At 35.6% G+C, this 72,089-nt stretch overlaps 6 protein-coding genes across 6 annotated transcripts; 3 read left to right on the top strand and 3 right to left on the bottom strand.

Moving 5' to 3' along the window:
* Positions 1-2,681: 2,681 nt before the first annotated feature.
* On the bottom strand, positions 2,682-6,124 carry CCOS01_16437 (uncharacterized protein; the record flags this gene model as incomplete). Its single annotated transcript, XM_060464573.1, has 9 exons — positions 2,682-2,755; positions 2,976-3,893; positions 3,967-4,200; positions 4,492-4,794; positions 4,873-5,167; positions 5,234-5,360; positions 5,558-5,601; positions 5,672-5,882; positions 5,955-6,124. The coding sequence occupies 9 exons, from the start codon at positions 6,122-6,124 to the stop codon at positions 2,682-2,684; spliced, it is 2,376 nt and encodes a 791-aa protein (XP_060304889.1).
* A 19,967-nt stretch (positions 6,125-26,091) lies between these two features.
* Positions 26,092-27,455, bottom strand: CCOS01_16436 (uncharacterized protein; the record flags this gene model as incomplete). Its single annotated transcript, XM_060464572.1, has 5 exons — positions 26,092-26,304; positions 26,368-26,530; positions 26,603-26,864; positions 26,928-26,978; positions 27,131-27,455. 5 exons carry the CDS (start codon positions 27,453-27,455, stop codon positions 26,092-26,094), a joined length of 1,014 nt encoding a protein of 337 aa, XP_060304888.1.
* An 8,301-nt stretch (positions 27,456-35,756) lies between these two features.
* Positions 35,757-36,152, top strand: CCOS01_16435 (uncharacterized protein; the record flags this gene model as incomplete). The annotated part of the gene is made up of 1 exon (XM_060464571.1): positions 35,757-36,152. The coding sequence occupies one exon, from the start codon at positions 35,757-35,759 to the stop codon at positions 36,150-36,152; it is 396 nt and encodes a 131-aa protein (XP_060304887.1).
* A 19,159-nt stretch (positions 36,153-55,311) lies between these two features.
* Positions 55,312-56,713, top strand: CCOS01_16433 (VID27 cytoplasmic protein; the record flags this gene model as incomplete). The annotated part of the gene is made up of 5 exons (XM_060464569.1): positions 55,312-55,381; positions 55,512-55,604; positions 55,715-55,941; positions 56,009-56,209; positions 56,276-56,713. The coding sequence occupies 5 exons, from the start codon at positions 55,312-55,314 to the stop codon at positions 56,711-56,713; spliced, it is 1,029 nt and encodes a 342-aa protein (XP_060304885.1).
* Positions 56,423-56,707, bottom strand: CCOS01_16434 (uncharacterized protein; the record flags this gene model as incomplete). Its single annotated transcript, XM_060464570.1, has 1 exon — positions 56,423-56,707. One exon carries the CDS (start codon positions 56,705-56,707, stop codon positions 56,423-56,425), a length of 285 nt encoding a protein of 94 aa, XP_060304886.1.
* Positions 56,714-56,940: 227 nt separating the features above from the next.
* CCOS01_16432 (uncharacterized protein) lies at positions 56,941-57,681 on the top strand (the record flags this gene model as incomplete). Its single annotated transcript, XM_060464568.1, has 2 exons — positions 56,941-56,990; positions 57,516-57,681. The coding sequence occupies 2 exons, from the start codon at positions 56,941-56,943 to the stop codon at positions 57,679-57,681; spliced, it is 216 nt and encodes a 71-aa protein (XP_060304884.1).
* Positions 57,682-72,089: the final 14,408 nt, after the last annotated feature.

Here is a 72,089-nt window from a genome sequence, read left to right as displayed (position 1 = left end):
TCTCTCAGCAGCAACTTTTGTGACTTAGGCTATTGGTGAGAAATAGTGATTCTATACCAAAGCTGACAGTAAGGACTGGTTTCCGAGAGATAAGTCGAACTTGACCATTGAGAGTTTCAAAATTTTCAAGTCATCCAGCGGCAAACGACAATTCTTGAAGGGGGAACAGGGCCCAGAGGCGCCTCCATCTTGGTATGTAGTCATTCTCAAATCTAGAAGTAGGTATATAGGTAGGTCCACTTCGTGTGACATCTTAGTCCTCCAGCCTCATGCAACAATCTGCCATGGCGCTTCCATCGTATATGGCAATAAAGGGATGAGCCCGGAATTTTGGTGGCGTACCTCCTTGAACGCTGTGTTTATGCGTTGTAATTAGCCCTTCCATGTCGTTACCGGGTATGTCAGGAAGTTCGAAGTCAAATTGTGGGGAATCGAGTGGATTATCACCTACTGGGAGTCGAACGAGCCGAAGGCGTTTGGGTCCTCGTAGTCTCACTAGATGAGGAACGTAGGTCCTTTTGATATGGAATTAAGGATCAGTATCAAGCGAGAGACTTGATTCCAGCCGAGAGAGTGGGAGAAGAGGAAAACACCAAGAACGGGATGAGCCTGCTAGCGTAAGCAATGCATCGCTAGCTGCGTCGATCAGAGTGACACATTCACGTACATGAAACATTATTGATCACCACAGCACTCCTGTCAAAAGGGAATGCCCTCAAGTAATAGTTCGAGGCCGAGGTTGCATGAATAAGATTTTGACGTCAGTCTCTGCTCGAGGACTGTAAGAATCTGAGAAAGACTAAAACTTCTCCTGGCTGATTAACAGGCTCGTATTATACCATGATAGCGGGTATCTACGAGTATAGTTTGTTATTGTCATGAATCCCTTGTAAAAGGTGTTGAGAGACTTGAAACAGAGATTTCTAGTTGATATTAACGCCACCAATACCCTAATCTTTGGCGAAATTGACCACGATTTCAGTAAAGGTCTCCCGGCTGGTAAAGACGACCTAATAGATGATGTTCACCTTGCAGGCTCGGTCAAGTAGGCCCAGTCACCGAGAGAGGCAATCTTCTTAACAGTGAGCAGACTCTTCAAGGCCTGCCACTTCTTGTAAGAATCCTTGATCATAACCATCCATGTCTTTGGTTCTATGGCCACGAAGACCCCGTGAATTTGGGTGTATGTGTCGTCAGTATTGGCGTTTTCCTGGGCCAGAGGCACTTGCGGCCGAGGTTCCACGACTCTTGACGAACGATGCGGGAGAATACGGCTGGCGGCTTAGAGTCTGCTTGATCCATACTCCGCACTTGGGGATGCAGGCGCTTGCGGTCTCGGACAATTTGGTACCCGACCAGCCAAGGATGGGAGCTTGAACGTTGCAGTGCATAGTAGCGGGCTTTGCAGAGGTTCTAGTTGCTGCACATCTTAAGTGAGGTTGGGGTCCGTCATGAGTACCGACTTGTACCAAGGCTTGCCGGGGTACGAGAATCCTACGCAGACCTTTGGCCTGACGATGGCTGATATCGATCTCTTCATCAAGAGGAAGACCTAGGACTGAATCAAAGATGGGAGCATACCGGCACCGTACAACATGTCGCCCTGGTAGGCTGCCAAGTGCGGCCTGGTGATCCTTTGTGACGCCCGTCACGCAGCTCTGCCGAGCGTTCGACTGCGGGCGTTCTGACTTCGTCTCTTCGTAGGAGATACATGCGAAGCAGCGGATGTACTCCCCTGGTATGAAAGTCGGGCGGAGGCTGGGCCTTGCGCGGTGTTTGAGGACGTCCACGCCCGTTCTGCCGCACTTGGATGAGAGAGAAGCACAGCCATCCCCCGGTCTGACTCGGCGATAATAGCGGGACGTCGCGCTTTTGCCGAGGAAACCCGGCCAAGCACGGGACCTGGTTAAGCCGTTATCTGAGCCTCAGATATCACGCAAAATGCTGTTTTTTGTGGTCTTGCTTTCTTGAACCACGTTCGTCAGGGGCGCCGAGGCGATATCCTGGACCCGACTATCTAGAGTCTTGGTGGTAGGCTGGATATAGCTAGCGACAACGGGACAATGTCCTTGATTCCACACCACGGAGGTCTTTTGAATTGTAGTAGTATTGTCAAGGGTGTCAAAATAGAGACCAAAAATCATTTACTGGCCTGGTCCGCCGGGACGGATCTGGGAAATTGAGCGGTTGCATAGGAGGTCGCTGACGCCTCCAAATTGGCCTCAGTCTGTCTGTATAGCAAACTCAGTAGGTTGCTTGCTCAGAAAAATGTCATTATAGATGCTTTCAACCGACTCTCTGTGCCACGCAAGCGAGATGTTCTGTTGCAGCTGTCGTTTGAGTCGGAAGGATTCCTTTATGCTGTCAGGCTCTGCCCATATAGAGGATAGTACGAGGGCGACGAAAAGTGTCCAAGAAATAAAGGAGCAGCTCAGGTATACATAGAGCGCAGGGAGTACACTTTGAGGGAGGGGTAGATTTCAGTAATTCATCGCTTTGACCCTAACAGTAGTTGGCCTCTGTGAGCTTCTCCCCTACGTCGTATACCTATTGACACATGTCGTCCAGCAAATGATGCAATTCCCCACTGTAATGCTGCCTACTGTCAGCCATAGTCAGCCTGGGCGCAACACTGATTTCTTAGCCGTCGATAACACATATTGTAGCGACTCTATCAATGACTAAGTGGGTGCGTTCTTGGTGTCGTCCATAAGTATAGAAGTTGCATTGATGACAACCATATCTCTAGCGGAGGCTGAATTAGCACCCATTGTACAACTCCATATAAGAACTTTGGCATCAGGGGCCGTCAAAGGCACGAACAGGGCGAAGTAAAGACGCATGAGCAGCTTGCAGCACTTTAGAAGATAAACCAAGTGGTAGGATATCTACTTAATATAAGCCATGCTACCTTCTTGTATGTGCCATTACCTTGACTCCTTATTTTATTTCATGCCCAGCATCTTTCCTCTTACGCATCGCCTCCATTAACTCGCGCATGACCGTCTTCATACTCTGCATATCAAACAAAGATGCGGAATCACTCCTATCCGCTTGCCCCACAATATCTTCACCTGTTTGCTCAATGGTCGTAATATCCTCCGTGATTGTATCTTGCAAACTCGCAAGCTCGTTCCACGAGTCTGACGAGGGCCTGGGTGTGGCTGGAGGCGCTGCGTTATCTCCAGCAAAGAACTGTCTTGAATCCTGCAGAATCTCCTTGATTCCAAGCTTGATTTTGTCCATCCTGAAGCACATGCTGACACCTGGAACAAGAGCCTTGACCATTTTATGGACTCGCGGAGAGTGTGCCTGATATGCAGCCGCGGCTTTCTCCAAGTCTGCCAACTGAGGTTGAGTGTTGCATTTTCCTGATGCCTCCTGAAATCCTCTGCTGAACATAAGGATCAGATCGCATGCCAGCATCAGTATGAGTCTTGCTGTGGTTGGTACAACAAGAGGAACATTGGAACCGGCGGAAATTAGAAAGAATGGTATCCCTAAAAAGATTCCGGTCGTGATAGCTGAGACGGCAGCGATCGCTTCAGCTGTCGCTGTCGCGATACTGTTGCCTTCTTTGTCGAATATGTTCCGCCCGTAAACATCGAAAGCAGTCTTTCCATCGACTCCTGGGATCCCGAAGCAGGAGAGAATAGCTTCACAAAGCTTGATTGCGGCTAACTTCCGGTTCACGGGGGTTGCTGCGGGCAATCCGGCCGTCAAAGTGGATCTGCGTACGACGTTCTTGTAGATGGCCATAACACTCTCCAGGGCTAGATCCACCTTCAGATCAAGGCGCGCAACCTGAGCCCGAATGTATAGGAGTCTGATCTTCTCATGAGAAAAGCATTCCGCGGTATCACATACCAGGCTTTGAATCGATTTATCATCGTCTGTTGATGTGAGCTTAGGTGTCAGAGGCCTATCTGCGTGGGTACTCTTTAGAATACTCTTTAGAACACAGACCTTTTGACACTGCAACGCAAACATCGAAGCGGCCGCCATCCAAATTCATGATCAGCTTCTCGAGATCGCGGAGCCGCCTATTGACTTGGTCGCGCGCAAATTGAGCCAGATTCTCATAATCAGGCGTCTGGCCCTGGGCCAACGCTGACATCACTCCGTCACTGAAATGAATCTTTTCGAAGTCATCCTTCTTCGTGGCAATCACAATGACTGGAATATCTTTCGCATATTCGGCTATGATTCGAAAAAGTTCCTGAGTCGCTTCTTGCACTGGGCGCTGATTGTTGACTTCGAGACAAAACCTGATGCTGTATTAGAGCTCGCAACAACGGGAGGCGAAGGCATGGAAATATTACCAGATAGCATGAAGACGCTTGTTAATCTCAGTATTCCTCTGTTTCTTTCTCATAAACTCCCTCACAGCTTGGAGCTCAGCGGTAGCAGCCGCTTCGAAGCCCCTAGAATCGTGTATGACGAGATCCGGCCTTCCAGGCCAAGTGAGTTCATCCTGGACATTATGCTCACCTCGAACGTTATTAGAGCTTTTGGTCACCTCTTCACTATCAGGCACGCCAAATACCTTATTGATCAGTGAGGATTTCCCGACCCCAGTGTTGCCGCAAACTAAAATGCGAAGAGGTCCGAAGTCTTTGTAGTCCTGTATTGCCGCGTCGTTCCAGAACCCTTGATTCGGAAAATCCACATCCTGTCCCAAAATTTTGTACCTCCACTTTTCCAAGTTGTCATAGAAGGGGAACTTCTGCATGTCCAATCCAATGCCAATGTACCTGTCGAGAAGGAGGTAGACGGAGGGGTGAATAGTAGTGCCTTGAGGCTCTGTCAGCATCCCGTTTATCTATCACACGTGATCCTAATAGTGGAGAGATAGATTAGTTAAAAACATACCTGAAGAATAGCTCTGCAGTCCGCCACCCTTATCAAAGGGGGTCCGGATTCTCTCTTTCTGAACACCGCCCTTGGGCTTCGCTAGACCGTGTCGAACACTGTATCTTTCATCCTCATGCAACATTTGGATATCCGCCATTTCGAAACGTATCCCATTGTCCGTAGTACAACTCCAAGGATTGCCATGGCCTTCGAGAATTCTGAGCAGGATAGGATCCATAAGACTGGCCCGATCGCCGGCGAATTCAGCAGATCCAAACTTCAGACCTAGCATCTTGCTTTCGCTGACCATCCACTGAAGTGGATACAGCGACAATCCATCTCTTGCAGAGGATCCCCCGATGTTTTTATGGCTACCTACAAACCAGGCTTGCACAGCCAGGTTCCGTTGCAGTTCCTGGTTCATATTGAATCGGGGGGTGTTGAATACGTGTTCTGCAAGCGTAAGTTCATTCAAAGCCAATGCATGGCGAAAGTTCTGAATCACGCTGTTGAAAGAGATGTCAAAGCTTTTGTCGCTACTCATATCCATTTCCATGTCGAATACTCCAACGAATTGGATTGTTGGTGCAGCCCGAGTTGTAGCTTGAAATATCTTCGAAGTCCGGGAAACCGATCAGCAACAGGAGACATGAGCAATGAAATCAACAGCTTTGCTGTTAGAATGTCAAGGCGGACTGCTTACCTGACCATCTCCAAGGCCTGCTCTCCCTTGCCTTCTGCGATACTCTCTGAGAGTTTTTTCGTAGTCGGTTTTGAACTCTCTTTCAGTGTTATCGGCTGATACCAGAGCTCTTACATGGTAAAGTAACCCCGCCACAGCCTGGACGACAAAGCCGCCCCGCCCGAAGCCAAAGAGCCATACTTCATCTTCAGGCCCGGTCAATCGACAACAGTCTCGGTAGACTTCCCTGATATTATCCGAAATCCCGGATGCGATTGCACTAGGCATCGTTAAGCCGCGGTCATGAGATTTGATCCCATTGAAGTAACGCTTCTGCTGTAGGAATCTTTCGCATAATTGATAATTAGACGTCAATTTCGAGACTCAGACTCATATATGTATTCTCGCAGCAGCGTACCTTTTCCCATTGTCATCGGTGATTTCCCCGCCGTAGACGGAGGCGAATAGACGGTACACGTTCGTCGTGTTTTGGTTGTCGCTGGCAGATAGCAAGGACTGGTCTGTATCGCACCATATGCCATCTACACAGACAACGAGACGTTGAGGAACTGGTCGCTCGCCCGCCATAATGGATGCAAGGACAGCAGCGAGATGATTCAATCTCTGGATAACGCACTGCTGTTGCTTCAAAAAGACGTAAGGGAAATTGCAGGAGAAGAAAGAGGATGGCCTTCCGATTGATAAAGACCAAACAAGACCCTGAGGACGCAAGTGCAGCAAAGTTCTGAAATCTGAGAGGTACTCTAAGAGGTATATATCCTAGAGGCGGTAGGCCTCGGCCACTCGAAGGGGCGTCGCAACAAGGCTCCTGGTAGTCGAGTCGATTAACTGCACATGGATTTCAGGCTCGCCCTCTGGACGACAATCTTGCCCAAGTATTGACAGCCAGTAGCCTGAATATATGATGAGAAAGACCATAAACAAGTTGTCTTCTAATCAGGTGCGAATGAAAAGTGCAGTTGAGAGCCCGGGCTACTGTCACGTTGCAGGTGCCGAACGTTCACCGAGTCCTACTTTTGAAAATGCTTTCCTATGATTCTCCAGCTCTGACTGATGGTGGGCAAGATTAAAGAGGAGAATTGGTTGAAAGCCTGGGAACGCGATTGGCAGGTCCATGGTTTGTCTCAGCCTGCGCCGTAGCCTGCTTTAGACACTTGCATTCCTGCGTTGCGTTACCAACTATAGAGAACCTGCACCAATCGTCAATCAATGTAGGCCTCAAGATGACTCTAATATCGTCCCACCGGCATGATACCACCGCCTATCAATCATCAACTGCAAGCTGGACTGGCGCCCGCTCTTGTGTAACTCAACTCTGGTGGTAGTTCTGGGCCCTTTGCTGCCTTGGCAATCAATTCCGGGCTTTCAATTCGCTGAAAGGCCAACGACAAACATGGCTGCAGAGAGGTGCTGGCAAAGCCATTCTTCTCTCTGAGGGTGTCGTCAATCAATGGGTCCCATCGATGAAAGGCACATCGCCACAGCTCGTATCTTACCCCCACGACCCGATCTGGCATCTATGCCTGTACCATCTTCTTATGCGCATTTTCCATTCTATCATCTTGATTGGACGGCGACGCAAGAGCCCGTCGCGCCTTGCTCGTCATGTCTGTTCATCTCTAGATTTTTGTCGGCCCACAAGCCCGAAGATGACACCTTTGGACTTCGAAATCTGTATATCTCTTCTCCGAACCAAACGTCCCTAGGCTTTCTCGCTCAAAGGTGGTTCTTGAAGCTCTCAACATTGAACATGACATGGAATCGTCACCCCCTTCCGGAGAACCCCAATCGGCCCTCAGGCGATGACCTGGAATCACAATCTATTGATCATTCAACATGCGACTACGGCGGTTGGCCATACGTCTTTTGGGTTGAGTGGCTTGGGTGACTGGTTTCGCTTTAATGAGCATGGTAAGAGTTGTCACCTGCCCCAATATTAACCAGTGATCTGTTGATTCGCATGTTAGGAGTAGTTAATTGGAGGTATTAGGTGTGGTATCGAGATCGCACTATCAACGATCTTATCATCTTTCTCGCAAAGCAATAGCACTTTCGCAACGGCTTCGGGAACACCATCCTGGGTGGCTGGATTCTCGTAAAACCGCTGCAGCTGCGGTGGAAACGATTTTGTTCCTGTCCACGGCCCTGCAGAGCCAAGCACCGCCTTTGTCTTTCTCTCCGGCGAACACCAACCTTTTTCTACTTTAGTCCACTCTCTCTTTCAGCTCCTCTTTTAATCGGTAGAGCCACGCTGCCTGATGCTTATGAAGATACCGTTCGCTCTGGTATGTCTATCACCAAGGAATACTTTCTTCAGAGGCGCTTCACGCTGACTCTAGCCCTCAATACTTCCACAGGCCTTGCTTGTGCCTTTTTGATCACCTTACGTTGGCAAGGTCGACTCAGCGACTAATCCTCCGGCTGGGAGGGCGCAATAATTGAGCATGGCTAGCATAGCAAACGCAGACAGGCCATCGCATATCAATTTTCCATAAAATAAGGAGCAACTCATATCGCGCATTGAAGATTTCCTTCCGGTCTTTCCGCGATATCCTCTGGGAGGGAGTTGGTTTGGAGTTCCGCGCACCATAGTTGACTTTGCTGCCTTATGGTTTTGCGGCATGTGACCAATTAAGACATCTGTATTACCGTCTTCGAGTTAAAATTATAGATCAGACTAGAAAACCGATAGTATCTCAGTGAGAAAGATTCTGGTGGGATGTGCGAGCGTGTACTATTTAATGCTGGGACAGAGATCCCCTACGTAAGCATTGCTTCTTTCAATGGATTCACGTATCAACCAGACTTTCGGGGCCGATTGAAGAAAATCAGACTATATTCCAGCCTGATGGCACAGGTAAAAGTCGGAGTTTGTCTTTCCCTCTTCGTTCTTTCGACCAGGAGAAGGGTTCTCTTTGTCCTAACTCCCGCCGAAGCTTTCTAACTACTCCGAAACCCTGGTGGCATCTTGTTGTGACAACGAGAGCGATCCCAGGGTGAGTAACGACATGGTGTTTGATGACCTGCAGTCTGCTGCGAAACAGCATAACACACTACGCCGCATCACATTCAACACCTCTGTTACAAAGGCCATATTGACATCCCTCCAGAGTAGTTTTGAGCTGGAAAATTCAGAAAACTATTTTTTTGCCCTTAAGGCTGATTGCCGTGGCCAGAGTCACATCGATACTCTTAATGCCGGAGCCTGTCAATAGATGTACGACGTAGGGAAGAAGCTCACAGAGACCAACTGCTGTTATGGTCAAAGAAATAAATTACTATAATCTGTACCCCCTACGAAGCGTACTCCTTGCGCTCCATATATACCTTACCTGCTCCTTTGTTGCTTGGATCTTTCCTGTCGCCCTCGTACAATCCCCTATTCGGGCAGAGCTGACAGAGCCTTTCTAGCCAGGAGACTCTGTCTATCCCCCATATCCGCTCGTGGAGTTTTGACACATGCTACAGCGCCTTGAGTCTTCGATAATTGAATCCGTCATCATTGCTGGCTCCGCCAATTCGGTATGTGGTGCCGTATATTTGTTGCTCAAGATGGCCAAGGGAATGACGTGAGTCATCACTACCAAGGGTGCTGGTTCTCTTGTCATTCTGTTTTTGATGATCCTGGGTACAGTGAACTTCATCGCCTTCACCCCTAGATGGCTCCTATTGCTCCTGAGCTACTCAAATCTCAATGCAGAGAGCAACATATTAGGATGTTCCAGAGGACCGAACCAGGTTGTTGATAAGTTGTTCAAATCTGGGACTTTCTCGATCTTGCAAGCCAGAACCACGCTGGTTAATTCGTGGCTAGTGACCACGTGAATATTCTCAGGCCCGAGATCGACAGAAATGGTATCATCCTAGGCCCATTTTATTTTAGGTGTCGTTATACTGTCCGATTTCCGGCCGATGCTCCGTGGCGATCGCTTGTCTGTGATTTACGATAAGCTCCTTGAGCCCAAAAACAGCGCGGCACTACTGAGGCTCAGCAAGCCTATCGGGAACGGCAACGGCGACCCGTCATATGCACTGGTTTGGACGACCGCTTCGGAATTTACGGTCAACACTAGAAGCCCGACCTTGGACTTCATCATTAGTCTTCTGATGACAATAGCATTATTGACCGGAAAGCTACGAGGCGGCTGCTAACGAAGACGTCAACCAAATTCTATCATTTTCTGCTTCATTGCTCTAGCTGGCTTATGAGCAACTCTCGTCCCCGGATCGACAGCAATTGTGGCGCCTTTATTGTCTCATGGTCCCTATTGAAATGGGCAACGGTGAGAATTGTCTTGCCATCATGGGACAAATCCACATGGTTCCAACGTCACTGGACTCTGCGGTTCAATCTATCTAGTCTTTATTGTATTGTCAAGGTCGAACCAAACTCCTGGATATGGTGTTAATGAACAAAGAGGCTTCACTACGAGATACGTGGATACTAAAGCGGTCTCTCAGTCAGGGACGAGAGTTTCATTACTCGCGGCATGGTTTTCTTCTGGTGAGAGTGTTCCTTCCAAGACCCATACCTAGTCTTGAGAACCGCTTGAAGTGATCATAAATGGACTCTATGGTAACAGCTCGAGCGCGGCCTTGCTGGAGTAAGATTAGTAAAAGCTAATGTAGGCGAGCTGAGTATCTTCGAACTATCCCGATGTCTCTCGCTTGGTTTTGATCATCAGCAGATCTACTCCGTTGTTCATCGTTGCCTAGGTCATCTCTTTTCATAAGGTTTGTTGCAGGAGGTGGATCCTTTGACTGGAATAAGAATCGAACATGCGGAGCGCCTGTTTGTGATGAGTCAGAGATTGTCGTCATCCATTTACCGCTTTATTTAGAAGACTCTCAGCCGCCAGGCTCTCGCGCGTCACGGGCCATCTAATTCGTGGCTTAACCGAGTGATGTTAGGGCCCAGCTAGCTTGAATGAACTGTGTATAGACCGAGATGCGTGGAATGAGTTTGACGGCACGAGAAGACTGCGTAAAGCCTCGGACTCGAGGCTTGGACTCGAGGGATTTCATTAATCAGAAGTTCCATGAAATAAAAGGTATCATTCACTGCGTCTAGTACTCAAGTTCTGTTATAGATGCAGAGCGTTTGGGGTCACCTTTTAGTTTCGTAGCGGTCGGTTTATTTGTGATGGGTTCGGCTTGCGTTAAGTTGAATGGGTTGCAGCGGGCTCCAGTCAGGAGAACAAGCCAGTGGTGCACGGAATACACAAGAAGGCTCTGGTTTGTTTTCACTATTCAGTGGTTGCATATTCATCACCCAGATTAAGGATAATCTGAGGTCTTCTTGACCTTGCTCGGCCTCTATTTAGGTTGAGCTTACTAAAACGTATGAGGCCCGAGTCCGTGTCGCTTTCCTTAACTGATATTAATATGGATGACCTCTTGAGAATCTAACGAAGACCCGGTCTTATGTAAATATGCTACTAGTATTTTTTAATTCTGATAAGGGTCTTGTTGCGAGAGTAGCGGGAGAAGAAGTCATTGGAAATTCAAACTGCGTTGTTGCTGGCGCTCATCCTGCAGCATTGCTTAGTTAAAATGGCCCTGATGTGACAGAAAGGAATGGTGTAACCGATGGTCCGTTTTGTATATATATAATGAGGATAGGAATAAATAGGAATAGGAATAAGGCCTTGCACAACCGATATTCTTGCACGGGCAACTGGAACTTCATGATTTATACCTGAGCGTTTCCGGGTTCCTAGCTGATGATGTGGCCTTGATGCAACCTGATTATTACGTGTTATTAGCGAGCCCGGAGTTGTAATGTGGAATGCGATACTACCGTTGATCTGGGCGACTGACCTACCCTCCTTTTTAGGCGCACCAGCTTTAATCTCTACCCCGTTGCTGTTCTTATGCTTATTGAATTGCCAAAAGGCCTAGAAATGACGCTAACTCGGAAGAAAAGAACACGTTTGGCGTTTTGCGTAATTCTTGATGATCTGCTACTTCCATTGAAAGCTAGTATACTGTTCCGGCCAACGCACAGAATGCCTCAAGCCCAACTCTTTCGGGGTCTTTGATGTCTTTTGGAAAGTCTCTGCGTCTCTGGAAGCCCCATTTTCTTCTCTTGTGGAAGGGTCTATTATGTAAGGATTTTGAACTGGTTCCTGTCATCTGGTCCTGAATGGCAAGCACTAAGACGGGCTGAGCAGCGGGGAGGGCCGTTATACTGGTAATGTGAGATATGGTTATCTCGTTTTCATGTGGAATTCGGTGCCAAGGGTTGAAGTAACAACTCCTACGGCTAGCTTTCACCCACTATGCTCCTAACAATGCAGATGAATTTCCCAATACTGCTGGTGGACACCGCAAGGCCATAAGGCTGGCTCATTCCCACTCGATCCATGAACATTACCCAAACCCGGCGCGTGGTTTTCTCTCATGAAAACCCTGTTTTGGAACATGTGGTGGCAGAAAGCACAGAGGCGTAATGCAGCGTATTAGATGAGAAGGCTATGCAGGGAGAGCGGATGGATATCGCGCAGCAGTCATCGAGACATTTGACGTCAAGCTTGATATCAAGCGTTGTTTCCTCCTTTCTTGTTTTGCGTCGCTTTCTCATGCTGTTGGTGACTAGTAGAGTTCGGCTGTGCCGCTGGTGATGTCTAAAGATGTAGTCTTGGTGTCAGTAAACCCATACTTTGAGGACCTTGTTATCGAAGTCGTAAACCTTTTTGTAAGTCATAAGTATACTCGGTGCGTTGTGCCCAAGAATGTAAAAATCCCAACATACTCTTGCCAAGAGACTGGAGTGAGCGCGGGCGAGTCTCGAAACCTTCCGGCGGGTTGCTGAACCTATGAGCCTCCCGGTCATGATGATTGAAGCATGGCAACCTGTCTTATGTTTCCTACATGCACCCGAGGCCTTGGGATCTTGCCACTCCGCCCAATTGTGTTGAATTCCACCACCTTCGTCGACTTGATGATTGATATCAAAGATTAGATACGGCGGTATGTCGGTTCCAGGGGCGTGGCAGGCGGCAATCAAGCGAAACAGCAAGCCAGACAGCGAGGTTGTATTACCGGCGGAAAAAGGGTGGTGAGGTAGGCTGGTCTTTGCAGCCGAGGAAGGAGATTAGGAGGCATGCACCGAGATTCCAATCGTCAGGGCCGCATCATGTGAAGTTTGACATAATTCCGTAAGAGTAACGGTGAAGGGATAGCATGAGGGGGTGGGTGTTTATGGACTTGGATTGAAGTCCATAGATTCTGCGCGCATGAAATGAGTGAGGATGCGATGGCACCGAGACCGGCAAGGTGTGCTGTGACTGCGCAATGGCGACCAGTGAAGTGGGCAAGGCTGACGGTGGCGCTTGGGATGACGGGGCTGAGGTATGAGAGGGTGTGATATGTAACTACAATGATGATGAAGGCGCGAAATCACTGAATGGCAAAGGCTGGGAGCTTGTTGCTCTGGCCTGGTCTCATTGTCAGTGGCGCGAAGCAGTAGGTACCGCGCCACGGCAACATGGACAGCCGAGCGGATACATGTGGAGGGAGACTGAGGACCAAGCAACCCAGCACCCAGATCAAAGGAGCACAGCATGTGCAGGAGTACTCCGCAGATGTCGGGCAGCCAATTTCCGTGATTAACTGCAAAGAAATACGCCCGGTCGTATTGCCCGTGTGCCGCTGTCACTCGCTGGCCTAGAAGCACTTACGGAATCGCGCCTCTTCGACTCGCAAATTCCTCCGTAATGCCGAGCGCAATTGACAATTTCTCACGGTCGCAATCGACGATTTCCTGCGGGCGCAAGGTGACGACTTTTGCGGTCGCAATTGACTGGGCGTCAGTGGGCGTTTTGCGACTGCGCTCGCGGTGGGTTACGTAAGCGCCCGTCCCAAGCGTTAGCAGTGGCACGCAATCAAGCTAGCCGCACTCAAAGAAGCTCCTGCATGTCAGGTCGCAGTTGAGTTGGCGTAGCTGAATATTTCCGATACCGCAAACGTTGACGGGCGCAATTGATAGATCATCCATGTGAGCCTGGAGAAAGTCGTCAATTGTGGCGAGATGCAACCGAGGTAAGCCTGGCACATGGGCAACGTGGGCCAACGACTTAATCAAGATGACCACTCGCGATTAAGAGGGGGTGATAAATGATCCAGTGTATAAGAGTGGTGATAACATACGGTAGCTAAGTCGACCTACCCCCTTTTGGCCACCCCCCCCTTTTGGCTACCCTATTTCTCTATCCTAGCTACCGTATTAAAACCCTACTTACGATTTTTAAACTACTATAATAATTATAAAAATTATCTAAATATAATTCTTTTTTATATACTTATTTATTAATATATAATAGTTTTATATATTAAAAATAAAGTTATTTAGGTTCTTAAGGTTATTAAAAAAGGTTTCTTAGTTAATCGGGCTTTAATTAAGTTCAGAGTTCTAAAGTTAACTTTTTATAACTATAAAAGAGGTTACTAAATAAGAGTAATAATATTTATAGATTTTTAAAAGCTTTTTTTATAATAAGAAGATTAGCTAGTTTAATAAGTTCGTATTTAGTATAATTTAAGTATTATATTAATTTATAAATAGCTTAGAGAATTTACTAAGCGAGTTTTAAAATTTTAAGGGGATATAAATCTTTTTAAAAAGAGATAGATAGACGCTTTTTTAAAAAAGAACTTATTAATTAAGGTTTAGAGAAGTTATATTATTAATTCGAGGCGTTTAAATAGAGCTATTATTAATATAATATCGTAAAGTTATTATAAAGGTATTAACGTATATAAAAAGAACGGTTATTTATTAAAAATAAGAAATAAGTATAAAGCTCGCTTTAATATAGAGGGTATAAGCGAAGTAGGCCTCGGTAATTATATAACTAAGGTTACGTAATATATAATAAGGCTATAAATAATTAAAACTATTACAATATACCTCCTTAAATAAATATATATTTAAAAAAAGCGCGTTTAACTACCTATATTATTATAAAAAGGTCTATTAAAAACGGAAAACTAAATATTAATATATAGGAATTTATTTATAAAAAGAATTACTAAGTAAATTAGTTTATACGTAGAGTTATAGGTAAGGGGTAAATTAGCTATAAATTAATTTTTATATTTATTATTATAAGTAATTTTAAAATTATATTATTAACGGAAAGTATAACTAAAAAACGGCCTTTTATTAACTAAATAATTAATTTATAGGTTAAGGGTAGTAAATATATAAATTTCTTATTATTATTTATAATACTAACTTTTTTTTTTTTAATTTATATTTATATTATTATTATATATATATATCCTTATTTCTTATTTTTATACTCGCGTTTTTATACGTATATATTATTAAAAAAAAGATTTTAATTAATAATATTATTTTATTTAAATATTATTAAAACGATTAGTTAAAAACTATACTTATATTATTATAATATAAAAGGCTAAGAAGTATAAGTACGAGGCTATAGTTTTAAAAAAGAGTAGTAGTTCCCCTAGCCCCTTTTATAAGCCCGAGATAAATAAGTAATATTCTCTTATTTTATATTTTAATTATAATATAGCCTCGTTTATTTAATATTAATTTAATTATTTTATTTAATAAGTAGTAGCTTTATAACTAAATAAGTTATTTAAAAAAGTAATAAAAGTAAGGAGGGTTTATAACCCCCTCCCTCGCTCCTTTTTAAAAATTAAAAAAAGTCCTCGTTTTTTAAGAAGATAGTATAAATAAAGAGGGTTTATAGCCCCCTCTTTTACCTCTTTTTTTTAAAAAAAAAAAAAAAGATAACGACTTTTTTTAAAAAGATTAAAAAAATAAAGTAGGTTTATAACCCCCTCTTTTACCTCTTTTTAAAAAGTATAAAGTAGTTAACTATATATATAATACCTTTTTATTTATTATTATTTATAGAATTAATTTTTAATAGCGGACTTTTTTAATACTATTCTTAGTATTAAGGTTTAATATAAGCTAATATTTCTACTTTTATTTAGTTTTAAATACTTTAAATATATTAAGAGCGCTTTTAATAGCCGTTCGGATAGTATATACTTTTTAAGTTCGTATATTAATAATAAATACTAACGCTACTAAACTTATAAAAAGTTAAGTTATACTTTTATTTTTAAAAAATATATATAGTTTTTAAATATAAAGTTTTTATATTTTAAATAAGAAGTAATAAGAAAATTAGTAGTAACCGTAGTTATTAGTATAAAACTACTTATATTTTATAAAATATATTCTAAACTATCCTCGTTTTATTTATTATTTATAATCTGATATATAGTCCTTAACTTACGTAATAGTAGCGTTACGTAAGGCCTTTAAGTATAATAGTTTTTTAAATAAGGATAAGGGTAAGGGGGTTTATATAAACGAAGTTTTAATAAAAAAGGCGTTTATAAGCGCTCTTTTGATATTAAAAGCGTTATTAAAAAAACTTATTAAGGATATAATAGTATTAGCTATTTTATTTATAAAAATAAATAGTATTTAAATTAAAATTAATATTTTTATTAGTTTATATATCTTTTTAAATATATAGCCCGTATTAAAGTCTTTTTTAAATAAATATATACTTACTTTTTTAAATAAATAACCTTTTTTTAAATAACCTAACGGGGTTACTAAAGTAACTTTATACTCTTTAATTATAAACTATATTTTTTAATTAAAAACCGGGCCCCCCGGGCCGTTTTATTATTTTCTAAACGTCCCCTTATTTAATATAATTATTTCTTATATATTTTTTATATTTAGAAGTAATATAAAGTACTCAAACTTTATTTTAAAAAGGTTTTTTATAAGACCGTTAGCTAGTATTTTATTTATTAATATATAAACTACTTAGAATAAGCCTCTCGAGTACTTTTATTATAATTATATATTTTAAATATTAATATAATATAAATAAGTTAAAATACGTTCCCTTTTTTTTATTATAAGTTTAATTATTTAATAATTATTATAGTATACTTTTTATATATTACTAAGCTCGAGCGAGATATTTTTAAAAAGGCGTTTAAAAGCGAGTGTTTTTTTAACTATATATTCTAAGCTTAGTAATTTAGCCTTTATAATTAATATAGTTATTATATTTTAATAAGTTACTTTTTATTAAATAAGGTTATTAAAAAAAGAAATTATAAAACTTTACGAGGATTTTTAAGTTTTTTTATTATTTATAAACGAAGCGTTATTTATAATTAATAATACTTAGTTACTCCTTAAGATCTTAAAGTATATTATTAAGTATTATATATAAAAAAGGTATTATATAACTTAATTTATAATAAAATAATATTAATAAGACGGGTTTATTAAGAATTAAAAAAGTAGAGCGTATATAAAAATAATATTAGGCCGAATTATAATCGCTATATATAATATTAATCTAACCTTTTTTTAAAAAAACTTAGTTTTATTTAGGAATATAATCCCTAGGTTTTTTTTAATTAAGATTATTAATAATAAGGTTATAAGAGTAGTAAAGTTAGTAAAATTAAACTTTTTAATTACCTTTTTAAAATATTAATTATAAGTTAAGTAAATCTTTTTATTTGATTAATTACGAACGACCCTTATTTTAAAATATTATAAAACTAGTCCTTAGTTTTTTATTTTATATTTCTTTTTAAGTTTTTTAGTTACTTAACCGGCCTCGTAAACGTAATTTTTATAATAAAAAACGAGGATATTATTTATATAAAAAAGAACTAGGATTTTTTTAATAAAGTTTTAAAATAAGTACGGGTCCTTGCTTATAAATAAGAGACTTAAACTTTTAAAAGTTAATACTAGCTTTTTATATTATAATAGCGGAGTATTATAAGCGCTATATAGGGCCTATTTAAGTTTTATATATATTTTTAATTTATAAAAGCTATTTAAAAGCTTATAAATAATAGGGGGGTTACTTAGTTTTTTAATTATATTTAAAAAGGCGTTTATAATATTATATTAATAAACTTTTAAATTAAATTAAGTAGCAATAGTTATAGCTACTTTAAATATCTTAGTAACTAGTATTATTACGTAAGTCTTTTTTAGGGAGTATTATTTTTAAAAGTCTTCCTTAATATAAATTTTCGCTTTATAATAATTAAGATAATTATTATTATTAAGTTTATAATTAAATACTTATTTAAAAGGTATTAGCTTAGAAATAACTAATGCCTTACTAACTATTTTTTAGGTATTTATTTTTTTAGGTTTTAGATTTCTAACCGTACTACTTTTACGAATTAAATTTTTAAAGGTTTTAGTATTTTAAAAATATTCTTTTATTTTTTTAAAGGGGTAATTAATTAATTTATATAGATTTAGTTAGTTTAGATTACGGTTAGTAAAATATATTTTGTTTTACTAATTATAGTATAAATATAGTAATATAACGTCTAATACCCCTAGGTCGCTTTATTAATTACTTTTTACTAATTAAGTATATACGTATTAAAAAAAGAGTCCTAATCTCTTTTTATTTAAATATAAAAAGAATACTACTTAAATCGCTTTCGTTAACTTAGGTTTTAAATAAATATTTTTAATAATTAGTTTTTTACTTTTTAGCTTTATTTAGTATACTTATTTTTTTTAATTATATATACTAATTATATTAAAGTTATTAATTAAGTCGTTTATTATTCTTATTTTTTAGTATAAGCTTACTTATTAAAAGGGTTTATTAGGGTTTAGTTAGGTAAAAAGATCTTTTTTATAAAAGCTTTAAAAAGTCTTTATTTTTATTTATATATATATTACGTTTTTAATTTTTTTAATAAGAAGATCGACTTCCCTTATAGCCTTATTTACTAACTTAGTTAGCTAAATAAGGTTCGTTTTTAATTCCGGATTTTTAAAGTCTAGGGTTAGTTTAGAAGTAAGTAGCTACCTACTTCGTTTATTTAAAAACGAACTAAGCTTATTTATAGTTTTATTTACTTTTTATAAAGCGAGTATAAGTAATAATAGCTATTTTCTATTATTAATTAATATAGCCTTTTTTTTATTTATAATTCTAAATAATTAAAATTTAGGTTTAATTATTATAAATAATTATTAGATTTTATTTATTATAGCCCTTAATTTAGGTAAATAAATTATAGTTTTAGTATTATTTTTTAAGTAAAAAGCTATTTTATTAAACGTTATATTTTAAATAATAATAATTTTTAAAAACGAGGGGATTTAGATTTTATATAAGTTATGGGCGTTTATTACGTAATTTACGAGGTATTTAATATATTTTTTTTATTCTATTTTAAAGCGTTTTTTATTAATTCTTTTTTTATAATCTTTTTTAAAAAGGTATACTTTATAGCTATATATATACATTTACTTTTAATAAGAACGTAAATTACGGGCGAGCTTTAGTATATTTATTAATTATTATTATTTAAAATAATAAGCGAACTAAATTTTTTTAATTTAAACTAATAATAGTTAATTAGTACGTTATTTAGGGCTAATATTATATAAGTAAGCTATAGTTAATATAGCTTTTACTTAGAGTTCGTTTAATAAGCTAGTTATTAATATTATATTAATTACTTTATTAATAACTTCTTAACTAGCTCGTTCCCCTCTTCTATTTAGTTCTTTTATATATAAAAGAGTAGTTTTTAAGTTTATTCTTAGCTCCCGTATTTATATTTAAAAATAAGTTTCGTTATTAATTATAATTATTATATATTTTATATTTTATTAGATTTTATAAATAGCTACGCCCTTTTATATACGTACTTATTATTTAAAAAAATATAGGACCTTAAATATTATATCGTAGGTCTTTATAACTCGTAAAAAAACGAAGAGTTTACCTAAATATTCGTTTTTAATTAGTATTAATTACTTATTTTATTTATAAGTTAGTAAGTAGTTAAAGAGGTTTTATAAGATTTTATAATAAGGTCGGGTTATTTTCTATTTTAAAATATATTATAAAATAACCTATTTTATATAGGTAGTTATATAATATTAGTATTTTAAATAACTTAGTTTTTTAATTTTTATTCCCTGAGTAGCTAGGACGAGCTTTTTAAATATTATTAGCGCGAGATATTTAAATTTAAAGTATTAAAACTAGGCTATATCTAATTAGTTATTTTTTAATTAGTATAAAGAACGTAGATACTATGCGTTATATATTAAAATTATATTAATAAGTAAAGATTAATTTCTAAATAAAAAATAGGATAAATAAGGCTTATATTTTAAAAAAAACTAAATTAACTTCTTTTTTAAACTATTTAATAATAACGTTCTTAGATTTATTATTAAACTAAATAGTATAATTAAAACCCGAGTATTAAATACTTATTTTTTAAAAAAGAGCTTTTAATACGACGTTTATATAAAAGTTCTTAATAAAACCGATATTATAAAGAGTAAGGTACTCTATTTTAGGCCCCTTTAGTTTTATTAAAATATTCTATATAATCCTCGTTTTTTTAATAATAATAAGATAAAATACTATTTTAGAGTTTATATTTTTTAAATTATTATTTTATTAAATAGAATCCGGTTTTAAAAGCGATTAGTTATTAACTAAGTAAACGGTATTATAATTATTTATAACTAAATTTTTAAAAAGGGAGTATAGGTTAATAAAGGGGATAAAAAAAATAATAAGATTATTATTTTTATTACTTTTTATACTTAGCTTAGGAAATAGACCGATATTAATAATTATAGTTATAATATTTAAGGAATAAGTCCCCTTAGAGTTTTTTTTATTACTTAGCTTACTAATTTTAGTTATTTTTTTAAAGCGACCTCGGTTATTATTATTTTATTTAAGAGGGGGTTTTATATAGATCTAGCCTTTTTAAATAAAGTTAGTATAGAGGTTAGTATATCTTTTTTAGTTTAAATAAGAAATTATTTTTTAAGTTTCGTTACTACTTAGCTAAATATGTTTTTATTTTATTTTACTTATTAAAATAAGTTTTATTTTTATATAGTTTATTAGTTTTTAGTAATAGGACTTTTTATAAAAGTAGTTAATAAATAAATTAGGAGTTATTTTATTTTACTTAGGGGAATTTAAGCGACTTATTAATATTATAAATACTATAGGGGTTTATTTACGACTCTTATTATATACTACTTTTTTATATAAAAAGTTATTAAAGATTTTAGTATAATACTTTATATTAAGTATCGCTTTTTTTTTTTAATTTAATAATATTAATAAGCTCTTAGTTAGACTAGTTTAGGGTAAAGCGACGTGCGGTTATATAAAAAAAAGTTTTTAAAGCGAGGGTACTTTAGATTTTAAATAGTTTAAGCTACTTTATTTAATAATAAATTAAAAAAAAGTTTTTAATTTAAATTAATAAGTTAACGCTAAAGTTCGCCCTATTTATAATTACGTTAAATTCTTGTTTTATAATTATAAGCAAATCAAAGTTATTAATACGTACTTTTATTTAAAAACCCGGATTATAGTATAAAGGGAGTAGTTTAAGGAATTAATAAGCTCTTTTTTTACGTCTTTTAAGATTTCTTAAATAACTATAAGGGAGATTTAGTAATTTATTAATTTATACGATTTCTTTTTTATAAAATAAGAGATCGTTTTAAATATAATTTATTAAATAAAAGAGGCGTATTTTTTAATAAAACGTACCTAATTTATTATTATAGTTTTTAATTTTATTAGAGCGATTAGTTACTTAATTTAATTATTTTTAGTTAAGAATTTAATTATAGTTTTACTTTCTAACTATTTAGTTTATTATTAAGTAAACTCTTCGAGTTTTTATTAGTATTTAGTTAAGGCTACTTTATATATTTAATTTTAGGTAGTATTTTATATTTTAATATACTCTTTAATTAAAAAAATAGATTTAATAAAGAGTAACGGATTTAATAAAAAAGTATAGTTATTTAGGTTTAATAAGTTTTAAACGTCCTTTAACTAAGCCTTAATTTATAAAGCGAGGTACTACTTAGGCTAGTCTTATTAATAATTAAGTTTTTATTTAAAAATATTAATAGTCTTTTTAAAAAATATTAGTTTATTTTAAATTAAGCTTAACGAACGTAATAGGGGTTAAATAATATTATAAAAAAGGATATAGTAAATTATAATCCTTAGAAAGTAACTTTTTAATAGAGGTAAAGGGGTTTAAATTAGAGCTAAGTTTATAATTATTATAAAGTTATTATAAGGGTATTAACGTATATAAAAAGAACGGTTATTTATTAAAAATAAAAAATAAGTATAAAGCTCGCTCTAATATAGAGGGTATAAGTAAAGTAGGCTTTAGTAATTATATAACTGAGGTTACGTAACGTATAATAAGACTATAAATAATTAAAGCTATTATAATATATAATTAAGTTATAGTTTAGATTACTTAATATACTAGAGATTAGTAACATTAAATAGGCTAATAAGTATAATATAAATAAGACTAGTATCCTAGAGAGTAAGGGATTTAATAGCTTAGTTTTAGGTATAGTAAAAACTATAGTAATATAAAAAAAAGAGCTTAGTTCGCGTACTTAAGTATTTATAATTAAGTATATTTTTACTAATAATCGAGCTATTAAACTACTAGTTATATATAAAAGAAAGTCGGTATAGTAGTAGTAGTTTCTACTTAAACTTAACCTTTATATTAATTAGGAGTTCATAATAATAAATAATAGCTAAATAATTAATAAGATTACCCTTAAGTAGTTAAAAATAGTATTTTTATTATAGACTAAGACCCCCCCCCTTAGGGAGCTTAGTACACTTAATAAGCCTCGATTATTAGTTCTAAATAGCTATAAGAGTTATATAATAATAAAATTTATATAAGAATATTATAAAAATAACGTCTACTTATTATTTTTATTACTATATACTTCCTATATCCTCTAGCTATTAAATATAGCTATTTTTAAACTTATTAAGTTTAAATATAAAAAGGAGCTTAATAAAGAGGATATAATAAATAATTCTATTATTATTAAAAAGTAGTACTTTTTAAGCTACTATTAAAAAGCTCGTTTAGTTAGTCTAATATTATTAAATATATAAAATAAGTAAAAAGTAACTAAGCTATATCCCCCTAATATAACTAGACTACTTATTAATTTAATAGTCCTACTTAACCTAATTATACTAATTAAAAAAACTATAAATACTAAGTAAGTAATTAATAATATTAAAAAAGTTATTAATTAAGTATTAATAGCGTCTATTATTAACTAGTTAACTTTTAAAAAAGCTAGCGAGCTCTATAATTAATTAAAGTTATTTATAAAGCTTAGTTTAAACTATAATACTTAACGACTACTATTTAAAAAAATAAAAAAGGTATTTAGTAAGTAAGCCTACTATTTAGTAATATTTTAGTACTATATTCGAGTTTTAAAAGCTAAAGTTAACTAATTAAGGCTATAAAAAAAGAAAAGTATATTAATAAACTTAAATATTAAGTTCGTAAATATCTAGGATATATAAAAAGCTTAAGAGGACTTTAGTAACTATTTAATTAGTTCTAGTTAACTTATAGGGGTCGAATTACTTAAGGAGAATAATAATTATATTATTATAATAATAAAAAATAGTTAATTAATTAAGTATATAGTAGTTTTTTTTCTAGCTTTATAGGTATAAAAGATCGACCTTAACGGGATTACGCTTTTAAAAGAAATTATATAATATAATATACTTTTTAATTATATAATATACGTAATATATCTTAAGTACGTGCTTAACGTAATATAATAATTTTAATACGAAAACTACTATTTAATTTAGGATAAGTAAGCTACTTTTTTTATTATATAGTAATATTAATTAAAAAGGTCGATAGTAAAGGTCGGCTATAATAGTTAGTTATAATAATTAGCTATAATAATTAGCTATAATAGTTAGCCATAATAGTTAAAAGCGGCCCTTAACTATAGAGGTTCTAAACTTTAATAGCGACGTAAAAGTTTTTAAAAAAAGGGCTAAATAGGCTAATATTTACTACTCTTCGTACTAAAGCTTATAAAAATTCTTTTTATCCTTATTATTTTTAATATTACCTAAAGCTACTCTCTATTTAAACTAAATAAATTTACTAAATAAATTTATTAAATAAATTTACTAAACAAATTTACTAAATAAACTTATTAATATATAAACTATTACTTTAATAAGAACCTATTTTCTTAGTATATAGTTAGTAATTAGTAAGCTAGAACTTTTTAAAAATACCCGTCGATAAGTCTACCCCTCTCGGGCTAGGCGCCCTCTTTAGTCAGCTTAATATTATAACTATTATAACTAACGTAAGTATACTTAAGAAATAATAAAGTACTTTTTAATAATACGGAATTTAACTAAGTAATATTATAAATATTATAAATAACCGGGCTAATATAAATATTAAGATTTAATATATTAATATTAACTTAGTTATAATAATTATAATAAATAAGCTAGAGGTATATAGGGTTAGAATAATAAGCTAGTACCTTAAATAGCTTTTATAAAACCCCTCGGATAATAATAATACTTATATAAAAAAATAGATTATATTAAACTTAGCTACTTATATAAGCTAGTATTAAGAGGTTTTATACGTATTAAAATAAGTAAAGCTCGCCCTATAAGCGGGTAATAAAAGGTTAGGAGCTATTAATAAAAGGGAGATAATAGTCGAGTTAATTAACTATTTTAGTTAGTAGTTAGGTATAGAGCGTATTATACTTAGTTTTCTTTAATACGTAATATACGGTACGGCCCCGGTAGATTGCTCCGTTAGGGGAAATTAATTAAGTATAGTTAGTAGCGATGTTTTAATATTATGTTTAATAGGGTGGCCAAAAGGGGGGGGTGGCTAAAAGGGGGTAGGTCGACTTATTAGAGATTATAAAATAATAGCGTGCAAGTCGTCGAATGAGGTGCATTACTACTGAAATGTTATTAGTGTAGTACAAAGATAAGCGATAAGAGATTAGATAAACCTGGGATACCTGAGGTAGGAGCGGGCGGAAGGGTTCTGTTATGGCCGATGCTTATAAGGGGGGCTGCGCGCTCGGGCCATGTGTCTTCTGCGGATACGTGCATGATCTTGTTGCACCTTGCAACACGACTATGCTAATGCAGAGTGTATCGTACGAAAGGTGGCCTATGCCTCACATCACGTGTGCGACTGAGTCAGCGTCCTCGGACCACTTCACGATGTTGGCGATGTCCCTTTTGTCCATGTTGACGGGCTGGCACCTGGCCAACCGGGGCCAGTATATCTCTGGCCATCCCAATAATCTCCTAATGGATGAGAAAGAATCCAAAGGGTGCAAAACTTTCCTCTAATTTGGCCAATTCCAGATGCCCGCAGCACCGCTAATCTGAGTTTCGCTGGGATGCATCTGCAATCTCGGATCGTTGACACGTCTAAGGTTGGACAAGTCCCAGGGATGACCCAAGCAGCCCGGGTCAGTGCATCGGTATTGATGCCGTAGCTTTTCCCCTTGGCGCCGACGAAAGCAGTCGACAGCTCGGTGATCCTGATGGCCTCAAAAGTGGTGCTGCGTTCAGCTGGCATCGGGCGTACGAGACCTCAATTCTTCTAACAACGAGGAGCGCTCAGTATACAGCGGCCATGTTGGTGATACCCTGGTGCCCTGGTACTTATGACGAAGACCCGGCCACGAGCGATGGATGTCTCCGATACGTCAATGTCCATAGTTCCTGCCCCCCACTGCTCATCTTCTTCTCAAGTGGCCACTGAAGTGCTGTCAGTGACAAAGACCCTGGACTGGAAAAATGGGATGTGTGGCATTGCACCCAGTGTAGCCCGCATCCAACCATGGCGTGGCCGAGACTACCAGTCTTTGTGATAGTGCTTCCTCGTCTTCAATGACACCGCATCGGCAGAGGGAAAGCGTGCTGTAATGGTCGCATTGTGTCGTTAGTCCATAATTGAGTTACAGAAAACCTGTTATCTCCAACTGCCTCATCAATAACAGCGACAAATTTCACAAGCCTAGTTCCAGCCTCCGCGATTGCTCTTAGCATGCCCATGTTCTCCTCTGTCTATACTAGCCTGAGCTTGCCGTCTTGGCGACCACCTGCTCATCGCTTAACTGCACTCTGACGGTTGGTGTCCAAAAGCCCAAGCAGGATCCCGGCTGCGTCAAAGGCCCAAACTTGCCATCTTAGTGATCACTCAACTTCCATCGACCAGTCCGGCACGACACAGATACCGAATCAGCAGCCATGGCGAACGAGCAGATCTCGCTGCCGCATCTGGTGATGATACTACTGGTGACGGCGTTCGTGATACGGTTCCTGTTCTTCTTGCCGGCCCCGCCACCGGCGTCGCGATAGAGCGCTGCAGCGGTACTACGCACGCGTGAGGCGGCGGTAGAGAGGGTGTAGCAGATGTTTTCTCAAGTGGGCCGGCGGACGATTCTGTGAGATCTACAGAGAAATAGCGGGAATATCTAGACGACGTTTGAGAGTAATCACGCAGGACGGATCCGTCGGCTACTTGCTATCTTAGTGGCGACTTGTTCAGCGCTCGATTGCGATCTGACTGCTGGTGTTCAGGTTCTAAAATGGGATCTTGGCTGGTTTGAAGAGCCCAAGTCCGTTCTCGTGGTCCTTCATCTCTCCAACGATGAACAGTATATCCTCGTGCAGAGCTGCTGCGTGTCCTGATCGCCGCCGCTCGGCTTCGAGACCTCTGCGCCGGAACATCGCCGTAGTATTAACCAATCTCCGCTGGTGGCTGATCACATCCGGTTCGAGGACACGGTCATTTTCCTGTAGAGCCGTATTCGAGTCAATATACTTGACAGAAAGAAAGCAAGAATGGACCTTACCTACTCTGCTCGAAGTTAGCGTACGTGAGCTGGTGTCAATGCTGGCGCCAATGCTGGCGACGGACTCCTCATTGAGGGGGCTGGGGTACAGGAGCGGGTACTCCTGCTGATCGGTCCAGGCGCTGAAATCTTCCAGAGCGAAGGTGAATGGTAGCCTGGTCGCAATCCTGTGAGCCGTCAAGCACAGGGTCTGCAACCACATCCTCATGCTGAGTGGTCGTCACTGATGCAGCAGATACTGAGGGTGGGTGCAAGTGTCCTGATAGTCGCGATGGCGATAAAAGTGACGTTTCCAAAAGGCCGAGTCGACGGAGCCAACGTCGGACAGAGCCGAACAATGATTGCTGGATTTCAAGTAGAAGGCTCGTAGACCATAACGTTGATTGTGGCTGCAGCTTTGGACGTCGAGACGATAAGGCAGTAAGGATAGTAGGCGTGTCAATTCGCATGCCGAAGTGTTCAGCGAGTCGGGTGGAATGCCGGTGGAATGCCGGAGAAAATCTGGATGAGTAGCCACAACAAGGTGAATTTAGCGGCCGAAAGTAGTGGTCTTGTGAGACTCACACTTGCGTCGAACGTAAAAGTAGGCAGAGATCATGAGGATCACAGATGGAACTGTCGATTCGAGGTTTTGCTGAAACCTAACGGCTTCGGCTCTTTTTGACCAATATCTTGCATCTCTATCTCTCAAGTTGAACATACGCAAGAGGGTGTAAAAGAGGAAACGTGTTCAGTCCTGGATGCCTGCTGCCTTTGCCTCGCGCGACTTGGGGTCCACGAGGGTTTCGGTGTCGCTTCGCACTGGTGCCCGCATTCTGTATATGGCGCTGTCTTGCCCTTGCCGCCCTGGTGCACCTTGGATGCGGTGCCGCGCTTGCCGCCGCTGGAGCTCAAAGCCCCTGGGCCGCCACGAATTACGGGCGTGAGCGGGATGGTGAGTAATAATAATATTTTGTTGATATACACGTCAGCAGGGCAAACACTTTCGTCCGGTACGAAGTCCAGCAATCGTATTCCACTGCGAATATAGTATGAAAGACCGAAGCTGGTGGACAGAGCCCAGAGTTCCTCCGTCGGGTGCAAGTACCTCATGTGAGGTAGGCGAGAGGGCCGTTTGCAGCGGCCCAACCACCTTCCGAATCCCCTTTTCTGCCGTGAATACTCCAGCATGTTCTGTGTCGGGGCGGATCGTCAATCGCCAACCAGAGTGAAGGCAGGCTGTCGATTGCGATCCTTACGCAGCGAGCCCAAGGTAGATGCAAGGGATTGCGGTTTGAATTCAACATTGCCGCTTCCATTTCCAGCAACTAGCAATTCGGCTGTCGCAATGGTTCTTCCTGCAGTACCTAGATGTTGCCCTATTTGAGCAGGAGGAGCTCGGTTCCGAACTTGGCCCGGGTTTTTGTAATCCCCGAACCTTCCATGCTCCCGAGGTCCATTGGGTTCCGCGCTATCAGATTGTAGCCATTGTTCCTGCAGCTCAAGGCTTTGTGGGGTCTGGTCATCCTTTCAGCGGCGGGCCCAACTTCCGGCGGAGCCTTAGAGGAAACAATAGGGTGGCTATCTCTTACCAACTCTGACATGAACTTTGAATATCCTGTCAACCGCTCCACTCCACCCCTGGCCGAAAAGTCACCTTTCCGATAAGAGCTTCTCAGGCTCATGTAACTACTTTGACTTGCAGCAAGCACGAACACGACCGCAGTCGAGCGATGAATAGCTGGGCAGGCCAACTCTGACCTGAACCTTTGCTATCCCGTCGACCACTCCCTTCCACGCCTCGCCGAACAGGCCCTCTTTGCAATGAGAGCTTTCCGGGACCATGGAATCAAATTTTCTCTGCCCGCTTTGACCTGGGCTCGGGTGGTAGCGTCAGGTAAGCACTTCTCCATTTTTTTCCTCGACGCCTGGTAAGCCTTCTACACCTACCTGCTCACACATTAATCAACAGACGTGCCTTCCAACCGAAAGATTCAATCGCTCGTTCCACTTTCAATCAGTACAATCCCGACCGCTGCGATCAATTTGCCCCGTCACAAAGTTGCCTTCCTCTTTTGCCTTGCTTACAACGCGGTTGGTCTTCTTGCCTCACTGCCATTCCCGATAGCGGACCGTTCTTCCGCTCGTTGTCGAGACCACGGGAAACCATGGTGACCTGGTTGACGTTAGGACACTTCAACTGGTTCACGTCGGTGCTGCCGACAGCAGCGCTTATACCCATTCAAATTAATCAAACAAATAAGTTAAACAAATAGTTAAATATAGGAATTTCAGTAAGTTAAATAATTAAATATCGTAAGGCCCTATATTTAATATATTTAATTAAATATAAAGTCGCTTAGAAAAAAGAAAATCCGGGGCTGGGCTAATTAAAAATTAAGAGTTTTGCTATCCGGGCAGTACTGTTTGGCTATCCGGGCAGTAACCCACTTTTTAGACCAATGAGGGCTCACAGCTGCAGAGCTCGGACCATAACCCCACACCCGTACCCGCTGCACTTACACACGGGCCACCCGGCGCAATTACGTAAGGCAGCCGCAGGCACGTTCAGTTGCAATTGCCCACGGTCGCAATTACCCACGGTCGCAATTGCCTACGGTCGCAATTGCCTGCTCAATTACTTACTTAATTACCTGCTTAATTACCTACTTTACTGTCTATTTCTATAGGCAATTACAACCGTAGGTAATTGCGACGGTACGTACTTACGGCTGCCTTACGTAATTGCTGCGCATATGCGCTAGGTGGCCCGTGGGTAGGTGCAGCGGGGTAAAAAAGTTTAGAGTTCAGACGGCAGGCTCTGATTAGTCTAAAAAGTGGGTTACTGCCCGGATAGCTAAACAGTACTACCCGGATAGCAAAACTCAAAATTAATATTCCTAACTATACCTTATAAAAGTTTTTAATTAAGAATATAAATACTTAAAGCAGGATTCGAACTTACGACTCTTTATTTATAATTATAAGTTTAGTATTATACTACTTAACTAAATAAATTATTAATAATTATTATAAAAAAAAAGCCTAAGTATTATAAAGCCCTAAATTTAATATTTTATTATATTTAAAAATTTAAAAAACCTCTAATACCCCCTTTTTTTAATATTAATAAAATTAACGAAGTTATATATTATTATTTCTAACCTTTTATAACTACTATAATTATTATTAAGATTAATTAAATTATATATTAATTAATTTACTATATTATAATTAATTAATTAGTAATAAGTTATATAATTTTTAATATATAGTTATTATTTTAAATTATTTCGTAATTATAAACCCTAATTAACGCTAGCCTCGTATTATTAACTAATTTTAATAATTATAATAGCCTCTTTACTTTTTTAAAAATAATTTAAAAAAGGAGGACTTTTATTAATAATAATTAAATATTATAAAAAAGTATAAAGTTAAGGAAGTTATAAATCTACTTAAAAAAAGTCTTTATTTAAAAAATCTATAATAAAAATATTCGAAGTAAAGTTTTTTAGTTTTATTATTATTATAATAAAATAAGTATTATTATTTATTTTAAAATAGTAACTACGAGCTTAGTAATAACTTATTTAAAATTAAAATACTAAATAATAAATCTAAGCTTTAGTAAGTTATGATATTTATTAGAATCCTCTAAGTACGGCTTTATACTAAAGAGATAGAAACTTATTTTTAATATTATTATAAAAAGCTAAGTAATAAGAATTAAGGAATTAGTAATTAAGTATATTATTAATAATAATAATAACCTATTTATAACTTTTTATAATCCTTATTTCTAGGCCCTCTTTTATTAATTAGATTATAATATTACTAACGAACTCTTATTATTATATAAAAATATAAAAAAAGAGCTAAGTAGGATCTTTATTAAAAAAAAATATATAATTAGGGTAAAGATTTAAAAGTTAATAATAAAAGTCTATTTATTATTTAATTTATAAACCTTATTAATATAAAATATTATTATTACTATTTTTATTTATTTTTTAAACTATACTAAGTAATAAATATAATACCTTATTATTTTATAATAATAATATAATATTTATAATAGGGCTAATATTACTTAGATTATAAAATCGGTAATAAATAATTAGGAATTAAGTAACTAAATTAAAATAGTTATTTATAATAATATTTTAAATAACGATACTTACTTAGGTTATTTATATCCTATATTATTTTATACTTATACTTAAGAAAATATTCTTAACTAAAAAATAAGGTATTATGGTTATATTCTTAACCTCGTTAATAGGGCCTTTTTTTTTAGTAATAATAAAAAAGTATTTAAATAAGAATTAAATATATTAATTAATACTAAATAATTTTAAAAAGATCTTAATTTTTAATATATAAGGGGCCCTATTAATAAGCTTTAGAACGTTATTAAATTTATTTACTTATTACTTTAATAATATAAAGCCTTTTTTAAAGTTAATAATAAGATTAATAAGAACGATATATTTACTCTTTTTAAAAAGTTATTATAAGAGCTAATATTAGCGCTTAATAATAATATAAAATAGAATTTAATATACTTTATAATATAGCGCTTTTTATAAAAAAAAAAGTAAATTTATACTTTTTTAATAACTAATCGAGCTTATAAGGATTTAAAATAATAAATCCTTATCGAGGACGTTTTTAATAATAATAATTAGTAATTACTAACTAAGCTAAAAGTAGTACTTAAGCTATTTTATTTCTAAATAATAAAATATTAAGGCTAAAGTAAAAGAAATAGTTATAGCTATTTATAAAAAGTAATAATAAGTTTTAAATACTTTATTAACCGTTTTAAAAAATAAAAAAAGTTATATAGTAGTTTTTTTCTAGCTTTATAGGCGCAAAAGATCGACCTTAACGGGATTACGCTTTTAAAAAAAATTATATAATATAATATACTTTTTAATTATATAATATATATAATATACCCTAAGTACGTACTTAACGTAATATAGTAATTTTAATACGAAAACTACTATATAATTTAGGATAGGTAAGCTGCCCTCTTTAGCTACTTATTAATAATAAGCTAAGTAATATACTTATATAGTAGTACTAGTTAAAAAGGTTAATAATAAAAGTCGGCCGTAATAGTTAGCTATAATAGTCGGCTATAATAGTTAAAAGCAGCCCTTAACTATAGAGGTTCTAAACTTTAATAACGACGTAGAGGTTTTTAAAAAAAGGGCTAAATAGGCTAATATTTATTATTTTATTATACTAAAGTTTATAAAGATTCTTTTTATCCTTATTGTTTTTAATATTACTTAAAGCTGCTCTCTATTTAAACTAAATAAATTTACTAAATAAATTTACTAAATAAATCTATTAAATAAATCTACTAAATAAACTTATTAATATATAAACTACTATTTTATTCTTAATATATAGTTAATAATTAGTAAGTTAGAACTAAAAATACTCATTAATAAGTCTACCCCTCTTAGGCTAGGCGCCCTTTTTAGCTAGCTTAACGCTATAACTATTATAACTAACGTAAGTATATTTAAAAATTAATAAAGTACTTTTTAATAATATAAAATTTAGCTAGGTAATAATATAAATATTATAAATAGCTAGGTTAATATAAATATTAAAATCTAGTATATTAATACTAGTTTAGAAATTATATTTTATAAAATTAGAAATCTTTTTAATATAGGTTATATTATAAATATAAGGGAATATATAAGGGGCCCCCTAACTTTTAATAAAAAGAAGTATATAATATAGGATCTAATTACTTATATAGGCTAATATTAAGAAGTTTTATATATATTAAAATAAGTATAGCTCGCTCTTTAAATAGTTAAAAGCGGGGGAAGGTCGGGAGCTATTTTAATTAATAATTAAATATAGAATATAATATACCTAGTTTTCTTTAATACGTAATATATAGTACGGCCCCGGCGAATTACTCCGTCGGGGGGATAAAAGAAGTTATATAATAAACTTTTTAAAAAAAAATAGATCTTATAGCTTTTTAAATTATAACGTCGTAATTATAATTAATATAAATAATATTACTTTATTAATAATTAGCTCGTTATTAATTTATATCCTAACTTCTTTTTTAATTTTTAACTTTAAATAATATCCCTTATTATATTTAGTTTAAATATATACTTAGAGAGCGAATAGAGCTATTTCTTAATAATAATTTTAACTTACGAGGATATTTTTAATTATTAATTATTAATACTTAGTAAGTCTTTAATAAGTATTATACTAAATTAAATAACTCTCTATTTTATATTATAATAATTATTTTTTATTTTAAATAAGGATTAAAATAGTTAAAAAAGAGGTAGGATATACCTAAGTAGAGCTACTAACTATTTAATATAAAAAAAGGATTTTATAATTATTAATAAAAATAGTATATAAACGAAATAGTAAATCCTCTTTCTTTTTATTATTTAAGTCCTCCTCCTTTATTATAATAATTATAAACTACTTTTATTATTCTTATAATTTTAAAAAGGATTATAAAAAACTTATAATATTAATAATAATTAATATCTCGAATAATAAACGTAATAATTAACTACGTACCTAAGCTTAATTAATATTACTTATAAATTATCCCTTAGCTAGTCCTTAACCTAATTTAATAATAAATTAACTATTAATTAACTTATTTAATATTAAGTAACTTTATACTTAATATCTTTACGATTTCTATAATAATAATAAATTATAAAAGGATATTTAGCTTTATAAAATTAATTTTAACTTTATAATAATTATTAATAAGATTTTTTATATTAAAAAAGGTTTAATATTTTAAAAACTAGCTTCGTAATAGTATTATAAAAATAAAAAGTTAATTTTTTAATTAAAAAAGCTAATCGAAATAAAGTTTATAAATTAGTATTATAAGGACTTTTATAATAGCTTTATTTAATTCCTAATTAAGAAATTAGTTTAATTTATTAATTAATTATTAAATAATTAAATATAGCGCGAGAAATGAGCTAAATAATTATATATAAACCTTATATTTAATTTATTTATATAGGTATAAGCGCTGGCCGACAGGCTTCTTGTGGAAGAAGTTATGGTACAAGAGCGAGTACTAATGCTTGTCGGTCCAGGGCGCTGAAGTCTTCTATGATAATACGTACCATTTTGAGCTGTAATTCGATGTCGTCTCCAACTTTCCCCAGCTGATCGGCCAACCCAGACCTCGGCACGACTTCCCACAATTACATCACAATCGTCATAGCCTTCCTCTGAGTCCTTTATCCATCAGTCGATCGCGACGCACATCTTACAGCAAACCATACACCGGTATCCTAGCCAGTCAGACGGCGGCGTTTTCGCCTCAACAAGAATTTTTCCATCCTAGACCCAGGCCAACTCTATTGGCGGGCAATTAGCTGACAGCTTTAAGCGTACTCGCATCGCTCATCGCACGCTGAACTACCTACACGGCGGTGTGCTTACGATCTCCTCACGCCCTTCCAACAGACACAACGCACAATCAATTTGTCCAAGCACACACATGGATGGATCACAATGAAAGGCGTCAGGGCGGCGGACCGGATTATTCAATGATATGCCAGGAATTCAACGGCAGGCGAGCATCACCATTCTGGTTGCGAATAGGCGTACGACACAGGGAGAGAGACCACAGAGGCCAACTGCTGTTTAGGATCAAAGAGATGGGTTACCAAATCTGTTCCTGCATAGAGGTGTAATCCGAGCAGCTCCTTCGTTGCTTCGACCCTCCTGTTCTCCCTGACTAACCCATGTCCGAGAGGGCTCTGACACTGGTCGACTCTACAGTTTTTCGCCTCATTGGCCCACTTCGATGCTCCTAAGAAACCTTTTTCAGATTTAAACGATTGATTCTGTGATCCTCTTGATCTCGACCTACTTTCGCGTCGCCAGTCTCGATAACACAAGGTCGACCAACTTCGGAACCTGCGCCACAGTGGCCTTGTGAGATCTGTACTTGCGCCAAACGTAAAGGGGGCTCGGCGAGGAAGACATTGATACTCCTTGGCTATTCCTGCCATTTTTCTGCCAAATTGTATTTAGGTCGGTATACTCTCTCGCTGGCGACGGTCGATGCATAAAGGAGCTCGACGAGGAAGGCATGGATGATCCATTGGCTCTTTCTACCCAGCCCCCACGATGATGTGCTCCGATCGGTACACTCACTCGGAGAGAGAGACCGTATTTGGATCCATTTGGATCAGAGTCAAGGCGGTCGGTAAGAAGAACAGCAACATGTATGCCACCTCATCCAATAAGAGGGAAGGAGTGGCGAGGCTAACAGCACTTACGGACTTGTATCTTAGTGGAAGTACGTAATTTGGAAGCATTAGACTCATTACCTAGGTGGAAACAGTATGACGGCAATGATTGCAGCCATTAGCCCCGCCGGAGATATTGGCGCCTGATGGGGGTGGTATCAGAGAACTGAAGGGGTAGTGTGGCTATGTAATTTTTGGCAATGTGGCTAGAATGTCAGGCTTTATCTCAACAAGGTACCTTTTGAAAGGTACTCGAACGATTTGGCCAGGTCACTGGCGGTGCAATTTGTTCTGCGGGTGCGGGTGGGTAGGATTCAATACGTGAATCACATCGGGGGCAGTGCCTACCTCAACGTACCTCAAGTCGCGTGCGGTTTCCGTGGTAGGTATGTCAGGTCAGGTGGCGGTGGTTGTGGCTGCCTAAGGTAGTGTACGTACCTACCACCCGCCCGTCGAAGTGGACCTGAGGTCGGAGGTCCAAGTAAGCTGTGGTCCAAGCTCCTTCCCGTCCAGCCCTTGCATCGGGTCCTGGCCTGCGTCTCTCAATTCCTCCTCTACACACCTCACACCTCATACCTCTCTCTCTCTCTCTCTCTCCCACTTTTCTCTATCATACAATCACCTCCCACACATACACACAAACGCACCGTCACACACACATACACACACACACACACACACACACACACACACACACACACACACACACAATCGCACATGACCATCCACATCAGAAGTCACCCAAATTGTTGAACCTCGTCATCAAACTCAAATCATTCGACTGTGCGCTCCGCGACCGCGTGTCCCACGCCCAAATTCTTTCAACTCAAGCGTAAGCTATTTCTACTCGATGCTACAATCACTCCCGATGTGCTAATTTAAACGCAGCGCAGAAATGTTCGCGCAATACCGTTCTCAGCACCTTGATCGCCACTATGCGCGCCTTCATTGGGATGCCGAGTTGGAAGCCATGAATGGTTAGTCGCTCCGCATATACGACACAGTACTCCTCCTGCTTGAGCACTATTTCTAACATCAGGAAATAGCCAGAGATGACAAAGCCGCTTCAGACTAGCAGTCAGGCAACGGCGATGACATCCAATTTAACCCGACAATGTCCAACATTGTGCCTGAGTCCGACCACGACGACGACCAAAGTGCGATTCTTCGTCAGGCTGCATACTACCAGAGCCGGTTTCCAGTCAATTTCCCCTACAGAGACAACGTTTCCGACGAAGACTCCGACAGGACATCAAACCAGCGCTATGCGCCGAGCTCCTCTTACGATCTCGAACCTCCGCCTTTATTGTTGGTGGAGACAGCCATGGACAATGAGGAAAGCCTGACCGGCAGTCCGACGCTTGATTGGGTGTGCGGTTTTATGGATAATTCTTTGAACGCAATCGATTACTTAATGCCAGAGCAAGTTCGGGAGGTGGTGCGCTTCGTGCTGGACCATGTGTGGGCATTCTGGTGTGGCGTTGATGACAGAGAGGGCTTTTTAGTCTAAAAAAAAAGAGAACACCGACAACAGGTGTCCCCACGAGGGGGTAATAGAACTTTTTGGGACCGGCAACGTCTCCTTGCCATTAGCAATGTCCAGCATGATAGTGCGATTATCCCTTGATGTCATGGTTTCAAGATTGCACGGGTGTTCGACACCTGTCAGTGCATTGATTCTGCAATGGTATCTTTCGTGCTGTTTGCAGATCTGTTGCATTTGTACGCTACTGGCTTTTCCATGCGCGCTCCACACAGTCATGCATGGCATCAAAAGGACATTGTTCTTGAGGATAATGTTGCGCGGCTTGCTTGCTTCCAGAAGATGGACGCGACAATGGAGTGTTCAGAGCTCGTCGCATCACGACACGCCATGATAAGGTGTCTTACCTCACCTTCCCAACTTCCCCTCCGATAAGACACGATTGATGAGGAAAGTGGAGAGTAAGTGGTTCTCAATACCTAGGTAAAACATAACTTTCCTTACAAAAACTTCCCGTTGGTCGCCGTCTTGCCGAAATCACGAGCAAGTTGAACCGCTTGCTTCTTTCATTAATTTTCATCCTCATCGGCGATCTCCTGTCTTGGACTTGCCCTCCGTCACTCGAGCGGATGATCGGCTAGCTTGGCCAACAGAGCGAGCTTGCGTCGCCATTTCGCCATCAAAAGTGAGCAGCTGCTTCGTTTCCGTCTCCGTCGCGGGGCATGCAATTCTCACCACAGCTCCTTCAGGTGCCCACCTAAACCTCGAGGGCTTCCTGCATCGTCCTCTTCTGCCCGAAAATCTTGTCCCAAAGGGTCTACAAACTCCCTACGAGACGTCTTTTCGAATTTGTTCATTTTGCCACTCCAATCGCATGTCGCTTTCATAGCGTTGATTTCACGCTCAAGTTTGCAACGCGAAAGTCTTGTTTCGAGTACAACAAAGATACCGTCCTCATACAATCGTATGCCCTGTCATCAAAAACGATCGCATCTTCCTTTCCACGGGTGCATATCCCACCATTCCTCTTGGCCCTTTTCCCGGAAACCTCTGCGTCGGCATCAAATTCAGAACCCTTGCGCTTCGACTTGTGTACCCGACTTCTGCGGTCGAATTTCCCGGCTAGTACCGGTGCATGAGTCAACATTTCCATCCCGAGTTACATGGCGGTTTTGCATCGAAATCGCCATATTGAGTGTTGCGCGTGTAGTAAAAGAGTACACCATATTGTGTGATTTCCTTTGAAAGCCTGATCCTGCTGGAGCCGATGTTTTGCAAGCATGAGGTTGGAAAGTGAAAAAGGAAAAGAGCCCACCACATATCCCACCATTTAACTTACAATAGCCCTTGCTCCCCACCTTGCCCAGGGAATGGTCTCCCCGTCGTGTTTCCCGCCGTTTCCCGTCGTGTCCACACCGAGAACCTTTGTCCCGAGGACATCAGGAAGCTTGTTCCAACTTCACACTCCTGTCGACTCGTCGAAGAGAGTTCCCAGGAGTCCTGTCCCACTTGGACGATACTCTTTCCCTTGAGCACGTATAGAAATACTAGTAGACGACATCCAGGAATTGCATGCGTTCATTGACTGTGACCTTAAGACTATGAAGGAGAGTCCACTGTGAGTGCACACGGCCGGCGGAAGCAGGACGGACTCGAATATCTTGGACAATATGGTTCGCGTGATGTTGGATGTCGATCAAGCCGTTGATTGCTTCGCAAGGTGAGAGTTCAAAATTGGTGATGAGAAGCAACGAGTAGGAACCAAAGATTTGTGACCCGCGCCCTGTGTGTGTGTGTGGCCCAGGCACCCGGTTATGGCAGGACTTCGCCATCGCGTGGGAGAGTCAGGATACCGGACATGCGGCAGAAAAGACTAGTTTTGTTTAGAATCGAACACCGGGCCGCACGGGCGAACGGACGTGTCTTCTGGCAATCTGCTGAAGGCCATCATGATCAGCATTTGTGTCAAGGACAATAAGGGTAGGTCTTTTGAGGGGAAAGCTCGCAGATCCTTTCATGAATGAAGACGGCGATGCAAACAAAGACGCTGCCAACAATGAGCACGCGGAAGACAAGGCGTCGGAAAAATGCGGGCAGCGCCAGCGAACTCAAAAGCCAGAAAATGGTGCTGAGCATCGGCATTAGAAACCATAAAATGCTGCATACCTGTTTCTGTTGCCATACGATCTGAGCCTCATCATCATGACTCGTCACTGTCGCCGCACTTGTCGGCCTCCCGGGGCCATGTAGGTCCTTCGTCTCCGTCTCCTCTTTTCTCTCCCCGGACGTGCCTCGTGAGGCACTCCCAGCACCTCTGGACCCGGAACCACCGGCTAGCTGTTGTTTTTGTTGTTACTCTAATAGTTTGCGCTGATTCATCTTCTCCTTGGCAAATGCGGACGGCTGAAAATCTCGGCCCACCTTGGCTGGGTCTAGGACTGAGAGTCTCGCGAGATCTGAACTTGTGGGGGCCATATCCGAGCGCAATGGCTGCTCCCATTATCATCCTGTCGTTGGCACCTCTTGGGTCAGATTTCAGGACGTGATCGTGTAGAGTCCGCGTATCTGCATCGGGAGGGATGTCCGTCGCTCGGGTGTTGATAGCAGTAGCGCACATACCCATTTAAATCAATTAAACAAATAAGTCAAATAAATAGTTAAATATAGGAATTTTAGTGAGTTAAATAATTAAATATCGTAAGGCCCTATATTTAATATATTTAATTAAATATGAGATTACTTAGAAAAAGGAAAATCCGGGGCTAGGCTAATTAAAAATTAATATTCTTAACTATACTTTATAGAAGTTTATAATTAGGAATATAAATACTTACGGCGGGATTCGAACCTACGACTCTTTACTTATAATTATAAGTTTAGTATTATATTACTTAATTAAATAAATTATTAATAATTATTATAAAAAAAAAAGCCTAAGTAGTATAAAGTACTAAATTTAGTATTTTATTATATTTAAAAATTTAAAAAACCTATAGTACCCCCTTTTTTTAATATTAATAAAACTAACGAAGTTACGTATTACTATTTTTAACCTTTTATAATTATTATAATTATTCTTAAAATTAATTAAATTATATATTAATCAATTTACTATATTATAATTAATTAATTAGTAATAAGTTATACGATTTTTAGTACGTAGTAATTATTTCGGATTATTTCGTAATTATAGACCCTAACTAATGCTAGTCTCGTATTATTAACTAATTTTAATAATTATAATAGCCTCTTTACTTTTTTAAAAATAATTTAAAAAGGGAGGACTTTTATTCATAACGATTTAATATTATAAAAGGGTATAAGGTATTACGACTTAATACGTATAATAAGGCCAGGGCCTCGCCCTATAGGACCTACGGTAGCTATTATACTATATATATAAAAATACGGACTTAGGGTAACTCCTCTCGGAATAGAAGAACTATAAATAAATTACGTAACTACGATTATATAATAAAATAAAAAACGGATACTTATAAATAAATAGGACGGACGATTATAAATAAATAAAACGGACGATTATTTAGTAAATAGTTAAATAATAATAAATAAAAATACTATAAAGGATATATTTATAAACAAAACTTATATATAATATAAACTTAAATTAGGCTTAAAAATAAACTTTTTATAGCTTTTTTAATAATTAACTTAATATTAAATCTTATAATCGCTTTTAATTATTTTTATTAATAACCTTTTTTAATAAAACTATAATTAATTATTAAAACCTTATTTACTTTATAACTTATAAATATAGCTTTAAAGAAACTATTTATAATTATAATACTATTTATTTAGTATTCATAACCTTAACTTTTATTAATATACTTATTATAATTAGCTAATTATAATATTTTAATTACTCCTATTTAATAAGTTAACTTTACGAAACTTATTAAGTAATAAAACGAACGACGATATTTTTTAAAACCCTAAGTACTTTTTTATTTAATTCTAAGTAACTTATTAACTTAGTTAGCGAGCTAGCTAGGGTTAAAAATAATGAGATACTTAATATTATTTATAACTTTAATAATAACGTAGTTTTTAAAAAAGTAAATTATAAAAAAGTACGGCGTACTATTAAAAAGAATAATAAATAAAATAAAAAACTTATAGAACTTTTTAATAATAACTCTACTTAGATAACCGTAATTCTAATTAAAAATAATAAAAATATTGCTATTTTTTAAAATATAATTAACGAAGCTATAATTAACTTAAAAATTAAAAAAAAAAAAATAGATAACTTAGAATAAGAAGTTAGAACCCTCTGAGCTACTATTAATATTATTAAGATTTTTATAAATAAATAAAAGAAACTTAAGCTTAATATACTTACTACTTTTAATAAAATTACTAAACGTTTTAAAAAATTCCTAATTTAAATTAGAACTTATTAAACGTTTTATATTATTAACTTTTATAATAAGACTAAACGAGTTATTTACGTAATAACCTTCCTTAGAGAACGAGCCCTAAAATAGTTCGAACCTTTTTAAAAAAAATTCTTTAATAATAACGGTTATTTATTATATTATAAGGAAGAAATTATAAATATTTTTAGTAATATAATAAGATTTTAAAATACTCTTAAATCCCTATTTTAGGACCCTAATAAAAAATAATAAATTAAAAGAGACTTAGTTAACTTTTAATAAACTAAGTCCGCTTTATACTACGTTATTAAGTTTAAAAAACTTATAATATAACTCGATTTTACTAAAAAAACCCGTATTTATTTATTTTATTAAGGATTAAAAAATAAAGTTAAGGACGAACTTAGTAAAATAGAAATACTAACGGAATTTTTATAATATATCGAGCTTATTATTAAGATTAATATTCGATTATACGAATAATATAAAGAAAAAGGAGAAGTATAACGCCCTTAAACTAATTCTAATAAAAAATACTAAAACTATAGTAAATTACTAAGTAGCTACTAAAATAACTTAAAAAACTAATAGTAATAAAGTATATTTTATAAATAATATAAAGGACCTATAGACCTTAGTATTACTAAACGTAAAGAGCCGTAATAAAAAAAAGATTTTAAATATTATAATTACGATAAGACTAGATATATAGCTAAAGATTACTAATAATTTAAGTATATTTAATACTAACTTATTTTAAAAAGCGAGCTAATATTATAAGTAAAGAAGTCCTCTATAAGTAACTTTTATAAATAGCTTATTATAATAATAATTACTTTACTTATTAAAATAGTAAAGAATAAATAGAATAGTATTTAAAATAACTTAAAAATAATAAATAATTAGGATATAATATTACTCTATTTCTAATTAAAACCTTAGTTATAGTAATAAAAAAAGAAAGGATACCCGCTTATTAACCCTATATTTTTAAAAAAAAATAATATTAAATATATTATTATGCTCTCTTAGATTTATAAAAATATAAAAGAGAAGGTTAAAATAAACCCCGTTATAAGAGATATACTTTACTTTTTCGAAGGTCGAATTAAATAAAAACTCTTAGTTAATATAAAAGAATAACTTTTTAAACTTAAAAAAAGAGGACCTAATACTAAAGAAATTATAAGTAGCCTCGTTTATATAGTATAACAAAACTATATAAATTAAAAATAATTTATTAAGTTTAAAAAAAGACTCGATTTAAATAAAATCCTAATTAAGTTTATTTATATAATATAAAAAGTAAATAGTAATAGAAAATTTATTTATAAAATTAAAAAATAGCTTAAAGACTTCTTATATAAAAATAAAATCGAAGTAATTAAGAAACCGACTCTTAACTTCGGAATTATAAAAAAAAGAAAAATTAATTTTAATTTTAGAAAAGAAAATATTAAAATAGGACCTAACTCTTTTTATTTTAATAAAATAGAATTACTCTATAATTTAGACGAACTTCGTAATATTACTTAATAACATATTTAAATAGAGATCGATTATAAAATACTACTTAGCGTTAATAATACTAGTTCTAAAAAAAATAATAAAAAACTATAGTATAAATATATTTATTTATTTATAAATAACTAAACTATTTAGTTTTATAAAACTAAAAAACGTAAAAAGGTTACGATAACCCCCTATATAAATAAAAACTATTTTCTACTTAACCTTACGAACCCTTTTTATAAAGAACTATTTTAAATAGAGTACTTAGATAATAAGTACTTTTAGTACTTCGTATATAAATAAAATAGCCGTTTTTATTTATAAAAACGTAATAATAAACTTATTAAGGATATTTATATAAAAAATTAATTACTTAGTTAGATATTATTAAGCTTTAATAATAGTAATAAAGTAATATTCGGTCTAAATCTTAACTTTTTTATAAAATACTTTAATAGCGAATATATAAAATAAAAAGACTATAAATACGACTAATATTAAATTTATTATATTAAAAAAACTAAAGTATAGAGAAAATAATAAAAACTACGTAAGTAAAATATTTAATAAAAAAAGCGTATATTAAAAAACTAAAAAAGTTAATTATAAAAAAATAATAAAAAGTAAAAATAAAAAAAAAGTTTTTATATATAACCTAATAATATAATAACGTATATTTACGAGTTAATTTCGATATTTATAGACGAGGACTAAATATTATTATTAATAGTAGTATATAAAAAACTTATATTTTATTAAGAATAGTAAATAAACTTAACTTACTATAAGTATAGAAAAATAATTTATATTAACTATAAATAGTAAAAAAAAAATAAGTTAATTATAATTATAAATATATTAATCGAAAGACTATATACCTCTTAATATATATTAATAACTAATAGGAATAATTATAATATAATATTATAAAAATTAGAGATATTGATATTATCTTAGGAATCTCGTAATTACGAAAGTATAACCTACGGATAAATTAGATTACTAACTAGGTCCTCTAGGAAAATCTAATTACTAAATAACCTAAAAAAAAAAGGGTTTAAACGGATTTTTAATAATTCTTAAAAAACGAGAATAAATATAATATATAGTTTTTATTAAAACGGTAAAAAGCTTTAAGAAGTTTATATATAATATTAATAATTAAGGATCGTAATAACTTTAAACTATACTTAAAGAATATTAAATATATATAAAACTATTTATAAAACTTAAAAAAATAGGATTATTAAAATATAATAATTAAAATATAGAAATTGAACTTAAAAAAAAAACGTAACCCGGGTTCTATTTAATATACTTAATAAACTAAAAAGAATAAGAGTACTTTAATAAATATATTAATAAAAAGCTTAAGAAGGGATATATTTAATTATTAAATTCTCTTATAGGATTCTTTTTATTTTTTATATTAAAAAAGGGTAGAAAATTAAAACCTATTATTAATTATAGAAGACTTAATAAAATTATAAAAAAGAATTATTATCCCTTATTACTTATTACTAAATTTAAAAATTTATTTTATAGAGCTAACTAGTTTATTATTATAAATCTTAAAGAAGTATTTAATTAGATTCGAATTAAAAAAGAAAATAAATAAAAAATAGTATTTTAAACTCGTAAAGGACTTTTCGAGTACCTCGTTATACCCTTTAGACTTATTAATATTTTAATAACTTTTTAAATAATAGTTAATTACGTACTCCGGGAGTACGTTAATATTTTTATTATTATTTATATTAATAATATCCTTATTTTTTCCCCCAATCTTAAAATATATAAGAAGTATATTTATATAGTATTTGAGAAATTTTAAATATTAAACTATACGCTAAACCCTCTAAATACGAGTTCTATATATAGAAAATAGATTTTTTAAAATATATTATTATATTAAAATAAATCTATATATAAATATTAAAAGTAAAAATAGTTAAGGACTAGCTTATACTATAGAACGTTAAGAATATATAAGGATTCTTAAGATTCGTTAACGTTTATTAATAATTCTTTAAAAACTATATTAATATAATTAGACCTCTTAATAACCTAATATAAAAGGATACCTTATTTATTTAGGACCCTAAGTATAAAAAAGTATTTATTAAAATTAAGAATATAGTCGTTTTTAAACTAGTTATTATAATCCCGGACCCTTAAAAACCTTTTAAAATTAAGACCGATACTTTAAATTTTATTATAAAAGCGGTTTTTAAAATAATAAGATAAGTAAAAGAAACTTTATTTATATTATTTCTATTTTAAAATATTTTATAAAATAGAATTAAATTAGTAAATCTATAATAAGGAACTAATAGTAATTATTAAAGTATTTTAAAAATAAAAACTATAGTTATTTAAAACTAAGTACGAAGTTATAATTTATATAAACTATAAAAACCTTATAAACTTTATAACTAATAAAAATCTAAATAAATAATAAGTTAAATAGAGCGAATTCCTATTTAAATATAATTTCTAAATTATTTACTAAAAAGGTTTAGAAAATAATAAGGTAAATGCTCTTAATAAAAAGCTTAATTACGAAGTCGTAATTCCCGAAAAAATATAAGTTATTCTTAAGTAAAAAAAGGATGGTAGTTTTATACTAATTACGAAGCTTTTTATAATAGCTAAAAAAATTAATACTAGCTTAATTAAAAAAATAACCCCTAAGCTTATTATAGAAATTTATAGTATATTAGTATATAGTTACTAAGGAATTATTAAAATATAAAAATAGATTTATTAATATTATAATAAATTCGCTATATACACTAAAATTATAAAAGTAATTAAGCCCCCCAACAGAGTAATCCGCCGGGGCCGTACTATATATTACGTATTAGGGAAAACTAGGTATAATGCGCTCTATACCTAATTACTAACCAAAATAGTAGTTAACCGACTTAACTATTGTCTCCTTTTTATTAACAGCTCCTAACTTTCCGCTACCCGCCTATAGGGCAAGCTTTACCCACTCTAACGCATACAGGACCTCTTAGTACTAGCCCGCGTGGGTAGCTAGGTCCAGTATAATCTATTTTTTTATATAAGTATTATTATTACCCGGGGGGTCCCATAAGAGCTATTTAAGGCGCTAGCTTATTACCCTAACCCTATATACCTCCGGCCTATTTATTATAGCTATTATAGCTAGGCTAGCGTTAATATACCAGATCCTAGTATCTATACTAGCCCGGCTATTTATAGTACCTATAATATCGCCTAGCCAAATTCCGCACTACTAGAAGGTACTTCGCTACTTCTTAGGCATACTTACGTTAGCTATAATAGCTATAGCGTTAAGCTAGCTAAAGAGGGCGCTTAGCCCGAGAGGGGTAGACTTATTAACGGGTATCTTTAGTAAAATAGGTTCTCGTTAAGGTAGTATTTTAACTAGCTAACTTCTTAACTAGTTATCTAACTAACTATCTAAGTAGTAGTTTATATATTAATAGGTTTATTTAGTAGATTTATTTAGTAAATTTGTTTAGTAAATTTATTTAGTAAATTTATTTAGTAAATTTATTTAGTAAATTTATTTAGTTTAAATAGAGAGCAGCTTTAGGCGATATTAAAAACGATAAGGATAAAAAGAATCTTTACGAGCTCTAAAGAGTAGTAAATATTAGCCTATTTAGCCCTTTTTCTAAAAACCTTTACGTCGCTATTAAAGTTTAAAACCTCTACGGTTAAAAAAGGCTACCTCTAACTATTACGGCCAACTATTACGGCCGACTATTATAGCTAACTATTATAACCGACCTCTACCGTTAACCTTTCTAACTAGCGCCGCTACGTAAGTATATTACTTAGCTTATCATTAGTAAGTAGTAAAGTAGCTTACCTATCCCAAATTAAATAGCGGTTTTTATATTAAAATTACTATATTATATTAAGCGCGTACTTAGGATATATTACGCATATTATATAGTTAAAAAGTATATTATATCGTATAATTTCCCTTAAAAGCGTAATCTTATTAAGGTCGATCTTTTATACTTATAAAGCCAGAAAAAAAAACCACTATATAAAAGTAATTAAGGACTACGCGACTTATAAAAAAAATAAGAATAGCTTATATAAACCTTATAATAAGTTATAATTATTATAACTACTTATAAAAATATAATAATTAATTATATAGGACTTTATTATTAAATTATTAAAGTCTAAAAAACTATTTATTAAAATATAATATAATAATATCTTAGTTATAATTAACTAACTTACTAAGTTTATATACTTTATTTTTTATAAAGAATTTAGTATAATAAAAAACTTAATATACGTATTTACTAAGGTTATATTTTTAAACTACGGTTTATTAAAAGAAATTATTTTTAATAGGGATAAGCTATTTATTTTGAAGTTTTAGAAATTACTAATTTCGTAACTTAGTATAAATTATAAATTATTAATATTATTTTATTTATAAACCGATAAATAGATAAAAAGAATTAATTAGATCTTTAAAATATACTTTTATTATTATATAAACTATAATTAGGATAATTAAGTAGTACTTTTATTAATAGCTTAGTTTATATATAATAGTATAGTTAGTAAAAGTACGAGAGAATTTCCGTTTTATTTTAATTACGAATTTTAGCTAATAATATATAAAGAAGTATAATAAGGATTATAAGTTATAAAAGCCGTAATAGACGTAAGCAAACTTAAAAAAATCTATAAATAAGTATTAATAAACTTTAAATTTATATAATAGCATATAAAAAGAAATACGAATAAATTAAAGATTAGAGGACTATTTTTAAAAAAGGGGGATAGTGCTTATTTCTTTTATTATAATATTAAAACAAAATAACTAAGTAATAAATTAGATTATAAAAAACTTAAACTTTTTAAAATTATTAAAAACGTTTTACTAATTAATTACGAATTAAGATTACTAAATATAATATAGTACTACCCCGTTTTTTATATCTTATTACTCGAGCTTATACTAAGAAATTTATATATAAAAAATTATATTATTATTAAACTAAACTAATTAGAATATAAAGTTAAATAAATTATTAATTATAAAATAAAAAATAATAAAAAAGAATACTTTATTAAATAAAAAAACTATAAATATAAAAAAAAATATATAAAAACTTATTACGAACTTCTAGAATTCTTAATAACTTTTTAAAGAGTATTAAAGTTAAAATTAAATTTAAAACTCCTAGTTATTATAGTATTTTAATTAATAATCCTAAAAATATTATTAGCTTATACTTTACGGGTTACTAAAGAAGTATTTTCGGAATCTTTAAAAAACTTTTTTAATATAATTTAACTCTTTTTAAATATTATTCGCTTTTAAAAATAAAGACGTTCTAACTTAGATAACGACTTATTTAACTTAGCCTAAGCTTATTAATACGCTTTAGCCTTTTTTTATAACTCCGTAGCTCTTTTTTAAAACCGTAACTCTTTTACTTTTTTTTTATAATTAAAATAATTAAACTCCGTTACTAACTAACTAATTATACTTAATTAACTAAGATTTAATAAATAAAAATATAATACTTATAAATATAAATAGTATTAATAAAAATATTATATAAAATACTTAAATAATAATATATTCTATGTAGTAGTTTTTTTTCCGGCTTTATAAGCACAAAAAATTAACTTTAATAGGATTACGTTTTTAAAGGAAATTATATAATATAGTATACTTTTTAATTATATAATACGCGCAATATATCCTAAATATATGCTTAACGTAATATAATAATTTTAATATAAAAACTACTATTTAATTTAGGATAGGTAAGCTACTCTACTACTTATTAATAATAAGCTAAGTAATATACTTACGCAGCGGCGCCGGCTAAAAAGGTTAATAATAGAAGTTAGCTATAATAATTAGCTATAATAGTTAGCCATAATAGTCGGCCGTAATAGTTAGAAGCGGCCCTTAATTATAAAAGTTCTAAACTTTAATAGCGACGTAGAAGTTTTTAGAAAAAGGGCTAAATAAGCTAATATTTACTACTCTTCGTACTAAAGCTTATAAAGATTTTTTCTATCCTTATTGCTTTTAATATTACCCAAAGCTACTCTTTATTTAAACTAAACAAATTTACTAAATAAATTTATTAAATAAATTTACTAAATAAACTTATTAATATATAAACTACTACTTAGATAGCTAGTTAGATAACTAATTAAGAGGTTAGCTAGTTAAAATACTACCTTAATAAGAACTTAAAAATACTCGTTAATAAGTTTACCCCTCTCGGGTTAGGTGCCCTCTTTAACTAGCTCGACGCTATGGCTATTATAATTAATATAAATATATTTAAGAAGTAGTAAAGTATTTTTTAGCAGTGCGGAATTTAGCTAGGCAATATTATAAGCGCCGTAAATAGCTAGGCCGGTACGGATATTAAGATCTAGTATATTAATACTAACTTAGTTATAATAGCTATAATAAACAGGCTAGAAGTATATAGGGTTAGGGTAATAAGCTAGCGTTTTAAATAGCTCTTACGGGACCCCCTAGGTAACGATAATACTTATATAAAAAAATAAATTATGCTAAGCTTAGCTATTTATATAGGCTAGTATTAAGAAGTCCTATACGTATTAGAGTAGGTAAAGCTCGCTCTATAGGCGGGTAGTAGAAAGTTAGGAATTAATAAAAGGGAGATAATAGTTAAGTTAGTTAACTGTTTTAATTAGTAGTTAAGTATAGAGCGTAATATACTTAGTTTTCTTTAATACGTAATATATAGTACGGCCCCGGCGGATTACTTTGTTAGGGGGAATAATATATTTTATAAACCTCGGAATTAAAAAAAACTAAGTAACGGACCCCTCGCGAGTAATAATTTAAATAAAATATTATTTTTATATTTTTATTAAAAAAACGAATAATATATAATAATTTATAACGAGACGTAGCTATTAAAAATTTCGATTTTTTAATTCGACTTAATATCGTATTAGTATATTTTAAAAAAATATTTAACGATTCCCTAACTTAGGAATAAACGACTTATTTATAGGCCTAGAGGACTAGATTTTTAAAAAGAGAAGCTAATATTATAACTTAATACGTATAATAAGGCTAGGGCCTCGCCCTATAGGACCTACGGTAGTTACTATATTATATATATAAAAATACGGACTTAAAATAACTCCTTTCGAAATAAAAAAATTATAAATAAGTTATATAACTACGATTATATAATAAAATAAAAAATAAATATTTATAAATAAGTAAAATAAACGATTATAAATAAATAAAATAGATAACCGTTCGGTAAATAATTAGATAATAATAAATAAGATTATTATAAAGGATATATTTATAAATAAGACTTATATATAATATAGACTTAAGCTAGGCTTAAGGATAGACTTTTTATAACTTTTTTAATAATTAACTTAATATTAAATTTTATAATCGCTTTTAACTATTTTTATTAATAACCTTTTTTAATAAGATTATAATTAATTATTAAAGCCTTACTTATTTTATAACTTATAAATATAGCTTTAGGGAAGCTATTTATAACTACGATACTATTTATTTAGTACTCGTAGCCTTAATTTCTATTAATATACTTACTATAACTAGCTAGCCGTAATATAAGGCTAAGGAAGTTATAGATCTACTTAGAGGGGGTCTTTACTTAAGAGATTTATAATAGAAATAGTCGAGGTAAAGTTTTTTAGTTTTGTTATTATTATAATAAAATAGATATTATTACTTACTTTAAAATAGTAGCTATAAGCTTAGTAACGACTTATTTAAAGTTAAAATACTAAGTAATAGATCTAAGCTTTAATAAGTCATTATATTTATTAAAATTCTTAAAATATAACTTTATATAGTGGTTTTTTTTTAGCTTTATAAGCGTAAAAAATCGACTTTAATAAGATTACGCTTTTAAAAGAAATTATATAATATAATATACTTTTTAACTATATAATATATATAATATACCCTAAGTACGCGCTTAATATAATATAGTAATTTTAATATAAAAACTACTATATAATTTAGAATAAGTAAGCTATCCTCTTCGTTACGTAGTAGTACTAGCTAGAAAAGTTAATAATAAAAGTTAGTTATAATAATTAGCTATAATAGTTAGTTATAATAATTAAAAATAGCCCTTAACTATAGAGGTTCTAAACTTTAATAATAACGTAAAGGTTTTTAAAAAAAGGGCTAAATAAGCTAATATTTATTATTCTTTAGAGCTCGTAAAGATTCTTTTTATCCTTATCGCTTTTAATATTACCTAAAGCTACTCTTTATTTAAACTAAACAAATTTACTAAATAAATTTACTAAATAAACTTATTAATATATAAACTACTACCTCGACGAGAACTTACTCTATTTTTAGTATATAATTAATAATTAATAAGCTAAAAATACTTATTAATAAGTTTACCCCTTTTAAACTAAGCGCCTTTTTTAGCTAACTTAATACTATAACTATTATAACTAACGTAAGTATACTTAAAAATTAATAAAATACCTTTTAATAGTACGGAATTTAGTTAAGTAATAATACGAATACTATAAATAACTAGATTAATACGGATATTAAAATCTAGTATATTAATATTAGCTTAAAAATTATATTTTATAGAACTAGAAATCCCTTTAATATAGGCTATATTATAAATATAAAAGAATATATAAAGGGCTCCCTAACCCTTAATAAAAAAAAGTATATAATATAAGATCTAGCTACTTACGTAAGTTAGTACTAAGAGGTCTTATATACGTTAAAATAAGTATAGCTCGCCCTCTAAATAGCTAGAACTTAGAGGATTACAGGGGAAAGTTAGGAGTTTTAATTAATAATTAAGTATAGAGCGTAATATACCCAGTTTTCCCTAATACGTAATATACAATACGGCCCCGGTAGATTACTCCGTCGGGGGGTAAAATATAACTTTATATTAAAAAAATAAAAACTTATTTTTAGTATTATTACAAAAGGCTAGGTAATAAAAATTAAGGAATTAGTAATTAGGTATATTATTAATAATAATAGCCTATTTATAACTTTTTAAGATCCTTACTTCTGGGCCCTCTTTTATTAATTAGATTATAATATTACTAACGAACTCTTATTATTATATAAAAATATAAGAAAGGAGCTAAATAGGATTTTTATTAAGAAAAGAGATATAATTAGAGTAGAGATCTAGAGGTTAATAACGAAAATCTACTTATTATTTAATTTATAGACCTTATTAATATGAAATACTATTATTACTATTTTTACTTACTTTTTAAACTATACTAAGTAATAGATATAATATTTTATTACTCTATAATAATAATATAGTACTTATAATAGGGCTAATATTACTTAGATTATAAAATTAGTAATAGATAATTAGGAATTAGGTAATTAAGTCGGAGTAGTTATTTATAATAATACTTTAAATAATAATACTTATTTTAGTTACTTATATTTTATATTATTTTATATTTATATTTAAGAAAATGTTTTTAATTAGAGGATTAAGTATTATAGTTATATTTTTAACCTCGTTAGTAAGGCCTTTTTATTTAGTAATAATAAAGAGGTATTTAAGTAAGAATTAGATATATTAATTAATACTAAGTAATTTTAAAAAGATCTTAACTTTTAATATATAAGGGGCTTTATTAATAAGTTTCGGAACGTTATTAAATTTATTTAATTATTATTTTAATAATATAAGGCCTTTTTCGAGGTTAGTAATAAGACTAATAAGAATAATATATTTACTCTTTTTAAGGAGTCGTTATAAGAGCTTATATTAATATTTAATAATAATATAAAGTAAAATTCGATATATTTTATAATATAGCGCTTTTTATAAAAAAGAAAGTAGATTTATACTTTTTTAATAATTAGTCGAGCTTATAAAAATCTAAAGTAATAGATCCTTATTAAAGACGTTTTTAATAATAACGATTAGTAGTTATTAACTAAGCTAAAGGCGGTACTTAAACTACTTTATTTTTAAATAATAAGATATTAGGGTTAAGGTAAAAGAGATAGTTATAGCCGTTTATAAGAAGTAATAATAAGTTTTAAGTACTTTATTAACTATTTTAAGGAGTAGAAAAAGTTATATAATAAACTTTTTAAAAAAGAAATAGATCTTATAGCTTTTTAAATCGTAGCGTTATAATTATAATTAATATAAGTAATACTACCTTATTAATAATTAGCTCGTTATTAATTTATATTTTAACCTCTTTCTTAACTTCTAACTTTAAATAATATCTCTTATTATATTTAGTTTAAGTATATACTTAGGGAGTAAGTAGAGCTACTTTTTAATAATAATTTTAACTTACGAGGATATTTTTAATTATTAATTATTAATACTTAGTAAGTCCTTAATAAGTATTATATTAAGTTAAGTAACTTTCTGCTCTATACTATAATAATTATTTTTTACTCTAAATAAGGATTAAAATAGTTAAAAAAGAAATAGGATATACCTAAGTAAAGCTATTAACTATTCGATATAAAAAAAGGACTTTATAATTATTAATAAAAATAGTATATAGATAAGATAATAAGTCCTCTTCCTCTTTATTATTTAAGTCCTCCTCTTTTATTATAATAATTATAAATTATTTTTATTATTTTTACGATTTTAAAAAGTATTATAAAAGACTTATAATATTAATAATAGTTAATATTTTAAATAATAAAGGTAATAATTAACTATATACCTAAGCTTAATTAATATTACTTATAAATTATTCTTTAACCGGTCCTTAACCTAATTTAATAATAAATTAATTATTAGCTAACCTATTTAATATTAAGTAAGCCTATACTTAATATTTTTATAATCCTTATAATAATAATAAATTGCGAGAGGATATTTAGCTTTATAAAGTTAATTTTAATTTTATAATAATTATTAATAAGATTCTTTATATTAAAAAAAGTTTAATATTTTAAGAACTAGCTTTATAGTAGTATTATTAAAGTAAGAGGTTAATTTTATAATTAGAAGAGCTAATTAAAGTAAAGTTTATAAATTAATATTATAAGGACTTTTATAATAGTTTTATTTAATTCTCGATTAAGAAATTAATTAAATTAATTATTTATTTATTAAATAAGTTAAATAATTAAATATGGCGCGAGAAATTAGCTAAATAATTAAATATAAACCTTATATTTGATTTGTTTGTTTAGGTATAAGCGCTAGACAGCAGCGATATCGGGGTATTTTGCAGGTCCCGATAGGGTATAGTTGACAAGATTGCCCTCGACGTCGAGATGTGTGTTGCGGGAAGAGCAGGGGGCAGCTACGGGCGAGGCGTAGTGTTTGTGGGAGAGGTTTTCGTAGAGGGTCGAAGGGTTCGTAGCGCGCATGTAGTAAGGAGTCGCTTGTGTGCGATGTAGATTGGTACGACGGAACCGGAGGCTGTGTAATGGATAGACTGTCAAACACTTCGGTTCAAAGCAAAGACAGCATTACTTACAAATGTGAGTACGCTCGGGGGTCTTCTTATTTGTGCAGCTGCCTGATTATACGACGGGCTTTCGAATCCCGGTGGGCTGCTTCGGAAGGAGGTCAGTCAAGATGATGATAAAGATTGCTGTTGGTGTGCACGTCAGCAGGACAAACACACGGTTGGAACGAAGTGTAACAATAGTTCTATTGGCACTGCAGCTAGGAGCCTCCGTTTCCCATCGAAGCCTTTTTAGTACTGTCGTTGTCCTATAGTGCTGTGAACCAGAGACCAATAGGGAGCCGTGTGTTTCGAGTCTCTCTAAGGCCTCTGGTTCCTTTTTTGTTTTCGTACTCGACGCGTATGCGAGCGGAAGGAGAATGAGTTGGACAGGGCCCTCGATTCCGTTAAGGGAGGTAGGTAGGTGGAAGGGTCGCTTGTGTAGCCTTGACCGCCTTCCAAGCCCACCTTGTCTGCCGACTGCTCAGAGAGCCAGAAATATTGATGATTATCAAGGCAAGAATTATAGTTAAGAGGAAATTTAATTGTGGAGACAAAAGTTGGGAGAAGGATGTTGAATCTCGGGGTTCGAGAGGCTGAGGAAAGCCACGTGCCACGGTCGACTCAGTATTGATGTTGTGCACTCTCTCGACGCTCACGAGCGCTGGGTAAACGGGGTCCCAAGTCATGCCGTTGGCCAAGGTTGATGCATTTCTGTATGTGTACCGAAGACGAAAATCTAGACAGAGACTTGAGCGAAGCTCCAAGAAAATCTTGGCCCAAAATTCCAACAGCCAGCAAGAGCTTAGCCGGAAGTGGTGGGTTAGACCATCTTTGAGATATCGTGACAGAACATGAAAATACGAAATGCTCCCCTGAATCACAAGCCGCCGTGTGCGCTTGTTTGTTGCCCCTCATCTCCAGCCCTTTTCTTATCGTCCGCTTCTGTTCGACTGACATGTTCCTCAAGGCACTCATCTCTACAGCGAAAGCTGGATCGTGAGCCATGGGCCAAGTTAAAGGCTCCTGAATTATTCAGACGGTCGCTGTATCCATGTCAATAGGTGAAAGACACAGAGAAGAAGATCACAAAGGTCAACTGCTGTTTGGGTCAAAAGGATGTATTACTGGAATCTGCCCCCTCCTAGAGGTGTACACCCTGCAATGTATAACTGATGCATCCAAGCTACTTCTCTGTTGCTTAGAACCTTCAATATCCCCAACTAACCTCCACCCGGAAGGGCTCTGACAATCCATGTGTTGGTATACATGTCAACAGGGCGAGTCCACGATTCCCCCCGGTGGATCTAGTGCACATGGATAGTATAAGGCGGAGAGAGGTCGGTGATTGGCTGAATGTCGATGCCAAACTTGAGAATATCGCCCGTTGTAAGCTCTTTCGTATGCAGAGGCAGACCTAGAGAGTGATGGTAGGTTCCGTGTAGCAAGCCGATGTCTTTGACGAATAGTTTCTGGTCGTTGTGTTAGTATTCAGCGTAAAACTGGTCGGAGTAGAGCATATACCTTGTGGTACCAATCGACCGTGGTTTGGTCTGCTCTCAATTCATGGCGAGGCTGCTAAAGTAGCAATTGTCGGCTTCTGCTCCAAGTTGTTAAATCGCTGGCTCGCTCGCGAGTGGGAGAAACGGCCATTTGCAACCGCCCGAGCACCTTCCTTTCTACCGTCGATATAAATTGCGGGTTCGAGCTCTGAGTTCCGGCAAGAGTCATATCCCTCGAGGAGCGTCTTCAGTGGGCTTGACTTGTCTTTGGCGATGATTGTCTCTGGAATGGATCTCTTCGGCAACGGCATGGCCGTTTGTGCCTTCCGTAAGGTCGACATCCTTCCACGTACTTGCAGTAAGGAAAGAATCCTGGGCTCCGCCCACCAACTTCCTTCCATACCATATTCGGAGGCGAATACGATTGTTCGACTTCGTACTGACCGAAGGTGTTTGCCCTGCTGAGCGTCACCATCGCTTCAATCCAGGCACATACATCGCAACGCTGACCTCGTACCGGCCGAAAGGCTTTGCCCTGCTGAGCATCGCAATTGCTCCAAGCACATACACTGCTGTATTCTGTAAGATACGGGGCGTTCAATCGCTGTGCTGCTTTTGTACAGCGCACTGGGGTCCCAAAGTCAGCGGAGGCCCCAGGGGCTCTCGATACTCATGTAACCGAGAGCTATAGGTAGCATAAGTATCGAGAGCCGTGAGCTTCACTTCTACGACCATCCCTCCGGCTCCTTCATCCAGCAAGCTGCCGCTGTCACTGCCACCGTCACCGAGGTTGGAAAGTGGGAGTACTACGACCGATTCCGACAAGCCTCGTTCGGTGTCGACTTCAAGCTCGTTGAGGTCTTTAGTATCGCGATTTCTCAACCTTTGAAGACGAAGGCTATTGTCAGTGTTGCACATGTAAGTCTGACGTCCTAGAAATCGCTACAAGGACACGCTGACTGACTATTCTCTGTGTGCGTACTAGCCTCTACACGTCATAGGCAGAGACGGATCCATCCAAATCGAACTGCAAACACTTGCCAACGAGCTCAAACTACGAGCCAATTCTATGGCGCTGGGCCACAGACCCAAGCGAGAAGTATACGAGGCTGAGAGAGAGTATAAATGGCCACCTGGCAGGTCGAATAATGACGGGTCGAGCTTTCCGTGGGAGAAAGCTACTCATGTGAGCTTCCCTGTTGCACTTCAATCAGAGCAATTAACATACTGACCAAAAGCCTACCATGCTCAGGGATATGTTGCGAAAGAGTCTGCAAAGACCGCCGCCAGTGGAAAACGCGATGACGGCCAGCAGGCGGCAAAAGAAGTTGAGACGAAGTGTGGCAAGCAGCAGAAGCAGGAGCAGCAGCAGAAGCAGTACGAAACGCGAAACGCACATTCAACCGAACCGATTGTGGGAGCACTCAAAAGACTCCGGTGTTGGAATATTGACGGCAGAAGAGGTGATTTGGGATGTGGTCGGGCCATTGTAACCAAAGTAGGGGTCCCAGCAATCGTCATACTCATCATCGTCCGCGGTCTCGAGGGAGCTCGCGTGCTGAGTACAAGGCTTGATGACGCGACGAGGCTTCTCGTGCTGCTGCTGCTGTTGTGCGGTGGAGTCGCGGCCAATTTTGCCCGCAGGGCCAGCAAGCTTGCTGCCCTCGTTCTTGGTATCGACCATATGTAGAGTCTCTTCCTCTTTCTGCTTCTCCTTCTGATCGACAGTCTGGTTGCTCTGTCCTTCACTTTCTCGCACACCTACACCCGGCAGAGGAAACATGAGCTCTGCTCACAACGTCCTTCTCGGGCACACATACGCAGTTCAGTACTACAATCATTGAGCCTCGCACCACCCGAAAGATCCGGCCTTGTTGACGTCGGGTGTATGTCAACACCCGACGTCACCCGGCAAAGATGGGAGAGCTCGCCGACTTCCTCGTCGAACACGACCAAAACTTCCGCAAGTCCGTGCCTCACTCTCTTTCTCTCCCCCCCCCCCCCCCCCCCCCCCCCCCCCCCCCCCCCCCCCTTCCCCTTTTTTTTACCCCCCCCCCCCCCCCCCCCCCCCTTCCCCCCCCCCCCCCCCCCCTCCCCCCCCCCCCACCCCCCCCCCCCCCCCCCCTCCACTCATTACCTCGTCTTCCAAGCTTTGAGCTCAATTGTATACTAACGCCCTTGCCTGCGCAGAGCCCATTTGCCCGCCCTCTACTCCGACTTCCGCCCCCAACAGACCATCAATCCAGACAGCTTCCAAGCCAACTGTTGAATTCTAGGCAGTCGGCAGAATAGGTGGATCTAGGAGGCATTCTGGGCCATGCAAACGGCCCTTCCACTGACTTACCATCTTTGGAGGAATCCTTCGCCCACTTCTTCCTCCTTCCGCTTCCATACGCAGCAATAAACCGCCATGTTATTGCCCTTCGTAACAATCTTGGATGTGTATACCAACACTAATATCGGCGCATGGCGCCATGACCTCGCCCGCACAGCATGGGAAGGCCGAATCGCCTCGCAGCTCTCAGCGCCGAATGTCCTGGTCGTCAACGTCGACGACAAGAGCAGGATCAGATGAAGCAGGAGAGGCAGAAGGGGCAGGAGAGGCAGAAGGGGCAGGAGCGGCAGGAGCGGCAGAAGCGGCAATTGCAGGAGCAGTAGGAGGAGCAGGAGCTTGCGAGTGAGCAATGCGTTGCAGTTCTCACTGAGCAGAACCAGAAGGATACCAAAGAAGGTAGCAACAGCGATCAGAACCAGAAATGCCAGGACTCATATAAGAAGGTGGCACCATCTCAGTCTATCCCTACCGGCGTGCTCGCATCACTCCCGATGAACGATGTTGTGAAGATGCTCCCGTACAGTCCATCTACCAGCTTACCCGCCTGTCCTGCAAAAGACAGCCGTTAGTTCCGTAATTGCTTCCGTTCTCGTGTACTTGTCTGCAGCAGATCTAGCACCAAGAGCGGAACTGTTGATCCGACCCATTTCTCGCAGCAGGAGCTGCAACAGTTCCGGACGGGGTGTCTCTAGGGGAGAGAAAGAAGGCCAGGGAAGCGGGTGGAAATGGTTAGGGGTCGCCATCACGTGGATGACGAATGGCCGTGTCACTCAGGTTTTGAGAGCAAGACTCACTTCTGTCCTTTGTCCGATTGAATCTCACTGGACATGTGCACACCGCCCCCTAGGTGGTCCTTATCTCAGTACAATACCTTAGACGGCAAGTAAGGTAGATAGCCTTAGGGTGGCTTCAACTCATGAGGTGATTACACATGGAAAGCACGCCGCAACGAGCAGGGCAAGTAAACACCGTAGTGGGCAGGCGCCGTACCTACTTGATACCCAGGCAGTTTCTCCTAGGTAGAAACTAAATGGCAATTGGAAAGTGCAGCTCCATCGGCAGTGGGTAATTGCCGTTGGAAGCGAGCAAGCTCAATGGAAGGAACCTACGGTAGGCCCGCATAAAATGTACCCACTTAAACTGGCACCGGGCACCCTCTGGGCGACTGTCTACTCTTAACTGCGCTTCCGACTGCGCTTTCAGTTGCCCACCCTCGATCAGGCTAGGTACTTCCTTCCACCTGTGATCATCCGGGCACGTACTCCCCCGCTGGGCACCTTCCAATGAGACAACGCATCAGAGCTTGCCTCCGAGAGCCGCCAGCTGTGGCCTATGACATCATCCGACAAGCCAGAAGGGAAGGAGTCTCGGTCATGTCCTTCCATCTCAGAGTGTCGGATTGGAGGTCCAATTCGATCCCGAGTGACCATTCAACTTACGGCTGGAATCTCTCTTTTACATCACTACACAGAACCAATCAATCTCTCCGTCGTGGCTGGACTTCGACGCCTTGAGCTGGGGAGAGCTCATTCTCCGGCAAATGACGTTTGACATGATGAAGCTCCGGGAGGGAGATGAGACCGCCGCTTCTGCCAATAACATGGCTCATGACCCTTGAACTTCTCGGTGTAATGAGTGCTGCAGTCTCCAAGCTTCGCTCACACGTTCGTGAGGTCACTTATTCCATGGGTGGAAGCGATTCCAACGAGTTATCGCGGTACCTGTCTGAGCCTGAAGGTGATCCCCTCCTCTTCATCTTATATCTCGATGGATCAGTTCAGCTAACCAGCCCACGAAAGGTAATTTCATCACCACCATTCCGCAATCATCTACTAACCCGTCACTCAAGATGTTCGCAACATTACTCACGTGCTGAACAACGACTACCCCAACAACTGGGATAACTATATCCATCTCGTATGCTTGTTCTCTGGTCTTGCGGCCCGCTGCTTAGGTTGCTCGATGTCTTCTGGAATCATCGTACGGTATGTCAACATGCGCGACGCCCGTATCTGGTACTTCCCATCTTTGGACTGCCTTCATACGAATGATCTCCTGACTCAAAGGCAGACGTAGCACGGATGTTGTGGTTAACCCATAGCAACACTCGGAACGAACAATACACGGCTCGTTTGGAGCCTGCAATGCTCACTCGTCATGCCTCCATCAAGGCGACAAATCAAGTATCAGGGGTGGCATTCCCAAGGCATAGCACCCCTGGTTGCAATATTCCGAGCCTCATTTACAACACATCTTCTTTTCTCCTCTATCTTCGGCCTACGAGCAGCACAGCGCGACGGTTCCATCCCAGCACGTAATAGTGGTGTCGACTGCGCTGTAGAAAAGCAGCGCAGCCTCATGTCGCCATCTTCTACGTCACAGAGGATGATGAGGAGGCTGTTAGAGGTACCTTGAGTGCTGCGTGGAACTTCATGCAAAGGCATGCTGTGCCTAGCATTCTCATCTCAAACGACGAGGTCTACCACCAACTTACTGCAATGTGGGACGACAGGATCAAACAGCACGCTATGAACATCTGTGTGGAGTCTTCAGGATGACAAGGGTATATTGAAGCAAAAAGAAGCAGCTTAAATGTGCGTACAGTGCAGGGAGTACACGTCGAAGCAGGGGCAAATTTCGGTAGTCCATCTCTTTGACTCAAACAGCATTTGGCCTCTGTGAGCTTCCTCTGTGTCGTACGCCTACTTACAGGAGGAGTCGCTTAACCGCTCAGTCCTTCTCTTAAGCTCTCAATCAATCTGGCCTCAATCGAACGCCCCGCATCGTACAGATCAGAACGTCGTGACCGCCCAACGGGCCTTGCAGGCAATTACTTCTCGGCCGGTGGCGGCTCCTAACATTTGGACAAGTATGGAATAGGTCACGCTCGATCTCCTCCCGCAAGTGAGGGTCATTGATGAGCTCAAGCGTGACATGTGCCGTATTTGTCCGAATACGAAGCGTTGGATTGCGGAGTTTGATCGAATCATGAGGCTGCGAGTGGACAATGCTTCGGAGGCTTTGGTACCGGAAGTTCGGGGGGCATGGGTGTGGAAGATCAATGTTGATGAGGTTCTGTACACGACGTGGAGCTTGATGCGGGCATGGAGTGATGTCAGTTCTGGCACAGCGTACGACAAGACTGTGTCGAAATGTTCTTTGTCAAATAGAAAGAAGGTTAGCAGCGGGAACAAGGATGAGGATGACGATGATGATAATGACCAAGAGGATAGCGACGACGATGGGACGGACGATGAGGACGCGGAAGACGATGATGGCACTAATCAGAAAGGGGAAGGAAGGCAAAAAGGAATGGCAGTGGAGGGAAGTCTGGGCTACTGAAGGTTGTGGGCTATGACAAGGACACCGCAGCTATTAGGCCAGAGAACTCGGCATCGTAGACGTTTATCAATATGCCACCGACGCCTCAGCATTCAATGGTCCGGCTGCCGTGACTGCTGAGTTGGGCCTGGTTCTCGCCCTGAAGCGTTGGTGGATGCTTTGGCTACCTAGTCGGTCGGTCGTTTGTATAGAAAAGCGAGCTGATGCCAAGCGTGGCGGCCAACCTTGTGAACTTGAGGTGACTCATCGGGTTTTGAGAGCACGGCATACACTGCACACGAATCGGCAAGGAGCCCAATGCGAGGAATGATCTTGTAGTTCGGTTGCTGTCTGGGTACAGCGAGAAATCGTCGAATTCTGGCACTAGTGATACAGTCTGACAATGTCATGAAATGCGAGGCGAGGCGGGATGGCGTCGAAGTAGACCGGGTAATTGGGACAGCAGTGCGTGGAAGTGCTACAATTGTTGAACAGGGCATTAGCCTGGGCGGCAACCAAGGAATCGGGCGCATCTCCGAGGAAGAGATGGAGGCCTCGCCACCTCCGATGGGAATGGGGGCAATCCGGGATCAATTGCTTGGAGGACTGTGTACGGGAGCCTAGCTTTGGGAGGGTGAGTCGCGACGACTTGTGTAGATGACAAATTCTGAAAATTGATGTGATTTATCGTATGTCGGGAAGAGTGGGCGATCCCTGTTTGCCTCTGGTCAGTATCTGAGTTCAATGTGCGAAGGATGGGTTTGGTCAGAGAGGCCCTATCTCGCAATTTGAAGTCGGCAAATAACTCGAGTCAAACTAGAAGAAGCAAGTCTGTAGAAGAGCCTGGTGTCTTAGGTACACCTAAACAGGAACTTACAGTATCTCGGCTGTACGTTATTCGATACCAGAAATGCATCGGCTCTCGGTCATGGCCCAAGCCGCCCGGGCCCTGTCTTCATCCTGCCTTCATACCAGGGCAATTTAACAGTCCATCATCGCCATCAACATCGCTTTTTCGAATACCTTGACTGACCTAGTGCAGTGTATGGTCGACAGGTAAGCTGCTGGAGAGAAGCCAACGCGTAGCCAGCCAGACATTTTTCGCCCAGAACGTTCCTCGACCGAGCCGAGAAGGCCAAGGGAAAACCCCGCCAAGGCTGCCAACGTCACTGATGCCAATGTCGATGCCCGACTTGCCATCTGACGTCGCCTCATATGGTCCTGCTCGGTTTCTCTTGGATCAATGCATGCCAAGTGCGCACATTTGGCGTGCGTCTATCTTGGGTAGGTACATAGATAACGGAGATGCGATACTGCAGTGGCGCTAGGAGTCAATCCAGGCCGTCAGAATGGGCCACGTCAAGTTTGGCGCGTGATGTGTGGTCCTGAGGCTGCCGCCTTGGACCCGGGCAGAACCTCGGGAGCACCTTCTCATGGGCACTCTAATCGCGCCTGACTCTTGCGAGGTTGGGATAAGGTACGCGCTAATCGAACAAGGTTCGGGGGCTGGTCGACTACCTTACCCTGCCCGAGGTGGAGTGTGCCCTGGCACCTGGTAGGAACCCATTGGAAAATGTACCAACTGGGGCAGTTTCATGGTTGGCGCCGTGCGACGCCTCTCAGAATCTAGTGGAAGTCACCGAGGTAATACCGGAGACACCATGGTGTTGGATTCTGGGCAGTCGGAAGAAAACGTGGACCTGGAAGGCGGTCTGAGGTGGGCCACACAAACGTCCCTTCCCCTTACATACTGGATACTCCTGCAGGACCACGTCAAGACGAATCGTGGGCTTTGCCTATTTCTTCCTCCTCCCACCCCCATACACAGCAAGAAACACCACTTTGTTAACCCTTCATGCCAATCAAGCGGCTGCCGTGCTGATATAGATACCAACACATAGAGTAGGTACCTCTGACATCTGACAGTTGACATCCGATTTGGATGCTCCCTGCTCAATGGGCCCATCTGCCCTTTTGCACTTTGCACTTCATGTTTCCTTCAGTGACGCCCTTCAATGTGCATTTGTACACACATGTTTCTTATTGACAACAGGTGTCAAAGATTAATACCATTCTCCCTCGTCCCAAGAGGCTGCCTCACCGGGCGCCCAATAGCGCGTTCCCCTTCTTGCGTGGTTGTCGTTCCCAAGTTCAGGCGTTGCCTGTCACATCTCCTCCCGTTCAAATATATCCCTCATGGACCAACATACATCATCATCACGATGACAGACTTGATCTGCAGGTAGGTCAGCAGCCTCCCATTTTCTCATGACAGCCCCACTCTCCAGACGCCTTCACCTTTGTCTGCGTCTGAATTCCAGCAATATTAACAATGTCCTCCTCGACAATGATGACGATGATAATGATGGGATTGTTTCGGAGGACAGCAGCAAGCTTTCCGGCGCCTATGTCGATACTAGCCCCAATTATAACTCTCTCGCCATGGCCACCTGCAACGCTATCGTTGTTGCATCTTTCGACACGTCTTCGGGCGCATCCGCTTCGCGCTGTGTTTTGCCCACCGCTCTCATTCTTGTCATAATTTCTGCTCCGCGATCGTTCTCAAGTTCTCCATCTCTATACGATACTCCAGACCATGGGACACTTCCATAAAAGCGGGGACAGCAGAAATCGTCTTTCGTAACCTTGTGGCTATTGTTCAACCCTATGCAGAGTTCGTTCGGCTTCTCGACCAGCTAAAAAACAACACGACCCTCGATGCCATTTAGCGCGACCTCTCTGAGCTCTGCCTCGCCGGCGTGGGCCTAAGCCATTGAGCCCGTACCATGTTACCGAGTCGTGCACCTTCTCGAGAATGCCAACGCCCGATTATCGCAAATGTCACGAATTTTCATCGGCATTTTCACGCAAAAGGTGTCCGCAATCCCGTCTGTTCTGAATGCAACACTTCTTTCCATGGCCCCCGCCGTCGACCGGCGACAGGAATAGTATCAGATAACCCATCCCGAGGGCGAAGGTGAAGACGGCGACAGTGTATGGAACCAGATAGCCGAGGGTATTTTCCATCCCCTCATTTCGCAAGTTCCAAACCGGTGGGACGACCACATCTCCGTCGCTCTACCATCACGTACAACCACGGAGTCCCTGCTGGAGGTGTGCAGTCTCGAAGACGGTGTGAGTTCAATGTTCAAGCCAGCTTTTTCCCATGAAGATCTGAATACCTTGTAAGTGATTCTTATTTACTACATTGACTGTTTGCGTCAGAGACTGACCGCAAAATTGGCTCGGCGCTATCTTTGCCTAAGACGTACTCTGAGCCCTCGACCGACTTTTTGACCTCCTCGTTCCACGCCGCCATACCCAACTCGGTACCCTCGAATCGACAGTAGAACGACTCGACGAAGCCGCGCAACGTGTCAAGGGCCGCGCCAGCAGTTCACTTCATGCCAAAAGAAGCCGCCATTCCGTCTTCATCCCAAACCAACGGCCCAACCCACGGATATCATTCTTACCCCACCTTGCCGACCTGACCTTGCTTACCTTACCTGACCATTAACTCTGTACTTTATTATCTCCAGATCCGAACCCGAGTTTTCTTATCTTCCATTCCGTAATCCTCCCGCGAGCTCAAAGTGTCGATCTTTAACTCCCATCTCCACAAGATCCGGTACGTATGCTTGAGACCTTTGACGCCTTGTTGACAGGGCTTTCGGGTCTAGTCGGCGTGTTGACTAGCGACCTCGAAGCTGTGAGTGTTGGGAAGAGGAAGAAGCGGAGATACGCAAGACTTTTGGAGGAGTCGAACGCTGGCTGAAAGGCTGCGGAAGAGGCCACGAGGCCGGGACACAAAATGCCACTGGAACAGAGAAGGTAGCATGAGCCTCAACAGGCACAATGCCTTTGTTGGAAATTGGTCAATATTTTGACTATCAACCGCTCGAAGGCGTTGGTACATCCGTCTTAGTCTTTCTCAGTCTTTGTCTTTGTCTGTATTTCGACCTCTTCATAGGCGAATATGAGAGAGACAGAAGCGGAAGGTACGCAGATATGCTTTGACGCCATCTAGCAGTCAAGAGGCGAGGTCTACTTAGCTGGTGGCATAAACTCGGATTTAAAGCGATTAAGTCACTCGCTTCTACTTTAGATGGCTACCAGGAGGGCCTGGATTCCGCCAGATCACGCTATGCCTCTCGCTAAGTAGGCAACAGGGAAGTGAAAATGACTGTTTTGTAGTCATCACACAGCTAACCAGCCAACTAGTAAAGGGCGAACACTGTCCTCCTCCAACTCCTCGACGCGCTCTCCAACGACTCTCGGCTCTTCCCTCAGCCCCCGACATCAGCTCCGTCAACGTGTCTTCAGACCCTGATTCAGACTATGCCGTCGTTCTTTCCATGTACGAGGTGTACGCACACATCCTCTGATGTCACCTAGCAGTTGATCGGTACTGCCTGCTTGACTGCTGGCATAGAATCGGCGCTGGAGGCGACCAAGTCTATCGCTTCCACTTCAGAAGGCTGCCAGAAATATCTTGCTTTCCCAGACCACGCCCTGACTCTCGCTGAGGAAAGAGACGCGGCACGTCAGCCAAGAGAGGAACTGCCGGTGCGCAGGAAGGCAACAGGCCGCAGGGCCAAGTCATGTGCTTGGATGTGGTTGAGAGGATGCGTCAACATGTATTTGACTTGAAGTTGAGTTTAGTCAATTGGTCGCAATAGAGTCATCGACGAGGATTGTAGAAGACGGTTATTGGACGCAGGAAATAGGCACAAAGCCCGCCCTGAATTAGAGGGTGTAAGCGAGTGTGGACCTCGGTGATTAAGTCGGAACACCCCCATTCGGCCACCCCCCCCATTCGGCCACCCCAAAAATCCCTCCTAGCTACCCTAATTAAAATCCTACCCTTAATCTATAAACTACTATAATAATTATAATTATTATCTAAACGAATTTCTTTTTAATATATATATTCTTTATTATATTATAATATCGTATACTAAAAATAAAGTTATTTAAGCGCTCAAAGTAATTAGAGGTAATACCTTAGTTAAGAAGGCTTTAATTAAGTTCGGGATTTTAAGGAGTATATTTCGGAATTATTAACGAGGTTAATAAGCTAGGGCGATCGTTTTTATAAATTAATAAAAGCTTCTCCCTTAATAAAAAAATAGGCTAGCTAAATAGGTTCGTATTTAATATACTCTAAAAGTTATATTAACTTATAAATAAATTAAAGAATTTACTAAGCAAGTACTATAAACTTAGGGGGATAATTATTTTTTTAAAAAAAGATAAATAAATACTTTTTTAAAACGGAACTTATTTATTAAAGTTTAAAAAAGTCGTCCTATAAATTTAAAGTATATTAATAAAGTATTTATTAAGGTAATTAGGCCCTAGTTCCGATTACTTAATATACTAGAGATTAAGGATATTAAATAGGTTAATAAATATAATATAAATAAGATTAGTATTTTTAAAGGTAAGGGATTTAATAGGCTAGTTTTAAGTATAGCTAAGACTAACGTAGTATAAAAAAAAGAGCTTAGATTACGTTTTTAAATCTTTATTATTAAGTATATTTTTATTAGTAATAGAGCTATTAAATTACTACTAATTTATAAAGGAAAGTTAGTTTAATAATAGTAGTTCCCCTTTAATTTTAAAAATCTTAATAGTTGGGAGTTTATAATAATAAATAATAAGTAAATTATAAACTAGATTACCCTTATATAATTAAAAGTAATCTTTTTACTATAAACTAAGCCCCCCCTAACTAGGGGACCTAACCTATAGCTAGAGCCTCGACTATTAATTTTAAATAAATATAAGAGTTATATAATAATAGAATTTATATAGGAGTACTATATTAATAACGTTTATTTATTATTTTTATTACTATATACCTCCTATATCCTCTAGTTATTAAATATAACTATTTTTAGTTTTATTAAAACCTATTATAAAAAGGAGCTTAATAAAGAGAATATAGTAAATAATTTTATTATTATTAAAAAGCGGTATTTTTTAGCCTATTATATTATAGCTCGTTTACTTAGTTTAACGAGGGATAATATACAAAGTAGTTAGAGAGTAACTAGCCTATAACTACTTAATATAGTTATACCTCTTAATAATCCTATAATATTATCTAGCCTAGCTATATTATTAAATAATATTACTAATACTAAGTAAATAATTACTAATATTACTAAAGTCGTTAACTAGACCTCTATAGCGTCTATTATTAACTAGTTAACTCTTAAAAAAGCTAGCGATCTCTATAAGTAGCTAAAACTATTTATAGAGCTTAGGCCTAATTACTATACTTAATATCTACTTTTCTATAAAGTTAAAAAAGCCTTTAGTAAGAAGTCCTTTTTATTAGCCTTATTTTAATAATAAGTTCGAGTTCTAAAAGCTAAAATTAAGCATATAGCTCCTAAGAAAAAGAAGAGTATTTAAATAAACTTAAATACTAAGTTTACTAATATTAAGGATATAAAGAGGGCTTAGGAAGATACTAATAAGCGTTTAATTAATCTTAGTTAAATTATAAAGGTCGAATTACTTAGTAAGGGTAGTGACTATATTATAGTAGTAGTAGAAAGTAGTTAATTAATTAACTATAGTTAGTGGCGATGTGCCTAGACCTATTTTTGATGGGGTGGCCGAATGGGGGGGGTGGCCGAATGGGGGTGCTCCGACTTACGTAGACAAAGATCAGGTGAAATTCGGTGAGGCTATGGATGATTGAAGCTATCACGAAAACCTTGATATTGAGCGAAGTCACCTCGAAGCTTCCTGGAGTGAAGTAGAAAAGTGTACCTGAATGGCAGGCTTGTCAGGTGGCGACATCTTCTGCGTCACAGAGAATGAAGATGAGGCCAGTAGAAGTGTTCGGAATGGGCTGCCGGGAGGTAAAGTCGGCTAACATGTTAGATAAAAACCGAGAAAAAATAGATTCTGTTCTGTACGTGCTGTAATCTTCTTGAGAAGGCTGTCGCGGCACTGCCTACTTCTCCCTCGCCCCCGTCTCCAAGGCTCCCTCTTACTCGTGGACGGACTTCTCATCTCGATTGACTCATTTGCATGGCCACTCTGTGTGTTGGTATACACGTAGGCAGGTCAGACCTTTCGGTCGCAACGAGGTTAATAAGTTAGTATAGGTCTATTACGTATATATAAAAGGGGAAGATTATGAGTAGGGCCCGTAATCCTTTTATAAGTATAAGTAAGTAAAAAGGTCTATTTATATAAGCCTAAACTACTTATTTATTACCCCTATCTAATTACTTAATAAGGTCCCTTTTTTATTTCGTAATTTAATATTAATAATTTTTTTATTTTTATAATAAAAAAGGGTAAAATAGGGGCTAGGTTCTTTATTAATAAGAACTAATAATAAAATCTATTATTAATCCCTTATTTAAAAATACTTAAAGCTATATATTAAAATTTTAATATAGCTTTTATTATAATTATTTATATAGAAATTTTGTTATCCCCTTTTTTTAATTATTTCTTAATCCTCTAATATATATAATTTATATACCTAAATTCCTTAGAAATTATTAAATTTAGCGTAATTAAAAAAGAGCTTTTTATTAGTTTAATTACGTTTTAAATACGTATGTTTTTTTTTTTAACTAAAGCCTAAGAGGCATATATATTCGCTAAATAACTTATTATTTATAATATATTACTAATTTAGTTCCGTATTACTTACCCTTTTATTTTAATTATAATAATTCCTTTATTAACGAATTATTTAAAGGACTCATTTAGTATACTTTTTATAAACCCATTAGCTAGGTTATTATTATTATTAATTTAATAAATTTCGTAGAGCTTGCGGCGTTTATATAATTATTAAAGTATTATAATATTTATTATAAAGTACTTTCTTTTTATAATACTTAGTTTAATAAAATATTTATATAATAAGTATAAATTTATATAAACTATAATAAGGATTTTTAGAACGTTAAGTTATTTAATAATAAAGTTTAGAATAGTTAAAATAGTATAAGTAATATTAACGTTTATAACTATTCTATAAACCTCTAATATTAATACGCTCTAAGTAATCTTTTTATTTTTTATAAAGCTATAGTAAATAATATTATTATTAATTATAAAGCTCTTATTAATTTATTTTTTATTTATAAAAATAATAATATAACTTAGTTATAAAATATAATTAGCGTTATTTATAAATAACTTATTTACGAAAACGAAGAATTTTATTATAATTAAATTTAATAATACGAATATAAGCCCTCGGTCTAAGTAATTTATTTATTATTTAATATATATAGTAGTTTTTTTTTAGCTTTATAAGCGTAAAAGATCGACCTTAACGGGATTATACTTTTAAAAGAAATTATATAATACGGTATATTTTTTAATTATATAATATACGTAATATACCCTAAGTACGTACTTAACGTAATATAATAATTTTAATATAAAAACTATTATATAATTTAGAATAAGTGAGCTACCCTACGGTAGTATTAGTTAAAAAGGTTAATAATAAAGGTTGGCCGTAATAGTTAGTTATAATAGTTAGTTATAATAATTAGAAGTAGCTCTTAACTATAAAGGTTTTAAACTTTAATAATAACGTAGAGGTTTTTAAAAAAAGGGCTAAATAGGCTAATATTTACTACTCTTTATACTAGAGCTTATAAAAATTCTTTCTATCCTTATCGCTTTTAATATTACTTAAAGCTACTCTCTATTTAAACTAAATAAATTTACTAAATAAATTTACTAAATAGATCTACTAAATAAACCTATTAATATATAAACTACTACTCTCTTAGTATATAGTTAGTAATTAGTAAGCTAAAGATACTTATTAATAAGTCTACCCTTTTTAAGCTAAGCGCCCTTAGCTAACTCAATACTATAATTATCGTAATTAATATAAGTACGCCCGAGGATTAATAAAATACTTTTTAATAATATAAAATTTAGCTAAGTAATAATACGAATACTATAAATAGCTAGGTTAATATAGATATTAAAATTTAATATATTAATACTAATTTAAAAATTATATTTTATAAAATTAAAAATCCCTTTAATATAGGCTATATTATAAATATAAAAGAATATATAAGGGGCTCTTTAACCCTTAATAAAAAAGAGTATATAATATAAAATTTAGCTATTTATATAAGCTAGTATTAAGAGGTTTTATATATATTAAAATAAATATAGCTCGCTCTCTAAACGGCTAAAAATAAAGGAAGGTCGGGAGCTATTAATAAAAAGAAAATAACGGTTAAGTTAGTTAATTTTAATTAGTAATTAAGTATAGAGCGTAATATATTTAGTTTTCCTTAATACGTAATATACGGTACGGCCCCGGCGGATTACTCCGTCGGGGGGTTTATTATTTTTATATTTTTCTAATATACTTGAGATTTCTTTTTCCTAAGTACTTAGTTAACTAATAGCCGGTTTTATAATAAATAAAGTACTTTTTATTAATAATACTGTGGCTATATTAATTCTACTTATTAAATCTAGTTTTTTTATTAAAGCTATTATAAGTATAATTAGTTTAATAAGTAGTAAGGACCTTTTTATTATAAGTACTATTTTAAAAATACTATTACTACTTATTACGGTTATACTCTCTTTTTATAATATTAATTAAAATACTAAGCTAGTAATAAATATTAATAAATATAAGTACCGGGTTAAGGATAATAAGTTTATATTTTAATATACTACTTACGTAATAAAGGAGTTAATTACTTATATTAAAAATAAATCCCTATATAATTAGCGCTTTATAAAGAATTATAATATAGTTAATAAGCGTTTATAAAATTTATTAGTTTAATTTACTTAGATTTTTATAAACTATAAAATATTAATAAAAGTTATAGAGCTTAGTAAAGTAGTTTTAATAACTTATAAATAGTTTGAAGTACTCCTAAGTCCTTTAATATATTACGTTAAAGCTAAATAAGTTAAAATATTACTAAGTTAGTTAAAATAAAAAGTTAACGCCCTTCCCTTAAGTATATTTAAAAAAGTACTAAAATAATATTACTTACTAATTCTTACTTATTAATATAATACTTTAAAAATCTAAAGCTTTTTATTAAAAATATTATATTTCTTATTACTATACTTATTTTTATTATTATAAAGCTTAGTAAGGTTAATTAATTAGTAAGTATTAAGTATAATATCGTTTTTAGTTTTATATCGAAATATAATATTTAATAAGATAGATTTTGTTATTAAGTAATAATAATTTTATTCTTTAGTTCTTTTTTTTTTTTAAAAAAAAGGTAATAAGTTAATTAGTTAATAGCGAGGCTAAAGTCGTATTTTTAATTATTTTAATTAAGTTAATTAAAGTTATATAAATTCTCTTACTATCTCTTTAGCTCGTTAAATAAAATTATTAATATTTACTAATTACGGGAGTAGTAAGTAAAAGAAATAAAAATTATAATATAATATATTAAAGTATTTAGTATGGCTATAATAAGTTATAATATTATTAAAAATCTAAGTAGGGAAGTATTAAATATTAAAAATATTAATAATCTTATTTACTATTTAACTACGATCCTTAATTATTAAGTTAATATTATTATTTATAAAAAAGTTTCTTAGTTTTTTAAAAATTATACTTTTTATTCTTAAGAAGTCCCTTATTTCTTAGCTTTAAAAGTCGGTTTTAAAGTCCTTTTATAGCTCCTCGCTTATTAAGCCGTTTTAATAATAAGATCTTATTATATAAAAAATAAAAGTATTAAGCTTTTTATTATTTATAAAAATAAATATAATATTAAATAAGCCTTATTAAGTTAAGTTAACGTAATCTTATTAACGAGTCGGAATTAGGTATAGTTTTATAATTTAAAAATATAAATAGGTTTAAAGTAATATTAACTAATTATTAAACCCTTCTTACTTATTACTAGGGCTAGTAGTTATTATACTATATTTAATAAAGTATATAATAAAAAATAATTATAAGAAATAATTATTATATTTAATTATAGTATAACGTTAGTTAGGTTAAAAAGAGTAGTAAGTCGGTTATAATAATCGTTTTAATAGTAGTAAGCGGGCTATTATTACTAAGTAAAAAATTCTACTTTTTTAATAAAGTATATAAATAGAAGGTTATTAAAATTAGCAAAAGGTCGTAAAAAAAAAAAAGGCCTTTTATAACCGTATTTCTAATAATATATAGAGGATTTTGTAGGCTACTAATTAGTAATTCCTTTTAGTATTTTTTGTATTTTATTTTTATTAATTTAGTCTCGGAGCTTTTATTAAGTTAAAAAGAAGTAAATTTATTAATAATATAAAATAAATCCTTATTACTACTATTATTAAGATCTTTTCTTTTTTTTAATATCTTAAAATACTTTATTATTAATAAAAGAATATTTATTATTAATAT

The sequence above is a fragment of the Colletotrichum costaricense genome (genome assembly GCF_030867565.1).
Source record: "Colletotrichum costaricense strain IMI 309622 chromosome Unknown Scaffold_30.1, whole genome shotgun sequence".
Classification (NCBI taxonomy): Eukaryota; Fungi; Ascomycota; class Sordariomycetes; order Glomerellales; family Glomerellaceae; genus Colletotrichum; species Colletotrichum costaricense.
The sequence above is the reverse complement of the archived record's forward strand: the minus strand, read 5'-3'. Positions and strand labels throughout refer to the sequence as shown.